This window comes from Talpa occidentalis, unplaced genomic scaffold (genome assembly GCF_014898055.3).
Source record: "Talpa occidentalis isolate TD23 unplaced genomic scaffold, MPIMG_talOcc4v2.1 talOcc4.4, whole genome shotgun sequence".
In the NCBI taxonomy this organism is placed as follows: domain Eukaryota; kingdom Metazoa; phylum Chordata; class Mammalia; order Eulipotyphla; family Talpidae; genus Talpa; species Talpa occidentalis.
Window position 1 is genome coordinate 36,320,723 of NW_023604295.1, and position 72,089 is coordinate 36,392,811.

At 35.7% G+C, this 72,089-nt stretch overlaps 2 protein-coding genes and 1 long non-coding RNA gene across 4 annotated transcripts in view; 2 read left to right on the top strand and 1 right to left on the bottom strand.

Annotated features, from left to right (window-relative positions):
* The first annotated feature begins 14,243 nt into the window (after positions 1-14,243).
* On the top strand, positions 14,244-29,974 carry LOC119257392 (uncharacterized). 2 transcript variants are annotated; one of them, XR_008553835.1, is made up of 3 exons: positions 14,244-14,271; positions 19,262-19,339; positions 29,827-29,974. It is a non-coding gene; the product is annotated as an uncharacterized LOC119257392 (long non-coding RNA). The 2 variants fall into 2 exon arrangements; XR_005128022.1 differs by lacking the exon at positions 14,244-14,271 and adding an exon at positions 17,591-17,627.
* Positions 29,975-32,759: 2,785 nt separating this feature from the next.
* Positions 32,760-53,302, top strand: CLDN16 (claudin 16). Its single transcript, XM_037525277.2, is given in 6 exon segments — positions 32,760-32,900; positions 32,903-33,088; positions 44,968-45,070; positions 48,517-48,681; positions 51,824-52,015; positions 52,854-53,302. Coding segments are annotated over 6 exon segments (978 nt in total). The 3' UTR covers positions 53,045-53,302.
* A 13,664-nt stretch (positions 53,303-66,966) lies between these two features.
* Positions 66,967-72,089, bottom strand: part of TMEM207 (transmembrane protein 207) — a 16,537-nt gene continuing 11,414 nt past the window's right edge. The window contains exon 4 of the mRNA XM_037526594.1: positions 66,967-67,103. Coding sequence (XP_037382491.1) covers positions 66,967-67,103 — 137 coding nt within the window. The remainder of the gene's footprint in view (positions 67,104-72,089) is intronic.

Here is a 72,089-nt window from a genome sequence, read left to right on the forward strand (position 1 = left end):
TAGCATCTTGGCCAGGGATTGAACTCATGATGCAGTGGCTGTGGCTAGCTTCATAGTGCTGTGTCTTAACCTCTAGAGGGTCCAGGGAGGACCCTCTAAGTAGATTTAAATAGAATAAGAATTTAAAAGAAAATATCAGATCTCAGATTATTAGAAAAATGTTTAATTTTAAATGTTTAGTGGGTTTAATGGGTTAAATGTTTAATGGGTTTTTATGTAGCTTTCTCCAATAGTTCTGATAATAAAGATGTTATTATAATTTGTAAAAGAAAAATTGCCTCACATCATGGAAACCCAGTAAAGGGTATTTTAAGGAATGTTCTCATTCACTAATACCCTAGTGCATGTACATAGTCAATGGAGGAGGAGGAGAAGGAGGAGGTCACATATAAAAGGAAAATTGAAATATAACTAATTATTAGTACAAGTTAGGAATGAAATGAAAACAAGACAATATTCAGGTTCATAGTCAGATTTCTAATATGTGGGGTATTTTTGTTTTTGGGGTTTTTATTTTTTTACTTTTCTATTTGAAGATCATCTGAAGTTGTCAATTTTTATATTTTAGGATCTTACACATGAAGAGATTTAGGATCATTAAAAATGCAGTATAAAAGAAATCAAGAAAAAAAAAGCAAAAGCAATTTTGGAGAAAATAGTAAGAATGTCATCTTGGTGAACTGAACATGTGAAAACTCATTTTAGGTTCTTATAAATATATCAATAAATAAATTTAAGCAATATATTAATAATTACACATAGGTTATTTTTATGATTACTTTTTATGATATTAAGAAACAATAAATTTATATATGTCTCTTTCCTTTCCTCAGATTGTTATGGTTTGTCTATAAATTACTTAGTAAGTCACATAATTTGGAAACTATAAGAACTTTCAAGTCAAGTGATATTTATTTGTAGCAGAATGTTTGTGTACAAGGAGTGTAGATACATCATGTCTGGACCAATCTGTATATTTTCAGGCCAATGTGCCTGTTGATGGAAATTTTGAACTGCCAAGCACGAATAATACTGTAGTAAATTACCTACTTGTGGTAAACCAAATGTATGTTTATCCAAAGTGACTAGATGATTCCCTCCCCAGTCTCAATTGAAATTCAATGTTATTCATATTCAAACATATAATATGATTTACTTTGTAATAAAGCTGAGATTTTAAAAACAGTGTTGTGATAGCTATTTTGGAGAAAATAGTTATATTGTCTTACACCATAAAGTCTTGCTGAAATAAGGTATTTAATACTACAAAAGAAAACAAAAATTCTGATTACAACTAGCAATCATTTAATTTTGAATTTTGCAGATAAAATTCATTATTTATATTGAAAATATTTTATCAATCAATTATTAAGCACATTATATAATATTGCCTTCAAATCGATTATTTGGTCACAATAACCCCCAAGATTTAGATTCAAATTGAAAAACCATCCTGTGTGAACTACTATACAAGGATAATCATAGAGTTGGTATATGATTCACTAAGTGAGATTACATAGTACTGTATTTTATAGTCTCAAAAGATTAAAATTACTGCTCTATTTATTCATTATTATCTAATATATGCCAAGTTCTTTTTTATATACCCATTTTAAAGGGATTCAATTTAATCATAACCCTATTTTTTACTTAAAAACAAACTTCCTCAATTTTTACAGGGAATGTTTAAGGAGTGAATATCTTTCCAAAGACTAAGTACTAATGTCAAATTTTGGAAGCATTCCGAACACATGCTTTTAAGTCATGGAAATTTTCTAAATCAAAAAAGCTAATAAATAACAAAGCGGGCATTTGAACCAATAGAGTATTGACTTTACTTAATCATTAAGCCTCACTTCCATAATTGAAACCTTTAAATTTTGTCTCTGAAAAATTTCTCTTTCATTGTTTCCTCTTTATCCTCTGAGTCAACACTGATTCAAGGTTCTATATCTTTTTTATTGTGATAAATTCAAATAACAAAATTTGCCAACTTAATAATTTTTAAGTATAAATTCATTGGAATTAAATACATTCATAATGTTGCATAACTATCCTATAACCCTTTTCACAGTAACCATCTTTTCATGTGCTTAATTGTCATTTGTAGAAATGTCTATTTGAGCTCCTTGCCTATTTTTTTTTTTTGAGTTGGATTGTTTAATTTTTTTCATTGCTTAATTTTAGGAATTCTTTCCTCTGGATATTAGTCCTTCATCAGATATATGATTTTCAAATATTTTCTCCCTTTTTATGGGTTCTCCTTTCACTCGCTTAATAGTGTCTTTTGATATGCAAATTTAAAAAATATTCACAAGTTCAAATACTTCTAATTATTCTTTTGTTACCTGTGCCTTTTGCGTTATATCCAAAAAATCTTTGCCAAAGCCAATTTTGTGAAGCTTTTGCCTTATGTCTTCTTTAAGAATTTTACTGTTTTAAGCCTTACATTTAGATTGTTGATCCATGTTGAGTTAATTTTACATGGTGTGAGATAACAGTCAAAATTCACTCTTTTGCATGTGAATATCTAGTTTTTCCAGCACCATTTGTTGAAAAGATTGTTCTTTTCCCCTTGAATGGTATTAGCAACCTTGTCAAAAATCATATGGCATACAGGTGAGGATTTATTTTCTGTTATTTCTATTCTGTTCCATTGATGTATGTATTTGTTTTTCAGCCAGTAGTACAATATTCCTATAGCTTTGTAGTCAATATTGAATTTTAAAAAATGTGAGATTACCAGCTTTTTTCTTCCAGTTTTTTCTTCACAACAAAATTTGTTTTTTTCTATATAGGGTCCCTTGAGATCCCATATGAATTTTAGGATTTTTAATTCTGCAAAATAGTCATTGGGATTTTGACAGAGATTGCATTGAATCAATAGATTGCTTCATATAGTATTGGTATTTTGACAGTATTAAATCTTTCAACCCATGAATGTGGGATATGTCCACTTATTTATGTATTTAATTTCTTTCTGTGATTATTTCCTTTTTATTTTATAAGTCTTTCACTTCCTTGATTAAATTAATACCTAAATATTTTATTTTTTTATATTACTATAAATGGAATATTTTTCATAATTTCCCTTTCAGATTGTTAGTATATAAAATTGTGAGGTTTTTGTGTACTGGCTTTATATCCTGCTGCTTTGCTGAATTTATTTACTCTAGTGATTTTGTTATAAGGAAAAAATAGTATTTTAGACTTTTCTGCATAGAAGACCATATCATCTGCACACAGAGATGATTTTCCTTCTTCCTTTTTAATTTGGATGCCTTTTATTTTTATTTGACTACTTGCTCTGGCACAACTGCCAGTATTCTGAAAGTGTATTTTATTTTTGCCTGAACTAAAACAACCTGCCCTTAATTCATTTCCTTGTCTTCATTTTATTTCCATTTACTTAATCCACTTCTTCTTCCACACTTTACTCTGTTCTAGTGGATTCATTCCAAACTCAAACATAATCTTTAAGGGCCTCTCATTTCCCAGAAACTAAAATCCAATATCTTAGTATAACACTCAAAATTCTTCATAAACATCATCTGAACTTACCTTTCTGACTCCCACACAAGCGTTCTCAGTATAAGTATACCTCCTGCCTTTTTTTGAAAATTTTCCCACTTTGGTGAATTAATTACTCCGTTTTCTATCAGTCCAGACTGCAGACTTGCCCCATTTTATCATTCATAAACTCTTCCTTTCTTTTAAATTCCACACCAAGCATTTCAGCTGTAGACATAAAGCCATATAGTGAGTTTCTTTCACTTACATTTTCTTCTCCATAAGACCTCAGCACTTTATATTGGTCTCAGGGCCCTAATTATATTCTAATTCATATTTGGATTATTTTATTTCTCTGTCACAATTTATTCCTTGAGGGGAAGGATTGTTTATTTTGCTTCTATGTTAGCATCTCCTCCAGGTCAAAGGAAAGCACACCGTTATATAAATAATAAATGTTCAACATGTAACTATAGATTGGAATTTCTATACACATTGAGGAATAAGAAGTATTATAAAATAGTGGGACTATGTGATTTTGAATTCTGTTCCCTGGGTTCACTCATTTTTATATACTTCCACAAATAAGATTGAATATAATTTTCTTTGTGATGTGAGAAACATTTTCTACTGTCCTCAAATTTCTTATTTGTAATTTCAGGTTGTGACTTTGCGAATTTTATATCATAACAACGACCACTGAGAAGTGCTATAAAGATATATTAAAAGTAAAGCAGTACTTATAAAGTATACTTTCTCTCGCAATATAAGAAGAATCTGTAACCATTAATGCACTCATTTCCCCAGTTCAGCAACTTTCAAAGTAAAAATGACACATAAGACTGAATACGTAAATAAAAATCTCTTGAATACCTCCTGAGTACAAAAAAAAAAAAAATGGATCAGTCAGACTGAGAAACTCACTCTATAAATTCTCTATCACACAGAAGAGTTGAATTGGAAGTACGAGCATCCCCAGGGACAGCAGCACTTGTAGGATGATTGCAAATTGTGAGGGGGTTTTGAGATGAGAGCTTGCTGCTTATTCCCAGATGTCATAATTAATCTCCACAGTAAATTTTTCCTGGAAAATTCAAAAACAAGTTCGTTGCTTTACAGCAAGCCAAGACTATATTAAAAAAATAGATGATGGCCAATTGTATTGGCCTGCTTAAATTGAAATTCAATGAACACAGTCTTCTAATTAAATTCAATTCTACTGAAGATCATATTTCTTTCCTCTAGTTACCATTCTTGGAAGGACTTAGTGTTTATTGAAATTTAATAAGTAAAAGGTAAATTTACCTAAATAAAGTGGTCCTTTATTTATCCCTTCATTTGGTCCTTCCTTTGGAAAGTATTCATGACCCAGGACACTACTGAGATCTAATTTTTGTGCTGTTTTTTTAAAGAATGCAAATTTACAAATTCTTGGCCTTCTAATATTCTGTTGTTTTAATGTATATATTTACTCAAATTAATTAATAAATTATTGTTGAGTAGAAGTATTTTGAATCTTAGTAAGAATGTAAGATGATTTTTAAGTCTGGACTGATAGAAAACTGACTAATTAATTCACAAAAGTGGGAAAATTTTCAAAAAAAGCAGGAGGTATACTTCTACCGAGAATGCTAGTAACTGAATGCTCGGTAAGAATGATTTTTAATCAAGCTCTCAATTTTCTTTATATTATTGAGTACTTGTAAATAACTAGAATTTGGTCTTTGATATGTTTTAAGCACCTCTCATGATCTTATTTGTCCTTTAATTTGCCCTTTTGCTGGCAAAAATTTTGCTGAATAAAAATTAGCTTCACAACAACATCCCTAAACAAACAACCCAACATTAAATTAAGGTCAGACTTTAAACACTTTGGATAATGGAATTTAAATTCGACTGTCTCTATTCAATATTTTTAACCATAGTTTCCCTGCATGTATTTTAAGCCCTAAGAGATTCTTAGCAAACTTTGGTTGAATTAAATGAATGAATCAAATTTAATTTATTGCAATTCTACAGTTGTTACTAACCAGATAATGGGTATAGCTTTCCATTATTTTTGATAGATTTCTTGTTCTCATTTATAACAAATTATATGTTCAGTGAACTATCACTTAATAAAATCTTTTTAATCTGCAGTAGTACTAAATGCACAGGAGATAGAAAGATAAAATCTTGCTCTTACAGTTTAATGATGGGAACAATTAGATAGGACAATTCAGTGTGACCTGTGCTGGTCCAAAGTGGTACAGATGCACCGAGGAAGAAGAGGGAGACAGGTTAAGTAGGTTTGTAAAAGTTGTCACAACTAAGTAGGAGATCTGTGCCAAATTTTAGAGGATGGTAGTTCCCAAAGTAGAGAAAATGCTCAAGGTATTTCAGAAGAGAAAGAGAAAAATAGGGAGCAAAAAGATATAAACAAATGACGGAAAAAAAGTATGTCCAGGAAATTCGTAAAATTTTGTTGTGAATAACCAGGTCTAAAGGAAGAGCCATAAATTAATGTGAAGGTAACTGAATGCTCAAGTTTTGACAGTGCAAATATTTGGATGGTTTTCATGGCCAAGTCAGGTGTTTCTGATACAGCCTAGGATTCTTTATGGTGCTGTCCCGGCCTGTGTTTGTTTGGGCTGAGCTGGAATTGAGTGTTGACTGAACTTTGACCTCTAAATTGTGGATCAAGAAGACATTGATGATAATATTTATGGCAAAGTAGGAAAGACAATGGGGGTCTCCCCGGTGGCGCAGCGGGTTGAGTGCAGCACTGCAGAGCTCTCTGTGGCCTCTGCAGCACCGGTTCGATTCCCGGCCAGCCAGGGAGAAACCCATATGGCAGGACAGACCTTTCCTGTCTCGCCTGCTGCTCTCCTCAGCCGTGTACTTCGGTCCGTCTGCCTGTTCTGTTCCCTGATCTGTCTCTGGTGAGTCCTCTCGCCCTCCTGCATCTCTGGCCTATACCCCAGTTCTTGTATAAAGATAAATAAATCTTTTATAAAAAAAAAAAAGTAGGAAAAACAAGAAAAAAACTTTGCAAACTAAATATAGATGCTCTGCAAACTAGAGTAGAATTAGAAATCTAGCCCAAGGAAGAGGGTCTCAAAGTTTTCTAAAAAGTTGAAGGCTACTTCCAGAGAGGAAAATGAAGACATTTGTTCAGATTCCTATACTCACCTTTAGATGATTTTTTTTTTAATAGATGAGATATATCATCACATCTAAACGGGAAAGGAACTGGTCAGGATTTGTGAATCAAGCATATCTTCTTTTTTTCCTCTTTCATCTAACCAGATGTAAGAAAATCCCTATGTGAAAACAGTTTTGGTTGAGAGACAAGAGCTAGTTAAACAGTAGTGTATGTTTTGGGAGTCTAGATGACCTATTCATATAGCTCTGACCCGCCTATGCCATCCTGGATATATGTCTTTTGATTCACAATACATTTCAGTGGACATGTTTTGTCTTTGTTTTTCTGATAAAATGAAGCTCACTCTGGGTTGCCTTAGTCAAATGTTTCTTTTGGTACATGGATAGATTCTCTACCTTAACCAGGTTCTAGAAGCATGCTTGTTTTCCAAACTGCATTTATCTTTTATTTTTAAAGGTTTATTTATTCATACAAGAACTGGGGTACAGGTCAGAGGTGTGGGGGGGTGAGATGACACACCAGAGCCAGAGCGGGGAACATTGCAGGCAGAATGACTGAAAACACTGCTGAGGGGAGCAGTGGGCAAGTCAGGAGAGGTCTGTTGTGCCATGTGGGTAGCTCCCTGGCCAGCCAGAGATCAAACTCATGTTGCAGAGGCTGCAGATAGCTTCATGGTGCTGTGCTTAACCTCTTGTGCCACCAGGGAGACTCAAAACTGTGTTTGCTTTTTTGCTTCAGATGACATATATGGTCTTGTTCTAGAATCCCAAGAATTTGTATTGTGATTCTCCAACTAGGACTTACCATACTTACAGTGACATTAGGATCCACTGGTCATATAACTCAAGTGGCAAGGTTCCATGTTCAGCAGTCAATATCTGCTATGTTGCTCTTTATTTTTCTGGGTGTGCCCATTCAAAGTTAACAGTCTTGCTTATCATTTGACAAATGAGTGAAAGATGTCATCCCAAATGTGGAATACACTGCCTCCAAAGAGTACTATCAAGGATTTTGTTTTTTGGAGGGTATCACAGCATATCATATACCACAAAATTCACAAAAATCTCGCTGATGTGGTGGACTCCCTAAATATTTTTTTGTTTTTTCTCCTCTTTCAGATCTTGTTGCTCCTTGTGATTTTGAAAAGAGGCTAAGGGGCCTCCCCGGTGGCGCAGCGGTTGAGCGCTGGGTTGCAAAGCTGCCCGCGGCTTCTGCAGCGCTGGTTCAATCCCCGGCTGCTCCCCGGCCACCAGAGGAGGGTCCCACATGGCGCGCAGACCTCTCCTGCCACCCGCTGCTCCCCTCAGCAGTGTACTTCGGTCTTTCTGCCTGCCCTGCTCCCTGCTCTGGCTCTGGTGAATTCTCTCACCCTCCCGCGCTTCTGACTGTACCCAGTGCATGTATAAACAAAAACAAACAAATAAATAAATAAACATGCCTCTATAAAAAAAAAAAAAAAAAAAGGAGGCTAAGATCTGTAAACTAGAACTTTTCTGGGGACGGTAGCCCTCTGCTTTCTGTTGTTGAATCCTTGATTTATATAAATTAAGTGACATTCTTTTGGGCTGTCCTGTTTATGCTTGAGCACACTATAATCTGTTAACTATATCCTTAGATCTGCACATCTCTCATGTTCCTGGGCTGCCACTCTGATCTCTACAGTCATTAAATATTCTTCTTTTAGATAGCTTATCACCACTCTTAGCTTATGTTCAGGACAAACTGTTCCTCCAACATTTCTACTTCACATAATATGAGTGATCCATCCCTAAGCTTCCAAGATTCATTCTAGAAGCTTAGTAAAACTGTCCCCAAACTCCGTGGTCAACAATTAAATCTTATGTCACAGAAGAACAATCACATATCAAACAATTCTCCCTTATTCAGGTGTATGTTCTGCCATTCCTTTCATTTACACACTTGGAGATTAGTCCCTTATACACTCTCGTGGTTTGTGCCTAGTAATTTCTTCAGCACATTGTCCCGTTCCTCACTTACAGGCCCAGTACATGCCAGCTAAATTATACTTTTCTTAATCTTAACTATTTGTCTAGAAGAGAAGTGTCGACATATTCAACAGTTTGGGGAGGGAAGAGGTTTCCTTGTAAGGCAGAGGCCTCTACATAAGTCTCAAGAATACTTGCCTTTAATCCAGAGGAATATGGAACTTTTACGTTCCTTTAGAGTTTTGGTTGGGAAGTGGAGGTTTTCAGTGCATCAACTTAACTACTTCCTTTCCCAAGTATGAGGATCCAACTTCTTCCCAATTGGGGCTCTGACCTTGGGACAACAGACTTTCTAGAAAGCAAATCCACACTTTGCAGTTCATGAGCTGTAGTTATGCTCTTATTGGCCTTCTAGATAATGGAGATTATATGTTAAATGTTGTTCTGACTTTTACGGTGGTCACTTACGGTGACCACTTCTAAGGTGGACATTTAAATAGATAAGTTATCTGCTTTAGCCTTTCATTGTCTTTCCTTAAATGTATGGTATATTATTCTATCAGGACATTCCATTACAACATTATCCCATCCAAGTTAGTCATGAGTGAAATTTAACAATTTTACTTATATAGTATGCAAATGACCATAACTACTCCACTAACAGGTAACCAGCTTCAAAAATCTTATTTTAAAATCTGTTTCTTATCCCCACTATAGATAACAAGAGTCTTAAGTCAGTTTTCTTGGGAAAACAACTCTGAGATGGAGACTTGGCAGCAGAAAAACTGAGATGTGCTCACTGGAATACTTGCAAGAGTACTAGGGGATAAGATAGGATGGGGAAGCGGTTACACTTTGATGTAGTTGCAACAAGTTTGGGCCAGTACTGCAGGGAACTCTTGATTTAGGATGATCCTTCCTCCTGGGGTGTGTGCTGCTTCCCAGGAGGAAGTGTATATAAATGGATGAGAAGTTCCCTATAACTGAGAACAATATCTGGAGGAGAATCTCAGCTGTGATGCACCAGCATCCAATATTCTCAGGAAGTTGGGGGAAACAGTGCCTTTACTCCTTTGGGGGGTTTAGGCAGCATAGCATAGCTTCCACTATATTGCACTGTGATGTGGCCTGAGGCCTCAAAAATAGGCACATCTAAAGACTACAAAGGCCTAAAATTGCTCCAGGGCAGGATGTGGGAGGGTTCAAGAAAAACACAAACATCCAAAACTTTCTTTTAAACACAGCATTTGAAATCTTGGGTTATTTTGAAATCCTTCTTATCTTCAGTAAGACTATCTTTCATATCCTGCTTCCTTTTGAGTAGGGAGATTCATTTGTCATTCTGAAAGAAAAGTTTTTTTTCTTCTTTATTTTATGATAAGATATTCCTTTCTGTCTTGATAACTACAAAGGTTTGTATTTGATGATGAATATAAAAGTGCATATTGAAAATATAGAGTGTGATAGAAAGCAAGATAATATATATCATTATTACTTCTATGAAATAATCTTTCTGTCCTGTGACCTTTGGAAATTGATGCTTACTACTCAAAATTATAGGCATAAATTATCCTCCCTTTGGAATTTACTCATATACTTGATGAAGTCTATCAAATAGTGAAATTTGGTCTGTGAATTAAAGACTCAAAAATGACTACCTTTTTGTTAATTTCTTCCAGTGGGGTATTTAATATGTACTTGTAGACAAAACAAGGAGCATATAGTAGGTTTATAAGAGTGAGGTAAAATTCTTCTTCAAATGTCCAAGTAGTTATTTGCCAGAGTGTGTTAGAAAAGAGAACATAAAAATGCTTTGTTTTAGAAGGGTTTTATTATCCCAAAAGAAATCTGTTGAATTTTGTTAACTGAACTTTTCTGGCCTTAGAGCCCACATTTTGTGACACTCCTTATAACTCATTATTATTAGTGTTCCATGGGGGCACAGCGGAATGTAATTTCTATTGGAGTCCCCTCTTATGCTAGGGAAGCTGGTAATGTTCCTGGCTTAGACTGGTACAAAATAGCTTCCAGTGATTTCTCTCTTCCAGGTATTCACATCTTGTGTAGTCCCCTCTTCTATTTTACTGGTGTTGGTATGTGTGACCAACAGAATTTGGGAGAATTGATGGTACATTACTTCTAAGATTAGATTATAAAATGACAGTGGGTTCCTTATTGGGAGAATACTCTGTCTTTCTCTGCTCACTCTTTGGCAAGTCAACTGCCATGTCATGAGCACACTCAGACAATCGGTAGATCTATGTGATTAAGATCTGAAATGAGGGCCTCCCCGGTGGCGCAGCGGTTGAGCGCTGGGTTGCAAAGCTGCCCACGGCCTCTGCGGCGTCGGTTCGATCCCCGGCTGTTCCCCGGCCACCAGAGGAGGGTCCCACATGGCGCACAGACCTCTCCTGCCGCCCGCTGCTCCCCTCAGCAGTGTACTTCGGTCCTTCTGCCTGCTCTGCTCCCGGCTCTGGCTCTGGTGAATTCTCTCACCCTCCCGCGCTTCTGACTGTACCCAGTGCATGTATAAACAAAACAAACAAACAAACAAACAAATAAATAAATAAATAAAACATGCCACTATTAAAAAAAAAAAAAGATCTGAAATGAGTAGTCAATAACCAGTGAAGAAATTGCTCAAGATGTAGCTTCAGCTAAGACAGCAGTCCTGACCAAAAGTTAGACCTCATGAGGCCTCCTGAATCAGAATCTCCCAGCTAAGCAGACCATGTGTTCCTGACACATGGCAACAAATTTTTATTGTTTCAAGCTGCTATGTTTGCAAATCATTTTTTACACAAAAGTAAATACCTAATACAACAATTTGAACTAATGCCATCAGTGCATTGTAGACCTCTTGCATAACAGTAGGAACAGAGGTAGACATTCACCTAAGTTGGTCCATTCAGAGTGACTTCTTGGACTTTTAATGGGAATTCTAGTAAATGGATGATCGCCTGTCTTCTAGATGGTGAAATGTGTGTATGTGAATGTTGGAGCTCTTCTGCCAAGATAAAGAAATCCAGTTGGAGGACAAAGCTGTCATGCTGAAGAGGGTAGAACATAAAGAATTGTGGAGACAGAGAAAGAACTCTGATAAAGAAAAACTTGATATTCCATCTTTCCCCTAAGTATTTTCTCTTACGCAAACAACCAAACCTTTTTCGCTTAAATTAGATCGATTTTGTTTCTGACACTTACTAACCCCCGAAAATCCCAATGCATAAATAGGTAGAAAGCAAACCTTTGAACTTTAACCAGTATCATAGCTTATATTGTATTATTACACTGTATTATTACAGGGGAAAGAGTGATCTTGTAAAATATCCCTGATTGTCTGGATCTCAAACACCTGGTCATAGATCTTGACTACCTGATTAATTCTTCTTTCTCTTTCTCTAGATTGTCTTGAAACTTGCTTTCAGACAGGTGAATTCCCTCCCACATAACACCATTGTTCACCTCATTTAGAGTTTCTCTCCTCAGCAGAATGCCACCCCCACATGCCGTTCCTGGATTCAGACCCCATCTCCATATCTCAATGCCTTTGAGTGGCCTCTCCTAAAGTCAGGTCAGTTTTATTGGTTCCTTCTACCTAACCCTGTCTTTTCCTGTCTCTCTGGTGATTACCAATGAGGTCCTAGTTATAGCATATATTTCAAGCTATTATGAGATTAAATGAAATCGTGTACAGGTGTGAGTTATAGGAGTTGATCAGAAAACATATGTTTGATGCATAAACATGCTCCTTAAGTGAATTTTAAATGTCTCTAAAGGAACATGAAATGAAATGCTGGCATGATTTGTGCAGTCCATCTTTTTTTTTTTTTTTTTTTTTTAAAGATTTATTTATTTATTTACACAAGCACTGGGTACAGTCAGAAGCGCGGGAGGGTGAGAGAATTCACCAGAGCCAGAGCGGGGAGCAGAGCAGGCAGAAGGACCGAAGTACACTGCTGAGGGGAGCAGCGGGCGGCAGGAGAGGTCTGCGCGCCATGTGGGACTCTCGCCTGTGGCCAGGTATCGAACCGGCGCTGCAGAGGCTGCAGGCAGCTTCGCAGCCCAGCGCTCAGCCACTGCGCCACCAGGGGAGGCCCCAGTCCATCATTTTTATTAGGCAATAAATATTCATTTTAGAAAATGTAGGAAATCTAGACAAACTACTACTCTCTTGATTAAAATATAAAATATACCCAACAGAGGAAAATTTTGACTGTTTAAAATTTGACAAATTATTTTAAACTTTTGCTAATAAAAACTATTTATGCATCTTAAAATAGGAGCCCTAGCCCTTTATGAATTAACTTTTTATCATTGAAAAACTTATTATAAAGATCTTATCATGTCAATAAACACAAATATGTTAATTTGTTCAGTTCTATGTCAGAATAGTCACTATCATTTATTTCCTCCTGTCCACTTTTAGGAAAACAGTGACTCAGGTTCATTATGATAAATAAGGTGTTACAAAAGAAAGACTGGAAAAATGACTAAACCAGCTTTGGCTTTGTCGAGACTTGTTTGTTGGAGGGAAGAACTAAATGTTATTTTTGCTTGCTCAAACAAAAGTAGGTGTGGGTAGATGAAACCTGTGAAAGTTCTGTGGCCTGAGTCAGAATTAGTATAAAGTTTCAAAGCAAACTTTATATTCTGAGAAATCCTGAGACAAACAGAGACATTTCTTCTCATGCTAAATAGCTGCCAATTTTCTATATGAATGCTGGGGTTGTGTGGGTAAGGCAGACCAAGCACTAAAGGGTCCCTCAGGAGAACTGGCTCCAAATTTAAGACTGTCACGTGCATTTAAGTAATTTGGGGAGGGTCTCTTTCCCTTTAAGAAGTCTCTTAGAAGTATCTTAGCTATGCTGTTTTATGAGTCTTTAAAATTCAATTGAAGGAATGTTTAAAAAACACACATAGAGCATCAGTGTTGTGTAGATTTGCTATTCTTTTTTTTCCATTTGAATGTTTCTCTTTGGGCTAGAATAAAGAAGACAGAATGATTAGGAAATCTCAAATTATTGTATGTCTTAACCTTTCTATTTTTGAATATACTGGTTATTTTATTTTATTTTATTTTATTTTTTTTGAGGCATGTTTTATTTATTTGTTTGTTTGTTTATACATGCACTGGATACAGTCAGAAGCGCAGGAGGGTGAGAGAATTCACCAGAGCCAGAGCGGGGAGCACAGCAGGCAGAAGGACCTAAGTACACTGCTGAGGGGAGCAGCGGGCGGCAGGAGAGGTCTGCGCGCCATGTGGGACCCTCCTCCGGTGGCCGGGGAGCAGCCGGGGATCGAACTGGCACTGCAGAGGCTGCGGGCAGCTTCGCAACCCAGCGCTCAACCGCTGCGCCACGGGGGAGGCCCTATACTGGTTATTTTAAATGGGTTAATTTCGCTCAGTATTTGGCAAACTAATCTTAGTGTCCTAGAGCACGGTGAATACCACTGCTGAGATAATATCTGTCATTATATTATAGGTCTTGGTAAAGGTTTAGGGCTGCTAGATACAACCATTTAATTGTGCACTGCATTTCTGCAGGGATGTACTTCACAGACTGTGATGTGAATGATGAACCCGGCTTGTGTAATGTCACCTGCATACGTCTCTGTTGTGACCATAAATGAATCCATAATTCTTGACCTTTTCATCCAAATGATAAGGTAAATATGAGTAAGTTATACATAAAAGAGGGTTAAATTAGTCCCTGACCATTTCCTTTGAATGTATTCTTTGACCCCAGTAGTGGCTTTCCTGCTGTCCTACCCCTCCAAATTTTATACTCTGTAGGTTCAATCCCCCTCCACACTTGAAGGCCCACTGTATTCCTATTAAGAAGGAGCTTTTTAATCAGAGACTAATAATTTAGTCAGAGAAAATTAAGTCAGATCTCTGATGTTCTCATGATTGTTCTCATGTATGTTCTTGCTTTATTCTTTGGTACCTGATATATTTGCTGGGTTCCTTCTTCCAGTAAAAAGGAAATTCTATGAAGTTGGGCATTTTTTCTGCAGGTTAATGTTTCATTGATTTTTTGATATTTCTTTATAGAGGCAATGCTGGTTTATATCCTTGTTTATGTTATAAAAGTACAGGGTCCCTACCCTTTCAGGTGTTCTTACCTTAGCATACCCACCAAACACCCATAGACTACTGTTCTCCCTCCCCACTTTGTTTTACTCCTCCACATTCCCCTGAGGTAGGCATTTTGGTCTGCTTTGCTCATTGATCCCTGCCTAGAACAAGACCCTGAATTCAGCAGGTGCAAAATTAGTCACTGTTGATTTATTAATTAAATGATAGGGTGCTGTCCTATCCAATTCAACTGACAGCTGGGATTTTGTGCACTCCTAAATCCCAATTCCAAGCAGGACCCTAGGCATGTGTCCAGAAACCTTACCATTCTCCTTGATTCGGTATTTTGCCAGGCCCCAGACTGTGACACTAGAGCACATGTGTCTGGTGTCTGCTGTTCAGAAACTAACGTCTGCCTTGCTGGGATGCTGCTTGTCCATGGCCACTATTATCTTTTGTTTCTGTGTTCTATCTCCTGTGGTGTTTGCTCTCATATCTTTAGAGGTCTTAGTCTGGCTCTGAGTACCTGCCCCACTGTGAAATATGTCTTGTCTCTAGGTCCCAGCCATTCTCAGTATCCACTTAGTGCACATCCTGGCAGAAATCAGTGTACCTAAAGTCTGGTTAACAATAGATCTTCCAGGGCCTCCCTGGTGGCACAAGGGGTTAAGACACAGCCTGTGAGGCTGTCTGTAGCCACTGCAGCACGAGTTCGATCCCTGGCCAGGGAGCAACCCACATCGCGAGGCAGACCTCTCCTGTCTCACCTACTGCTCCCCTCAGCAGTGTATTTCAGCCCCTCTGCCTGTTCTGTTACCCGCTCAGGCTCTGGTGAATCCTCTCACCCCCCACACCTCTGGCCTATACCCCAGTTCTTATATGAATGAATAAATAAATCTTTAAAAAAATAGTTCTTCCATTTGGACAGCTTTCGGAGATAAATTTTTTATAACCTCCCCAAAAGTGAAAGGCTTTACAAAAGAGACAAGACTCAACCAAAGGGCTCATTATGAGACCTTTTAGGATAGCCTCTTAGTTCCCTCATATCTCCTGAATCTTGAGCAAGTCACTAACATTCTCTGAACCTCCATTTCCTCAAATTTAAAATGTAATTAAAGAGCTAGCATTTGTAAAGTGCATAATATGGAAAATTAGCTTTCCTTCATTCCTTCCCTTAAAAAGAAATGCAAAGGCTGGCATTGCTGGATACCTATTTTAGGTAGCAAGTCTTCCTAATGCAGGTGACTTGTCTCTGATCTGCTTGCTTTTTAGGGCCTGCCTCTTCACCTCCTATTTCTTGGCTATTGGCTTTGGGCTTTGTCCGCTTACCCCTGGTATTTCTATCTGTGTCTCAGTCTGTAGTGGACATGCTAATATATGCCTGAATCTAAAAATCAAGATTCGTTGTTCTTCCTTCCAATCCCTGAAAGAACTAGCCTGACTCTCTCTGTCCCTCAGTGAACTTTGTTGGATATAGTGGGGCTTAGGAAATATAATGTAGGAATAAGACTTTTGAAGAGCTGGAAAGTCATTTTGTTTCTTCTCTTTGCTTTGAAAATACTACTAAAAGTAATGAAATATTTTTTCCTAATATGATGAATGTATGTCTTAGTTGATACTGAAACTTGGGTCTTCTAGAATCTGAGTCCATTGATTTGCTCACCTGTTGTGGAAGACCATCTCCATGGTGTCCCAGAAACTATTAGCTTTAAATCCTTACTTTATATCTATGACATTAGAAGCATTTTAGGAATGATTCCATAAAGCATACAGGCTGAACACATGTTATATTTTAAGGAATTGCTGATTTATGAAAATAAAGGTGTTCCCTGATTCCTAATATGCTTGGCAAGCTTAAACAGAGAAACTCTGACTTAATTCTGTTTTTTAATATATAATTTCTGAAAGGCCCATTTTGTGAACTTGAGTAGATGTCTCCAATATGGATGCACTCCATGTTACTTAAGTAATTGACATTATTCTAAGTAACCCTATTGCATTCAAAGTAGCTTGTGAGCTCCTAGAAAACAACTTTGAATGTCTAAGTCTCCTTTGATTGCCCAATATCTAGTATTGTGCTCAGGCAACATTTTTTCTATATGAATGAATTTTTCAGAGGCTTTCAGTGGAGCAGTAAATAAATGACTGGTCTTCAGGACCCATTAATGACACAGAAAGCATGACAAATCACAATTATGTGTTCTCATAATTTAAAAGCTATGAGAGGTCTAGCATTGCTTTGGTAGACTGGTAAGGGATCTGAGAGTTCCTTACACAGTTCTCCTTCAATTAAAAAAAGCTCATCTTACTTGTTAGGAAATTTCTGACTCCGCCTCTCCTTTCCTTTCTGCAAGGAGAAATTTCTGATGTGCTGTCTTTGATGTTTATTTTCCTTTATGGGTGGTGAAAATAAGAGTAGAGATTTTAGGCAGCAGAATTTGAGCTTATTAGTTTACATCTTACATAACCACAAAACTCAGACATAGAAAGGTTTTGGAGAGATCCATAAGCCAGGTAAAAGGAAAAACCCAGGTACTAAGAACGCAGACTGGTCTATCACATGAGAAATGGGCTCATAAATCATTGGAGACAACTCTAAGGGTTTCTATTTTCCCTCCAACACTGACGTTATTTGGGGGTGTGTGTGTGTGTGTGTTTCCCGAGGTACAGTAGGAGGTCCTTAATATATATATGATTAAACATATAAGTCATCAGCAAGTTCCATGAATTAATCTAGGTCAGTAAAAGTTTACAGTTTATGAGGAACGCCATCAAAAGGAGTGGCTAGTTGACTGTTTCTCTCCCTCTTCTCCTGTCCTTTCTATCACCCTGAAATACTCCATTGTTTATCACTCTGCAGGACTGGACTTGCTGGTGGCCATCTGTTTGGAAAACCATTTTCCTGTGGTTAAACCTAATATATGCGGCACATGGCATTCAATATGTAAGATTTGTGAGTTCTCTCCCACATCGAGACCCCAACTTTTTAGCTAGACCCAAGTACATAATTTATTAGACCTAATTTTTCAATTGGAACTCCTTTTTCTTTTTTTTTTTTTTTTCAAAATAAGACAGCAATGCCAGTTGTTCAAATAAACAGAAAGGAGCCTTTCTGTTCTAAAAACAAGATTGAAAGTGATACTATTGAAAAGAAAATTAAACATTTTTATGCATACTGTATGCTGATTCTTAATACTATATTTGGTCTGATTTTAAGTAGTATTAATAAGGTTATAAGCAAATAATAATTAGGTCTATCATTATATTGGGCATCTTTAAATTAAAGGTATAGTAGGAAACAGTTACATAAGTTTGAATAGCACTAGATTTACAGGTCTTTGGATTTATAGCTACACTATATTTCTTGATAAAAAGGGTATATACTCACAAAATTTTCAAAAATAGCTTGTGAGTTATTGTGAAGTTCTATATTTTCGTTTCTCTCCCCACTACACTTACCCCTGTCATTTTTATATATTTGGAAGGAATGTTCAAACTTCAGTTAGTGAGATGCACTTTTGGATAAATGATAAGCACCCCTACCTTTTTCTTTCAGATATAATACCTGAAGGTCAAATAAATTGTGTTTGCTTAATAACTCACTGACAGTGTTTTTGCAAATATTAACTGACCAAAGGGATTTAGGCTATTGCATTTTGTTTTGCAGACTTGGCATTTAATTTTGCTTCAACCCCTGGGTTTTTTTGAATGCCAGAGTTCTGAGTGTAACCTCATTATAGATCAGGTTGGGCTATTCAAGAGGAAGTCATTGGCCATTCCAGGAACTCAGAGGAAAGGAGACCTATATTAGGGGAGTAAGAGGAAATAATTCAGACATGAAAATGGTCCATGAAGGAGAAAACTAATTTGTTTAGTGCTGGAGCCCAGTTCCAATTGAGAGATTCAGCTATTTCTGCCCAAAGAGAATGATGGAGGGTATATAAAATAGCATATGTTCATACTACTTGACATTATGGATACTGTCCCAGATATTCTTTCATGCATTTATTCATTCTTCCTTTACCTGTTTGTTCAACATTTACAGTTGATTCCAGTTTATTCCCTCTAGAGTCTTCTCTCTATCCAACAAAATATTTATGGGTTAATCCAAAATAAGTGCCCTGTAGGTTTAACATTTTGAGAAGATTCAGCTTCTCCAACTCAATTATAGCCTTCCTCCAGTCACCTTTTTTCTCTAATTCTTGTTCATTTCTTCACCCTTACCTTGGCTCAGTACTTCTATTTTCTTTATATAACTGAGTAGTGACCTAGCTCTAAATTTAAGTCTCTGTTGTCACAGTATCTTGATTTCAGATTCTCTCTGGGACAGTAATGTCAGTAACCACCACTCTCACTTTGCCAAGCATAACAGCCAGTCTCATGTAATACTTTTATTGCTGTGTCCTAGGAGAGTAGTAGCTTGGAAATGAATGAACATTAGAGTCATATGGCTAAGGTATAATTTTCTGAGTATAGGCCCAGCTGAAGATAGTTTTGCTTATCATTTTGTGACTTTATGATGAAATGAAAGCAACATGTATTCAGTAGAAACCAATCTGGAATTCTGTTCTTTTGCAGGGTAGCAATACGCAGTCTCATAGTCTCATGATGCATGCAACAGCAGCAAGCTGACCAGGGAGCCACACATTCACAAAGGTAAACAAACAGTACTCTACAGTGTCCTGTGTTGCTAACATTATTTTTGTATATTGTGTTCTGTGTTTTTACATACCATCACCTCTACAAAAATACCCATCTATTGTCTGATGCTTTTGTTAAGAAGAGGACAATGGCTCTTTAGATAAAATTCAAGATAACTGCCTAATTGTAGGCAAAGGTAAATGTTCTCAGATTGTTTAAGATAGGCTGGGCTAAGCTGTGGTGTTTGGTAGGTTGGGCATATTAAACATATTTTTACCTGGTAACATTTTCAACTAAGGATATATTCATTGGGATGTAATATTACACATTGAGGAGCATTTATAATCCATACCAATACCTTCTGAATAATTTCTGCTGAAACCATCAAGTATAAATCTCCTTGTCCCAATTATGGCCCCCTCCAAAGTCATGAAACCTCATCACTCTTTTATTGGATACACACACACACACACACAGACATACCCCCCACACACTTTATGAGTGTGAGTGTTGACCTAATTTTTTCCTTGGGAACTTTTGCATCTGACATTAACTCAAGATTACTGAATGTATTTCTGTGAAATGTTATGTGTTAGGCAGTCAGAAAGATTTTATTCTGGGAACTTCAGTAATGAAAGATTAGGAAATTAAAGAAATACAGATTTTAAGTTTAATTCAACAAGTATGGAAGGGAGGTATTGATGATTTCTGAATTACAAAATTGAAAAAGACTTTGATCATGACTTCAGGGGCTCAGAACTCAGTGGGAGAGGTAGACAAATAAATAATCTGTTAAGCTACAAGATGTTAGTAGAAAAAATAAACAAAAATATCTACCTTGGTAATATATGGCAAGTGGAGATTCAAGAGGATGTGAAAAGGTTATTAAAAGCAATGGAGTAGATATGATCATATTGTAAGCAGAGAAATAGCTTGAGAAAGAAGCTGATGACAATTTCATTTATTATTTCTTTCATCCAACCTTTGTTACTGTCCTAATGTTAGCTAGTGTTAGAGAAATGGAAGATGTATCTCTCTTCCAATAAGGGGTTTCTGATCTGGTAGGGAGGAGAAACACAACAATTAGAGTTTAATAAATGATGTAATGGGGAAGTATATGTTTAGAAACATTTTTCTAAGGATGTAATTTACCAGAATCACTCAGAAATCTTCTAAGAAATCATGATGCCTACAAATCATAATCTCTGTTGTAACCGTTGTTTTTTATATTAACTCCTCAGATGATTCAGATGGTTAGTCAGGTTTTAGTATTGATCAGCTATGAGGTAATGAAACCAAAGGTTAGAAGGAAGCAGATGAGTTAGTTAATTAGTGAGAAGAAAGTAAAGGCAGTGTTTTTCCCTGTGAAGGGAAGCTCTTTTTCTAGAAGCCAGAATGGTATAAGTTTTGGAGCCCAAAGAAATCATCCTGTGTGTCTCTCTAGGTTCTTCTAGGGCCAGATGAATAATTAAAAAAGCATCAGACCACTAAGCAAAGGAAAAACAATAACAAACATAAGGAGAATTTAAATGCTTAAAAATTCTAGAGCATAATGGAGTGGACTGGGAGCATTTATCCTGCATTTTGAAATCTGGGCTATCAAGAACAGAGAGGAGGAGACAAGCAAGGGGTGACCTCATCTTTACTTTGAAAGTAAAGATGAGATTCTTAGATAGGAAAAGACCTCCAACCTAAAAATAGGAGCAACGTTTGCTTCTTCTTCCAATAGGAAAAGGGTCAAAAGCTTAGGACATGAAGAATTTTTCTTCAATTGGGGAAGGGCAAAGAACTTAGTTAAGCACAGAAGTTTCTCCCAGGTTTCCAGTCCTCCAATGTTCTCAACTCAAAATAGTCTTCATATATTAGACCACCCAAGGCCCATAGGGCCTTGATCGACCTTTAGTTTCCATACCAAGCTCACAAGAGGCCTACTCTGGTCATATTGAGAAAAAACATATCTAACTCTTTTGGGGAAACTGAGCCTCCAAAAGGAACCAAAATACACATTGTAGACTCATAAGCAGTACATCTGGGGAAATAGAAGGATCAAATTGGAAAGGACCTTGCATACCGTGTTAAATATTCTGTGTCGTTTCTCCTGATAGTGATGGGAATCTTAAAAAGGTATTGGAGAGCAATGTGGTAAAGAAGGCACCAATAAATTGCCACTAACACATTTAATCTCCAAGGAGATATTTTTCACTGATGTCTGAATTATGTGGTTAGAATATTTCACTAAAATGGAGAGGACACATTATTACGTTTCCTTATAATGTAAGAGTTTTCACTCTTAGACTTCATTTTGGGCTTTATCTCATTTAATTCTATCTCTGTAATCAGTTTTACTCAGAAGCTCTTAGTTGGTTGCTGGTTTAAAAAAATTACTAAAAAACAAGTTTTGATCATGTGTTGAAAGTCCCCTTAGATATGTGAGTAGTGGCAAATTACACTATTATGTATAGCATTAATAACCATGATATGGGGCCTCCCCAGTAGCACAGGTGGTTGAGCGCAGCACTGTGAAGCTGTCCACAACCTCTGCAGTGCTGGTTTGATCCCCACTGGCCAGGGAGCTGCCCACATGTCATGGCAGACCTCTTCTGGCTCGCTCGCTGCTCCCCTCAGCAGTGTATTTCAGCCCCTCTGACTGTTCTGTTCCCTGCTCTGTCTTTGGTGAATCCTCTCACCCCACCATACCTCTGGCCTGTACCCCAGCTCTTGTATGCATAAATAAATAAATCTTTAAAAAAAAAAAAACACGATATGATCAGTATGCCTGCATACTGTAGTTAGTGATCCCTGATCACAAAATTTTTCAATAAAATTTAATGCTTAAGCATTTGTTATAAGCAAGATGTGTGTTGAGTGCTGCTGGTGAAAAAAGGATGACAAGGTAGCCTCCTGCCTTTTTGAATCTTATAAGCAATATGAAAAGTAGAAGTTTGGTTCTTATCTGTCTCATTAACAGTTATGTTACCTTGACCAAAACACTTTTCTGGTGTCTCAGTTTCTTCATTTGTAAGATGAGATGGCCAGACAAGATTATTTCCAAGGTAGTCTTCTAGATTTAACCATGGGTTTCCAGTAATCTAGTAGGAAGAAGCATGTTTATAATGCAAATTGGAGGACTATATTCTCTGAAGTCAGTGAGACTCGGGTTTAGAGGCTGGTTATTTATTTCCTGGATGTGCAAACTGGGACAAGTTAAACTATCACTCTGTTTCATCTAATCATCTGTTTCATCATCCATAAATGGTGTGTGGTTATAATAGTAACCACCTCTTATGATTGTTGGGAGAACAAAAAGAGATAATGCTCAACAAACAATTATTGTAGTCAATGGCCTGTAAGTCCTCAATAAATGTTTATAATTATAACCATTATTTTTGTTATAACAAGCAAAGAGTTAAAATTAATTCAAAGGGGAGTTTCCATACAAGCGGAGACCTCATAATGCACTTATAAAAGATAAACTTTCAGAAGAAAACTGTTGAAGATAGAAAAAGATCTCATCTGCTGGGTTTGGAAGTTGTGATATAAGGTTCAGACTCCATGCGCTAACTCTCATCTAGGTGGAGAGGTTTCACTTAGACACTCAAGACAATCACATGTAATTACAGTATGGTTAACTGGAGGAAATTAACACTAAAACAATATAAACATACAATTCACTTAGTAGTAAAATGGGGAGATATAAACTGCTAAGAGGAGGTTTGTGAGAACAGTGCAGAAATGAAGGCTTTCCGTTCCCAGAACTTTGCTTGTGGCCATCAGCTCATAAAGGAGGTTAGTGCTGTTTTTTGGGCAGAGTTTCCAGTGGTAAAAGCCACAATCTGGAAAAGGCTTTGGATAGATAGCCCAAGATGTGGTGTCCAAAGCATCTCAGATTAGTTTTTCAGTTCCTATATTTATACTTATCAGAAGCGAATTATCAGCATCACCTGCTAGTATATTAAGCTTGGCCACTTTCCTCGTGTGTCTGTTTACCCATGTCCTCACAAACAAGTGGTCACTTTCATTTTAAATTGTTAGCATAAGTCACTCCATTTCAATTATACCCATTTCTGGATCAGTCAGGATCATTATCCTCTCATACACATACAACATGAGATGAGAGAGAGACAAGAGTGGGAGGAGAAGTTCTTTCTGATGAAGGGTAGACCATCACAACATTTCTACATATGTATGAAATGGTATAAATATAATAGAGTCTTTCACCTTTCATGAGTGATGTCATTACATTTCCCTGCCTACCTGAGGGCAGATTGGTTGAAACTATTTCACTGATAAACTCCAAGGTGTAAAATGACTTACTTCATAGTTTCAACAGAGAACTTTTTTTTTTTTTTTTTAAGTACTAGGATAACACGAGTGCCAGGCCCTGATTCCATTCTATTCAGTAGTGCTGAGAATCTCCTCTGATTCCTATTTCAGATCTTAAGACATCGAGATTTTGGACAGGTACCAGGTGGAATAGAAGTCTGTCCTAGATATTTGCCAGGCTTGAGCAGTCCTTGCTCTCCTCAGGACTTCCAATTCCCTGCTTCATCTACTGTTCCTAGTTTCCACTGGGTGCATGCCCATGTTCTACTTTGTCTTAGATCAAACTGTGTGTCAGACACCTTAGAGCTCTGTCAGGTTGAATAAATCACCTGACAGCCTCATTTCCTCATTTGTAAAATGGTGCTATAGCTATCCAATTATGTTTTTAATGCAAATAATATAAGTCAAATGTCTATGCAATCCAATTGAATATGACTAAAATAGGGAATATTGTTTAAGAAAAATTTCCCTAAGTCTTCAAACACTGCTATGTAGATCTTTTATTCATTTGAAGCATAAGTAAAGGAACTTACTTGCCTTTTTTTTTTTAACTGAACTGTTCTTTTTTCTTTTCAAAGATTTATTTATTTTTATACAAGAGCTGGGAACAGGCCAGAGGTGCGGGGGGTAGGGGGTGAGAGGATTCACCAGAGACAGAGAGGGGAGCAGAACAGGCAGACAACCGAAATACACTGCTGAGGGGAGCAGCAGGCATGACAGGAGAGGTCTGCCGCGCCATGTGGGAATCTCCCTGGCCAGCCGGGAATCGAAGCTGCACTGCAGAGGCTGCAGATAGTTTCACAGCTCTGTGCTCAACCTGCTGCACCACCAGGGAGGCCCTTACTTGCCTTTTTTGTTTTAAAGTCACAGTTATAAAGATTGGTTATCTACAATTATAAAATTTGCTGGTTACTTAACTTCTGACTCCATTATTATAATATACAATCTAGAAAAGCTAAAGTGTGCCTTGGACTGAAACCAAACATGTACAATACTAACCCAGAATTTTTATTAAAATGTCCTGACTTTTAAAAATAAAATATATACAAATAAGTTATACTACCAGCGGGCCACCTTAGCAGAACTTCTTTAGTATACTCACAGTTACCTAAATATCTAACACAGAGATGACAAGTATTGATTAATAACCTAAATATTAAATATTCTTCCCCCACCAGAATATTTTGTTCTTTGATATGATAGGATTCTAGTGCCTAGAACACTGAATGGCACATAGAACTAAGTCATTCATTTATTTCTTTACTCAACACAGAGATTTATTGAAGACGAGCATTTAATAAAGCTAACTGCACAGTCCCTATATCCATGGGGTTTGAATTCTTAAGCAAACAAATCACTTAGCACACAGGCTTCTGCAAGGACACAATCACAATAGTTAGTGTTGCTGGGTATTTAAAGTACAAGTAGAACATATCATAAAATAAAATTTGAAAAATAGTATCCCTGCTCCCAAGTTGTTTCCAAGTTATATGATGCTTGTCACACATTTGGTACTCAGTGAAGTGATACACCATTCACACTCCTTGACTCAAGATGTTTCCCTAGTCAGGAACACTCCTGTCTGATTAGCAAATTCTTATCAATTAAAGCCAAATCAAGCATAATCTCTTCCATGAATCTTTTTGTAATTATTTCCCAGAGATATTAATCACTGTATCATTTACACTTCTAAAGTATTTTTTCAGAAGCACATATTTCATCGCAGTATCTATTCATCATTCTATCTATCTATCTATCTATCCTCTTACTTAACTACAAATTTGTTGAATCCTATCTTACTAAAATTTGGACGTTAAGTGCCTGACCCTGTGCCTGACACATTCTATTGGTGAATCTGTTTTTGTTGTTATTGACTAATAGAAATATCTGGAGATATCAAGCAAACACTTAGAAAATTTGAAATGATGAAATGCTAAACTATGTCGTTGTTGATTACATGTCAATAGATAGAGAAAGTAAATTAATCAACTCAGCTTCATGAAGCTAATGTTCACTTTTTGGTTGATGTTTTGAATTTTAACAAATGACAAGAAAAATAAAAACATTCTAGTTAGAAGAAATGGCATAATCATATGTTCAAAGACAGAAGCATCTAAAGATTAAGAAAGAAATGGCATAATGACTAGCATAGGAGTTCTACTGAAAAGAATTGGATGAACAAAGAATGGATGACATATTATTGTCTTATAAGATATATATTAGTCAGGAGTTAAAGGATGAGGGATTCATTCATGCATTCCAAGTAATTGGCTCACTGGATTCTGAAGGTTGGCAAGTCACTTCCTAAGGTTTATAGGGAGAGTTAGGTTAGCTGGTGACTAAGGAGAACTAGGTTCACAGTTCAATGGTGTGAGATCAAGGAGAGCCAATGATGTAGTTCCCATCTGATGACTCGGGGGCTCCAAACCCAAGAAGAAGAAATGTTTCAGTTCAACTGTGAAGGGAAGAACAAAGGCAATGTCCTAGTTCAAGGGCAGTCCTGGTAGTAGGAATTCAGGCTTTTGAGGAATGAATGGGGTCCATGCATATTAGGGAGGGTAATCTACTTTATTCAATTCACTTATTTAATTAATCTCACCAAAATTGCCCTCACAGAAACATCCAGAGTAATGTTTGAGCAAATATTTGGGCATCCTGGAATCCAATCAAATTGCCATCACAAGGTATATAGAGAAAACATTAGGAAAGATAAAATTCATCCAGCATTACTAGCAAAATGATTTCTGAAAAAAGGCATCCTGAAGGCTATGTGCTTTGGGATAAATGGATTTAAGAGTTTGTGTGTGGGTTATTCCTGATTCATTAGCAAGGGTATATGTCAGGAAAGGACCAGTATTTGTGCTTCTAGCAATGATCATCTTCTTGGATCACAGCACAGAATATGGACACGTAGTGGTGAAGTGCCCCTTCTAAACCACCTTTTTTTTGAATTCCTGTTTTCTTCTCATTTCCTACTGCTTTTCCAGCTCAAGATTGATCATGAAAATACTGCTGGATGTGTAGGTGTAGAAAAACTTTCAGGACTCTCAATGAATGGCAAGTTAATTCATATCCTCAATTTGGAATTGACGATCTTCTGTGATGTGATCATAACTTGCCACTCCACCTTCATTTTCCACTCATGGAACAATACAATTAAACCATCAAACATGCTTTGGGTGAACCATGATGGAATAAAATACAAAGATATATTAAACTATGAATATAACAGAACACATATTTCTTTATCTCAGATTTGTTATTCTGCCTTTAGGCCCTTATTTAGCACTAGTGTACTGAATGTAACTTGAAGTAATCTACTGTTTAACATAGGGCTGTCTCTGTGCACTTTCCTTCCTGGCAAACTGAGTTAAGAATATTTCAACTAAACAATTGAATTGGAGAAGTGAGCACAGGGACAGTGATAAAGACACAATCTGACTGTATATAAGAATGTCTTCTACAAGATGTGAAATATATACGCAATGGAATACTATTCAGTAATCAAAAAGATAAACTAATGCCATTTGCAGCAACATGGATGGAGCTAGAAGGGATTATGCTCAGTGAAATAAGTCAGAAAGAAAATGAAAAATAACGTATGGCTTCACTTAAAGGAGGAATATAGGGGAACCAAATAAGGGATCAGGGGAAAAATAATAATAATAATAAAAACAAAACAAAATTCATAGGCAACTATAAATCAGAGACATTCTGAAGGGGGAGGGGAAAGGAGAGGGATCAAAACAAGGGACTATAATGATGGTGCACTGGTGAACTGGTGGTGGGAATTCTTTTTTTTTTTTTAAGATTTACTTATTTATGCATATAAGAACTGGGGTACAGGCCAGAAATGCGGAGGGTGAGAGGATTCACCAGAGAGAGTGGAGAATAGAACAGGCAGTGACTGAAATACACTGCTGAGGGGAGCAGTGGGTAAGACAGGAGAGGTCTGCTGCACCTGGTGGTGGGAATTCTCAAGACTGCCCTATTCCAAAATGAGCTCTGCAGCAGGAGTGGCAAAAGTTGTCTTACAGTCAGTTTTACAATTCAGCTATCTCTGCCCTTCCCCCTTCCCCATAAAAGTAACTCCAAAAAAGGAAATAAATATTAGCAGAGCTTTTAGTATTGAGTATGTATTGAATCTCCCTTCCTGTTATCATAGAGGAGGGGTGAGAGGTTTGTACTTCACTTTAAGCTTGAGGAAAGGAATTTCAACTCATCTGCCTGGTGTTTGGCTCCTGGTTCTAAGAGACACAATAGACTGTGGGACATCTTGGCCTAAGAAACCTACAGGCAGAGACTGGCAGGGGCACTGCTCTGAGTCCCATGTGATGATGAAGTGGCTACAATAGGACTGGACTCTCTACAAAGTACAAATTTTGGCATCCCTGGAATGAGGCTATATCATTGTGTTAAAAATGACTGGAAGCATTTATAATACCTAGGAATGACAGAAATGTCTTAGAATTCACCTTAGATTTTATCCAAAGGACAGGGGAGGAATTGACTCAGTCAGATGACTCTAAAAGAATCACAGAAGACCAATAAAAATTGCTTCTGATTAGATCTTTTATTTCCTGTATGTTTAATTGACTAAATTGTTTTATGTATACATGCATATATCATAGACACAGACACAACATATGTTTATAAGCATTTACACATCGATGTATATGTGTATGCACACATAACGCATGTATATAGAGCACATATGTAGAAAAGCAATGTTGTAACATAAAAATAATAAGAACTTTGGGCTTCCCCAGTGGTGTAGCGGGTTGAGCACAGCAATGTGAAACTGTCCACAGCCTCTGCAGAGTGGGTTCAATTCCCAGCCAGCCAGGGAGATTCCCACATGGTGCAGCAGACCTCTCCTGTCACACCCACTGCTCCCCTCAGCAATGCTTTCAGTCTGTTTGCTTGTTCTGCTCCATGCTCTGTCTCTGGTGAATCCTCTCACCCTCCCATGCCTCTGGCCTGAACCCCAGCTATTGCATAAATAAAAAAATAAATCTTTAAAAAAAAGAACTTTAATTTATTGATTGTTTATTATATTCCAGGGGCTACAAGAATTTTATAGCCACCATAGACAATACATAACTCTCATTTTATCAAGTAAACTCTTATGTAGCTTGCCCAAGATCTCAATATGTTTGGTTGATTAGCCTGAACTCAAGTCTCTCTGATTCTGAAGTCTGAGCTTTCAACCACTGATTTATTTTGCCGTCAGTTATAGCCAGTATGGCCTCTGACAACAGCAGTTAATTTTATTGTGTAGGTTTTTCCACTAAGCGCTGAGAAATTAAGAGGGAGAAAATCATTCATAAGAAATGGTATGAACCCTCTTAGTCCATCTAAGTACTTGTAATATTGTAATGAATATAGAGGGTAACAGTTTGTGACATTAACAGAAAGAGCAGTTAACACAAAAACAATCTGCAGTTGTGCTCAACTGAAAACGCAGAGCTGATGCCACCTACAGGTCAAATGAACAATAGCAGTATTTCCAGTTTTTAAATCCTTTCACACAGCTGTTGCCAGACTGCCAGGTTGAGGGCACCACTCTTCTCATCACCAGGTGTCTCTAAAGCTTCAGCCAGAAACAGCACAAGCCCTGGGCCAGTTGGAGCACAGTGTACATGAATGGACTGAAATGATTGTCTTAGGGATTGTGCAAAACAAGAGATATGAAACTGCGCATATCAGTCACATCTATTAGCCTAGTGTCTATCCAGGGGGATCTTGGTTCAAAAAGAGCAAGTCCACCATGACTTCCTCTTTTATAAAATGTGGAGACCATAAGGATGCAACTAAATTCAACATATATTTATTGAGAGCCTATGATATGCCAGCTGGAATTTAGGTACTTGAGATTCATTCGTGAACATAACAAAGCTGTCTGTCTTCAGAGAGCTTAGATGAGATAATGTACTTGAAAATGTTTTGCAAATACTACTGAGCTGTACACTGAATAGTAATTGTCCTCTGTGTTTATGCTGCTTCGGGAACCTTGCATATTTCTAACTAATGTGCTCCAGCACTAATATTAGGAGTGGTACCACTTAAGGTATCCAAATGGAGGTCTTTACTTCCTAGCAAATGCCTGCCTCTGGCTCACTCACAGCAGCATCTCAATAGCCACCATGTCTTCCATCTTCTATTTTCTCTCTGTTTAGGAACCCAGCATCGTATTGGAGTCAGAGTAGCCTGTCCGTAAATGTCTGCTGCATGGACTGGAACTAAACTGAGTTGATGAAGCTAAATATTGGAGCATAGCACCCTTGCATCCTCACAGCTACCCACAAGTTTACCTTTCTTCAAAGGTACTAAGGTCCTCCTCATACAGTTCTTCTACTCTGTTAGTCTTCAGGGTTCTCCTTTCTTGGATCACTGTAGGGTAAATAATTGTCAGGCTTTTCTGCCCTCTCGCTATTAGGATTGATGATGGATCCCTGCAGTCTTGAATGCATGCCTGATGGCGGGCACCTGGAGTAGGATGTGGGTGTATGTAGGTGGGTTCACCTGGGCTGAGAGGAAGCTTATAAGAGTGGCGTCATGGAGAACCAGCAGAACACCAGAAGGAGAATAAGCGAGAGACCGTAAGAGAACCAGCAAAGAAGTGGAGACCACAAGAGATTGCTGGAGAGCCCAGAAAGAGTGAAGATTTGCTGGGGTCTGGGAGGCCTGCCAGCCTCCTGGCTCCCCAGCACCCCTGCCTGCCGTGTACCTGGTAAATCCCAATAAAAGCCTGAAAAGGCCACTGAGGGCTCCAGAACTCTCTCCTTCACCCTACTGCATAGGATCATAGAGATCCTGCCCTGTGCCCTTCCTGCCCCTACAATAGCTTAACTCACCATAGCTCCAAGGACAAAAATGAATAGGTAAGCACGACTGTCTTATGTTATTCTCTAAAAGAAGTAAACTTTGATCAGGAACAGTTCTGTAGTGACCCAACCCTCAAACATGTGCAGTAGTACAAAATGGGGAATAATATAAATTAAGTCACAGTCTAATCTTTTCTTGTGGAAGAGTCTCAGATTGTGTGTATGTTTGCATGTGAGCTCATTTTTCTTTTTCCCTCCTTAATCCCCTCTGTTAAGTACTGATATTTGCATTTGGGACCTGCTATTGGTACTGGTTAGGGAAGCGTTTGTACCAAAGATGGAATCCTAATATCTGCCTTCCCACAGTTTTTCTGCAGTAGCTGAAAAACAATATGCTGGTTTCAATGCTGACTTCTCTTCTTCCTAGTTTCTCCAAGCATGGTCATTTGTTTCTGAATTAGAATTTCATATAAGACATATATGAAATGTGTACTAATGGCACCCATTCCCAATTTCCTTAATGCAGATCTGAGGGTGGAGTTCCAAGATTTGCATTTATAGCAAGTGGCTTTGGTAAGTGCACTGTGCATTCAAGTTTAAGAGCTATTACCCAGGTGTGCACTTTTAGCAGGAAAATTACTTTATGAAAGGTCTCCCTGAGTGGAAAACTAGCAGTTAAGCTTGGGACTTTTCCTGTAATGGGCATGTGCTTTTGGAATTGGTTTCCTCTCCCAGGTCAATAGAGCATGAGTATTTTAGATTTCAGAGAACAGGGAAAGATTCACTTGTGACTCACCAAAGCAGCATGCATGCATTCACACTGCCTTATACTAATAGGTAATTCCATTCTTTGAATGAGCGCTTTAAAAAAAAATTCCCAGTTGTTAAGTGAAATAAAATAAGTTGAAAAGAACCCCACAAAGGAGATGATATATGTGTGTGCATATATATGTATATCCTTATTTATGACATAATTGGACTTATAGTCCACAAACGGTTTTATATGCAGCTTTTATGTTTTCATTTACATTTTATATTTTTGACTACAATTAAAATTCAAAAAGAAGAAATTTTCGTCACAAATCGTTTTTATTTTTATATATTCTTGAAGGAGTTTTTATGTATATTGATTTTAGCCTCATACCCTAAATCTAATCATAATTAAATCAAAAGTAATTTCTCATTAACTGTTACTAAAATAACTATCTTAGTAGTTGATTCTTCCCAGAATAATGACCTATTTCTAACCCTTTCCCTCCTCTCTCTATACACCTTTTTCACTCTCTTGTATTAAAAACTTTGTAAATACTGTTTATTATTGTCAATTATAATTTGCATGTTAGTAGAGAGAACTCTAATGATGACAAGATGGTGGTATATATCTTCTTTTAAGTATTTTAAAAAGCTGCTGGCTATGGAATATTTATACACAATAAAGCTACTATTTACTTATGGGCAAAATAACAATTGTCCCTGCTATATCACAAACCTTTTGAAAATAAATATCCTTTTAAAAAAACATACCCAGTATTTTTGAGACATATTTTCAAATATTGGTCCTTGAGGGAAAAGTAATTTTACATAGGGAACTCTTGGATGTTAATATTAACCATTTAGCTTTTTAAAATTTTTTTTCAGACACCAAACTAAATGATTTACAGACACCATACTACTCAGTTCTTATAAACATCTTAGTAAGAAGGTATTAACACTCGTATTTTACAAAAACTAGAACCCAAGTGCCCTCGGCCTATAAGTTTCAGAGCAGGGATTTATACCCACAGTTGTGCAGATTAAAATGCACACTTTCCCCCACTCTTTAGTGTCAAAAGGTTAGGTGTCCTGGCTCTAGCTGGGGCCCAGGTGCAGGAAACCCTTCATGAGGCTGTTCTGTCCAACACTTTGGAATGCAAACTCCCTTGAGCAAGCACTTGTTTAGCATAGTTTCACCAGTGGCCTGTCTGTCTAAGGTAGTCAGGGAATATTAAAATAGTCCTAATAATAAAATAGCACTCAGTCAACCGTGTAGCCTCCTTACTGAGGGGGAGGCAAATAGCTCACTTTCCCTGGAGGGCCTGAGAAAGATCAGTTTACAGCGTCAACATGCGGAGTCGCCCTTCTTACTTCTCTCCATCTTGGTACTGGCACGTGCCTCGGAGACCATCATCTCTCATAAACCCACAGTCTGGGCCGAAAACGTTACCAGGGCTGCTTTCTCCCCCACCCAAACATACTCAATCCTTTCCCTGCCCTGGCTTCTGATTGGAGGCTGGTTGCTTCGGATAATGACCTCCAGGACCCCTTCGTGGGTAACAGCCTGTGCCTATGACTCTTACCGCATTTTAAGACGCCTGCAGCGGGTTGTGGGGAAAAGTAAAGAAGTAGCATTCCCGCACCCCCACGTTCCAGAAGCACAGAAGATTGACGGCATTCCAGATACCTGAGTGGGCCTGGGACCTCGGCTGCCCGCGTGCCCCTTCCAGGCAGGCTGCTCGCTAAGATGAGGGATCTTCTTCAGTACGTCGCCTGCTTCTTTGCGCTTTTTTCTACTGGCTTCTTGGTTGTGGCCACCTGGACAGACTGTTGGATGGTAAATGCCGACGATTCTCTGGAGGTAAGAAGTCAGCAAGTTCTTTTTCTGACCCAAGCCTACCTCAATTAATAAGCCTCACTGCCTCAGTTCTTTTATTAGGACTAGTGACAGAAATAATTGCCCACATGTATGGTCTTACTTCTTACATACTGCTTACTGCATCTAGGTGTTATTCCCTCACTTAATCCTCATAGCTAACCTAGCAGGTGGGTATAGTTACCATCCCATTTTACAGATGAGTTAGCTGACTAATCCCTCTTTAATTATATAGGTATATTCACACAAAGGGAATTACATAATTACTGTTACTGAGCTGTTCAAAAAGTCACATCTTTCTTTTCTGCATTTACAAGTTGAATAGTGTTCCAGTAACATCATTTCTCTTAAAGACAAATTGCAAAGAGAAGCCTGACAGACTTTTTTAAAGAATGGTGATGATCTAAGACATTTCGTAATCAAACACAAGGCACACAGGCATATACACATACATACACACAATTGGGTATGCAGTGGAAACATATTGTCTTAAGGCATTTCCAAGGAGGAGAAAAGATTCCAAAGGAGAAATATTTGTTCACTGTGTTCCATAGGGGTCAGATATGGATTTTAAGAACCTCACTATTAAGAATGAGCTGTCCTTGAGATGGTTTAGTTTTTTGTTATACAAGAGATGGGTGAATGGTTTAAATTTGAGGATTTTATTTTTCTCACTAGAGAAAGTTAGAAAAAAGTAATTTTGAAGGCTAAAAGCCTTCCCCATAGCTAAAGGAATCAGAGAGTAAAAATCAAATCTTGGGAATCAGCTACTATTCATTATTAAGGTTTAGGAAAGTTTAGGTAAGGAAAAGAAACAATATATCAGGAACTCAAATAAAGAGTATATTGCAACCCAATTTGTTCTATGATGTTTGTCCTGAAGGGAACAATTTACCCTAATAAATATTATAATGTCACCTTTATGAAGTTTAGGGAAGATAACCGAGAGCAAGTGTGTTTATTTTTCTCCCTGTTTTATTTATTAGTCTCTCAATTTGGAGTTAGAAATAGAAAGTAATAATCTTTGCATTTTGCTGTTTATGTGCATTATTTTTGCTGTGTTTTTCTTATTTTTAATTTTCTTTTGATTTCTACATGGCATTTCAAAATCAATGGAGTTATAAATAGTTCTTCATGCTAGAAAATTATATTTCTGAAAATTGTGATAGGATTGAACTATTGTAAGGAATATCTGTTATGTGTGAGGCCAGCGATGCATTTTATTTGGCCATATACATAAGTGGTGAATGAAAAAAATGCCCTTTAAACAGCACTTAGGGAAAAGTGTAGTAAATAGCAGTCCGCTGCCACTAGCCTGTCAAGGTCTAGATTGCGAGTATTAGATGATTACTACAGAAATAGCTAGAACTTGAGCCCACTTAAAACTATGTCTTTAAAATATGCAAAATCTCATCAAAAAACATTGTTAAGAGACTTTATAAAACAATTTGAAAATCTTTCTGCTTACACTGATGGAATTGCTGACTTTACTTGATAAGAAATGGAAGCTTAGAAAGGGCCAAACCTTGCTGAGAGAGATTGGGAGTCCCAGAATTTATAGTGGCTTCTTGCTTTCATTTCAGTCCATCAGACCAATTTAACATCTGCTCTGTGCAAGAACACTTCTAGTTAAAATGAATGGAATGAGCAGTTTGGGTTATTTAGCTCTGTAAATCCTTGCTAACCTTGGTCAAGACTTACTGAGTATCTCTAAGGTTCTTTCTTATTTTCATACTTGGTTAGTTTTGCTATAAATATTCCTGAAGAAGTCTCCAATGAAAAGAAAAGCCCTTTAACAAATGAGACCCCCTTCTCTTTCAACAATCTCTTAACTTGCCAATGTTTAAAGGGATAGTGATCTCTCACAATAATTGCTTCTTCAATTGACCAGCATGTGAAATCATACTTTATCATAAATTTGAAGGTTCCAATACTCCCAAATTAATTACATTGCTCTCCTTCCTTGCTTCCTTCCTCTTTCATTTATCACCTTTGGTCATTTATTTTAGCTCATTTTAACCAACTGTTAGATAAAAGTTGGCACAATAAAAGTGCTTTTAAAAAAAAAAACATAGCTATGGACAATTTTAACAAACAACTATTATGAATTTCTAGCTTTGTTGGCTTTTTAGAATGATGTAGGCTTGAGAGTTGGAAAATAGATTTTGTTGTTCAACACACAACATACATGAAATGTGTGACATATAAAAGTGCTGTACTATCCTGCCAGAGGAGGCAAAGATGCAGCAAGAATGGGTTCTACCCTCCTCAAGTGTACATTTAGTGAGGAAGAGATATACACATGAAGCTCTGAAAAAGGCTGATTCATATGTCAGAATGAAATGAACCAAGTATCATTAGGGCAAAGAAGAGAGAACGATTATTTCCTGTCATGGACACTGAAGCAGGTCTTGGAGAGGAAAAAAGTATTTGAACAAAACCTCAAAAAGATGCAAAGCATTTAAAAAAATAGAAATGGGCAGCAGGACCTTTCCAAAAGAGAGGACATGTGGCCAATGTACAGTGAGGAAATGTTTAGAGCTTCTTAGATGATTAACTCCAGTAACAAGGAACTCAAATATTCTTTTGTCTTACTACAAATTACTCAGATACTACAAATTATTTTGTTGCCTACTTTTTTTTAGATTTACTTATTTATGCATTCAAGAACTGGGGTACGGGCCAGAGGTGTGGGGGTTGAGAGGATTCACCGGAGACAGAGTGGGGAACAGAACAGGCAGACTGACTGAAGTACACTGCTGAGGGGAGCAGCGAGCGAGACAATAGAGGTCTGCTGTGCCATGTGGGTTAGCTCCCTGCCTACGCTGGGGATCGAACTTGTACTGCAGAGGTAGCGGAGAGCTTCATAGTGCTGTGCTTAATCCCTTGAGCCACCAGGGAGGTCCCTTGTTGCCTTGTTTATACCTGCCTGAACAGTGAATTTCATTGCATTAAGTACGTTAGGAAAAAAGAAAAAAAGTACACAGAATTGCAGTATGCACAGCCCCAAATCAGGAACCAAAAGCCCTAGGCCCCCAGCCTGCTCCTGTCATCACTGACTCATTTGTGTCTCTGGGAAGGCTGGTGTGAACACTGGATTTTGAGATCATCCCAGGCGGTGTTTGTCTCTTAGGCTCCTTCTGTTGAACAAGTTACATCCTCATGTCCTTGACCCAGTTTTCTCAATTATAAGAGGAAGCTGAGCTCAATTATTATGATTCTTTTTAGTTTACATTAATTTTTTTTTTTACACCAAGACTCCTTGACTACTGCATAGTCTGCATTTCCAAAGGATGGCCAGTCACTGAGGCACTGAGCATGTTTAGGGCCTCCCAGATATTTCAAATAGAATGTTCTCCACTTCTCTGTAATTCCCAATGATTTTTTTCTATTTTCCTTTCCTCTTTACATTTTCCTTCTTGCTTTCTCTCCTCCTTCCTCTCTTTTTCCTTTTTTTTCTCTCCATTCTCACCTCTCTCTCTTTCTTCCTTTTTCTGTCCTCTCTGTTCTTTTTCTCCATTCTTCCTTGTCCCCCTCCTTTTATCATTCATCTTTTTATATCTATCCCTTTCTCTTTTCATTTTTCTTTTCTATCTTCCTTCATTATACCATGTGCTTGACACCTACTGTCTCCCTAGTACTGTGGTGGGTGTAGGTTTATGAAGGAGAACACGTTGTGGATCTTCCTTAAGTTTCTCCTCATGTCCTGGGGAGACAGGTGAACCACAGTTAGAGTACAATATGACAAATAACTCCAAGTGGGCAGCACACTTAATTTTGGATAATCAACAAAGACAAAATATCTTAACTAGGATTGAAGGACAGGTGAAAAAGGCAAAAGTAGAGAGTATTCCAAGCAGAAGAAATGGTATAGGTAAAGATCCAGGTACATTAGCTGTGTGTGCATGTGGCTTTGTACATATTTCATTATGATAAGATTTTCCAACATAAAGTGATTTCGTGTGTCATGTAAAATATAGATCTTATCTTGACAAGTGTGCTTCACTACATGGAAACATATATATGTATTTTAGAAAGGTCAATTATTCTGGTTACTTGTGGGGAATGTTCAGAAACAGTAAAATGAAACAGAGACCTATTAGGAGGTTTGCCATAGACAGGAAATAAAGGTGTTCTGCATTAAGATGGCAGCAAACATAGAGATATGTGTGGCTATGGCAAACTAAAGAATTTGAATTGATAAGATTGATCATTGATTGTATGCAGGGAAATAAGGCTGAGGAAGAAAAGTCAAGGTTGAGCCAACTGGAGGAATGGTGGAATCATTTATCTAAACTGTAAATGGAAGAAAAAAGTATAGTTTCTGTACACAAGTCATCAAGGAGCCACATCTCTGAACCATCCAACTCATTTCTTCTCACATAATTTATAATACAGCCCCTGGAGGGACCAGAACCACAGTGCTTTATTGTGGAGAAGTTGTCATGTTGGACTGATGTCAGAGATGAAAATGAAAAGATGAAATCCCACCTTTCAGATAGTAGTTAGCAGAATGAATTGAGACAGATGTTCAAACTCCTATAAACCACATTTCCTCTTCTATACAGAAAGAATAATAATATGTGTATCATAAATGTCTTGCAAGAATTAAACAAGTTTGTGTATTGAAAACATTTACCACAGTACCAGCCAAATACAAATCAGTCAATAAATGTTAGATATATTACTGTCTACTTACAGTTTATTTTTTTGTTTTTATTCTGGAAGAGGAGATGGCATTTTGTATAATGTTTACTGGAGAGAGATATGAGCTCTAAGTTCTGTTCCTATTTTTGCTATTGATTCTTTTGGAGAAATTTTGTTTACTTCTCTGAACTGTGCTTTGTCTATTTTTATACTTGTAACTGATTTCTTTTCATCTAACCTAAGGAATAACTCACACAATAGAGACAAATAGTGCAAGTTATCTATTAAAATACACTTTAGAAGGAAAATTATGAATTAATGACACTATTAATGTTAACTACATCATAAGATATGTAAGTTTAAATTACTGACACTGTAATAGAAAAGTAATTTCTTCTCAAAGTTACTAGTCTCTTAATTACCAGAAGGAAAAATGTTTTCACAAGATTGTTCCATATTTCAGTTAAGCTTTTGTTAATTATTTACTAAAAACTTTCTATACACCAAACACTGTCATAATTTAAAATTTTGTTACCTCAAATGAAAGTGTCCCACATTTGAATTAGTTTTATCTCCATAACCAGATTCTCCCCTAGGATTTTTATTTGCATTAGTGACACAATTCTTTCAGACATAAAGTAAATATTAAAATGATTGTATCTAGCAAGATCTCTGATTTTTTATATTCTAGTTTTACTTGACAATTGATTTCAAACTCCAGCATATATTCGAGGCTACAGATACTCTTTCATTCATCTCGTGATCTCCTTCAGCACTTAGCACTGACATTCACATAATGGGAAGTCATGAGCATTTGTTAACATGAAACGATGGAGACATCTATTAAGATACTTGGCATAATTATTAAAATAATGAATAAATGAATGCAATATAATGTAATCTGTCTTTTGAATTCTGGCTTGAACCTTAGATGAGAAGCACCGTTTTTTTTTTTTTTTTTAGGCAAGATGTTTTATCTTGCTACAATTTAAATCCTTTCAAGATATGAATTTCATTTCTCTTTTTAATAAGAGAGGAATAAGGATCTCATCTCCTGGGATGTATAATAAAGTTGGTGAAGAGTGTATACTGGTCTGGAGAATATAGCTTTTCTCTCTGGTGCTTCAAAAGAGAAAGAAATAAAGGGAGAGGGAAAGTAGAAATGAGTATTTTATAATCATTTCACTCAATATAAATTGTGTTCTCTGTCAGTGGGTAGTAATCACTACGAAGTTGTGCTACCATAGGAAACACACTCTAAAATGATTAATTGTGGCTTAAATAAATTAAATGGTAAAACTGAAACATTTAGATTGGATACTAAAATTAGGTAACTTATGACAAAGGTCACAAAATTATATTTGCCTACATTATCCCATTCTTGCCACTTGTACCTTTGTGAGAGCTTCACGAATAAGCAGGCAGAGCCACAAAAAAGAATAAAAGGAAAGATGGCATTCTATTATGCTGATTTAAATCTTGCTTTGTTATCATTAAAAATGCCTGAGTTAAGTTCTTTTACAAATTGAGATAGTAAAAAATTAAAATATGTTGAAATTTTAGAATCCTTGTATAAAAATATTCAGTTGCATTTTGTGTTAATATTGAAGATGTTTCAAGCTTTAGTAGTAAAACATGGCATTATTATAACTTTTGCATATTAACAAATGTGTTTAAATAAATAATGGAAAGGTAAGTTACACCTTTGGTGTTAAAGTATATTAGCACAAGGATGGTAAAGGGGTGTGAAAACTATAATTCCTATAATATGCATATATAAGGTGGTTACAAAAATAATGTCCTCATGGCTTGTTCTCTTTTTCTTTTGCTCTATGCATTCTTCATATAACTGCACATGTATTGTATTTACATATAAATCCCAAAGCATATGCATTTGTAATGCATATTGACAAATAAAGATGTTGTTTGGTAATTCAACTAACAATGTGTAAATATTTACTATGTTTACTGTATGTGTACAGAATATATATGTATATATATATGTGTATGTATATATACATATACATGACTGGAGAAGGAAAAAATGCCATTTAATTAAAGTATTTTTAAGTTTCTTTAATTCTCAAAATATATATAAAATATATGGAGGCGCACCCCCAAAACTGTAGTAAACATGACAATGCAGATAAAAAGTGTGTGTGGCTACTTGTAAATATTTCTGGAATGACAGAGAAGAGAAACTGACAAAGACTTAAATAGAGAAAATTAAGGAGAGACTGATAAATAGTTCAGAATAAGAAATTCCAAGATTAAAGAACTAATTTATGCCTCTATAAACTCAACTGGAAAGAGTCATCACCATGGTGTCCTAAAACTTTTCCCAAGTGACATCCTGCTTGCTCATCCTGAGTATTAAAGGTACAGACTTTCTAGAGTCAGTATAGTAAATAGGGTCCAGGCTGACACCAAATCACTATAAACCCTGTGGTTTTAATAATAGTTTCTCCCTGAATGGGCTAATTCTAAGGATGGCATTGTTCTGGCTCTTAGATTTTTCCACTTTACCTAGAGGAATAAGGTGTTAAATAACACACATTTTATTGGGCATATCCCCTTTCCTGTGACACTTCCCATTCCACATGGGAAATAAAAATGACTCTTGATGTGTCCCCATCTAAGAGAGAATATTCCCCTCCTCACTTCAGTATCAACAAATATTCACTGAAGTAATGTAAATATTCCTCTTGCATTATTTCCTGTCATTTATTAATACATAAATCACACATTAAAAAAGAGAAAGCTTAAATTTAGACTCTTCTTTTGTACGACACTATGAGATAAAAATTATTAGCTAACATTTTGCATTTCTTGCCCTTTAAGAAAGGTTAACCATAATATTTTAAGCATTGGTCTGCTTTTTAAGAACCTTGTCTTAAAACTTTCAAGAACTTAGATTTGCATGCCTTTTAAAGAGTTTTTAACAAGCCATTTTACAACAATTTTAGAAAAGACTATGTATTACAGAGGGGAGGATTTTCCTAAATATGATAAATAACATAGAATCTTTTAACCTTGTCTTTTGTGCACAAAGGCACCTTAAAGGGTGTCTCCAGTAAGTGCTATATTAACACAGAAGTTTAGTTAATTACAGCCACTATTCTCACGTACCTTAACTGAGTGTGAATACCAAGCAATCTAACAGTGTGCCCCAGAGCATTAATATCTAATGAAATTGGATTCCTTGTTTCCTCTAATGAGCTCATTGTTTTTCTAAATATGGTCATTGCAAGTAAATGATCAATAGCCTTAAAATTGACACCATTGCTGGATTATTTTGGCAAAAAATAAATATTCCTTTCAGTGTAAAATAAGTATTCATCTATATCTCAGCACATTTTCTGAATAGCTTCACATATAGCAAGATTGTCTGTAGTAGGTTTGTTAGTTTTAATGAATGAGTTAGCAAGAAATTAAGGACAGTATTATAGAGCAGTGACTTAAAATCCGCATAACCTAGCTCAAGTTGGAATAAACTGGATTCTGTGTGTTCCTGTTAAGTGAGAGACTGAAGGGCAGTAGGCTATGAGAAAGTCTGTTTTCTGCTATGCTATAATAGTTCAGTACCAATTGCCTCTACTGTATTAGAATCGTATGGCTTCCATAACAAATGAACACAACTTAGTGGCTTAAAACCAGAGAAATGTGTACTCTTGCAGCTCTATAAGCCAGCAGTTGGAATGCAAGGTGTTGGCAGTGCAGCCTCTTCTGAAGACTCTAGGGGAGAACCGGTTCCTTGCCTCTCTGGTTCCTGGAAGAAGTTGGGCATTCTTTGATTTGTGGCTACATCACTAAGTATCGGCTACTTGTGGTCACGTGGCCTCCCTCTCTTCTGTAGCTCTCTCTCCATACTTGGTTCTTTATAACAACACTTGTCATTCAATTTAGGGCCTAGTCTGGTGATCCAAGATGATTGTCTTATCTCAAGATCCTTAATTACATAGGCAGAGTTGCTTTTTCCATTTAAATGAGATCACAGCCATTAAGTTCTGGGGGATAGGACAAGAACATATGCTTGGGGAGGCCACATTCATGATACATAACTTTCTCCACTTTCATTGTAGTTAGCTAGTCACTATTCAGGTTAATATAATGTTTAAGCACCTATGGCATCTAATATTTATTGAGCAAAAAATTTATATGTGTGATTATAATATTCTTATAACTACTCTGTCATTATCTTCTTTATTCAGATAAATTGAGAAGTATGTGGCCAACAACACAATTTATACTTAAAATACATATCTTTTTAACTGTTGATTACATTTTATGCATATGTAAATGCACATCCTTCTTTAAAAATTGTGTTAAATTTAATAAGATGGATTTTCTTTATTACATTTTTGGTCTCTGTCATTCTTCAGGTCAGATAATATTCCATGAATTCCAGAACATCACCTCAATTTTTAACCTTGGGAAGAGCAAGCTAAAGTGAGGTTTTGTAGAACAATGGCCAGAGGAGGACATTAAAGTTAAATTTACTGCTTCACATAAAGCTACCTTCCAATTTTCCATTTTAGAGTATGTTAGCCTGAAATGGATTTGGATTAAAAAAAAAATTTAGTGTAATGCAATATTTAAGAGCATATACACAGATGGTTATTCTTATGTCCTGTCTCCCCATTTACTTGTTATACTTTCTTGGGATTATTTATTTATAAAATAAACATAATAATGATATTTTACAGAATCCTTCAATGAATGAGATAATGGCATGTTTAAAGAGCAACTGTTTCCTAGTATAGGTTTAATATAGAATTATTCATCATTACTAATTGCATTACTTGGTTCCTGGACCCAATTTCCAACCAGGGTGTAACTAGACCTCCCCATTCCAATAACGGTTCTCAGACACTAGCAGAGTATCTGAGAATTCAACTCAATTGTGACACTATCTACTCAGATATTGTATCCGATTCCACAATTAAAGGGCTCAGGTCCTCAAGACTGCCTTCCATTTCAGATGCTGGGTGAAAGTTCTACACAGGCTTCAGGCTGCCACCTAGTCAACTGATCAACTGATCAACTGAATACAGAAGGGAGGTCTCCAATGCCCCTTCTTCGGAATTCAGGAGCCTGTTGTCAAACCAGATTATCACGTATGCATCTGACTGACTGTATATAAATCAGAGATTCCAAGGACACCCTTCTTAGATTCAATTTTTTTTTAAGATTTATTTATTTATTTATACAAGCACTGGGTACAGTCAGAAGCACGGGAGGGTGAGAGAATTCACCAGAGACAGAGTGGGGAACAGAACAGGCAGACTGATGAAGAAATACACTGCTGAGAGGAGCAGCACGCACAGCAGGAGAGGTCTGTCACGCCATGTGGGACCCTAGCCCGGTGGCCAGGGATAGAACCGGCACTGCAGAGACTGCAGGCAGCTTCGCAGCCCAGCACTCAACCACTGCGCCACCAGGGAGGCCCAGATTCAATTAATTTGCTAAAGATTTCTCACAGAACTCAGGAAACCCATTTACTTACTAGACCACAGTTTATTGCAAAGGACATTAAAAGGTACAAATCAACAGTGAAATGAATGAGGTGCATAGGGTGAGGTATGGAGGAAAATGCCCAGAGCTTCCATGGGCTCTCCAAGTGTGTCATTACCCCAAATCTCTACATGCTCACCAGCCCTACCTGATCTGAAGGTGCTCCTCTTAGGCTTTTATGGAGGCTTCATTACACAGGTCTGATTGATTAAATTACTGGTCATTAAGACTGATGTCAACCTCCATCTCCTCTCCCCTCCCAAATTTAAGGGGGAAACTAAAAGTCCTAATCCTCAGGTTGATTTCCTTCGTAACCAGCTCATGTCTTGAAGGGTTTTCAAAAGTTTACCCCATAAACATAGCAAAAGCCAACCTTAACATTTAACACTTAGGAAATTCCAAGGCTTTTGGAAGCTGTGAGCCAGGACTGTGGATGAAGACCAAATTTTGAAAAATATATTTTTTTTGTCATCTGAATGACCAAAACACATATTTCTTATAAATCATATCGTCACACCAATTGTAAGTATTTTATGCATAACAGATATTATTTGCCACGCAAAGCTTTTTTGCCAATAAAGCTTTAAATCAGAACATGGGTCAGCATTTTCTAGTGTTTTTATTCCTTGATAGGATTTCCTTTTATAAGCCAAAGAGATTAAATTCCTTCTTTTCTCCTCTACACTAATTATAACCTCCTGCCTTTGTGTTTCTTTACCTACCTTGCTCTGTTAATATATGTATATATATTTTAGGGAAAGTTTTCATTTTCCGAGATAATTCTTACTTAAATCTTACTGCACTACTCTAAGATTTCCAAGGTAATGCAAATCCATAATTGAGTCAAAAGAAAAAAAAATCATATTAGTTCTGTTCCATATGCATGAGCTCTGTTAAGAATACTTGAAACTACTTTCTGTTGGCATGTTAACCATTTTGAGAAATCTATTGTGACTTACAGTTTGTAGATGAAGTATGGGAACTCAGGGCACTGCTACCTTTTAGCTCTAAGTGGGCAGAATCATCTGCACAGCATTTTAAACTCAAAGTGGCTTATAGTTATCAGATTGTATGAAATTAATGCTAAGTTTACATCCATAACATAGCATAGGTATTTGTATCTGTCAGTGGAACAAGGAAGAGAAGTCTTGGGACCTTCATAATTCATTTGTTGGTGTCAATGTATAGCTTTCTTCGATAATTATTTTAAATTTATGAGCCTCATATATAATAACACCTTTTTTCATAGAACACAGTGTTCATGATGAAGAAAAATTAATGTACATCCCTAATAGACTCAAGAAGTCAACATTTATCATCTATTGTTATATTAATTTTTTTGATGAGTAAATGTCAGCACAGGGAAATGAAATTAATTATCTCTGTATTCCACTATGACTATGATAGAACCAGCCATAGGCATTTGAATATAATTAATTCTGATTTTATCTATCTTTGACATGATTTCTCTCCATCAAATCAGGAAACAAATTCAGTTCTGGCAAGGAAAGCTTATAATTTTCAGTCTGTAAGGGAAAATGTTCTAAAATGCATTGTGTTTGTTGGAAATGGAATTCTGATGATACTTGTAACCACTGTACTATGCTCTCAAATTCACAACAGTCAAGTTCTCCCTTTGATCAAGGGGAACTAAAATGTGTCTGCATGCGCTTTTTTCACCCAGTGTCTTCTTCAACATCTAGGTGAGCACAAAATGCCGAGGCCTCTGGTGGGAGTGTGTCACAAATGTTTTTGATGGAATTCGGACCTGTGATGAATACGATTCTATTTTTGCAGAACACCCGTGTATGTATATTTCAGACTCCTGACTGCCAGGAAGATAATGACTTAGAAAATTGAACTTAGGTTTCTGATACGTGTGTGTATTTTTCTCCAAAAATATATTAAAGTTCTGTTCAGTTTTAAATGTTTTGATTGAGAATTTAGTTCATTTTTAAAATGTGAATTTGAACATATTTTAGCATAGTTTATCTTTTTTCCATGTATTTATATATTCTGGCATAGTGCCTTATACAGAGTCAGCTTATAGAAAATACTGTTAAAGTTGAAATAAATTCTTCAGGGTGCTGTGATTTTATGATTAGAATTGATGGGTTAGATGTAAAGCATTTTGGAGGGGTCTTTTAGCTTTGATTTAGCTCAGTTACAAGGTTTACAGTATTTCAGTTGAAGATTTGATAAGGAAGATAGAGGTAGAGGCAGAGGGGCAGATAGAGAGGAGAAAAACAGAGACAGACAAAGAGAGACACAGATTAAGGATCAATGAATGAAAAATATCTACATACATTATAACAAGAAAACCCAACTCCTTTATCTTCTTTACCTTTAGCTTTAAATTATAACTAAGTGTTAGCAAGGACCCTATTTTTATGCATAAAATATTTTATAATTAAAAATCTTATTTTTAATTCTCTCAATTCTACCCTATAACATTTATTTTTAATTTTTGGAACAACAAATATTGCCAAGAAATACTGGTGCTGTTTATTAAAATAATTCAGTTTTACTCCCTTTCAAAGCAAATAATGGGTGCTATCACCAAATGGAAACTCCTTTTTTCAAGATAAATGAAACGTAAACCCTTGGAATGTGACTTTTCCCCTGAACAGCTATTTCAGTCCCAGAAAAATCACTTAAAAGAAGTAGTACTCTAAAATACATTCTTCTGCTATTTAGGACTTAAGAATCGGAAACATATTTTAGCATAATTCCCAAGTAATGCATTTCATTTTTTTTAAAAAAAAGTCTCCTTAATTCTTTCTCTTTTCCCCTCCCTGCACTAACCTACTTCTGTCTATAAAGAAGCATGGTTTGGTCATAAGAATGGAAACTCCTATAAGAGAAAGGGGGACTATAGCTGAGAGAAGAAAGCATACATTGTACAAAAATGAAGAATGATGTAAAGTATATGTAAATTAATAAAATGGAAACTCATGTGGACACAAGGTGTTCTAGAAATGCAATCGTGAGAACTGAAAAGAAAAACAAAGATCAAATCTTTCAGACTTTTAAATACTGTCATGTACATTTATGCAAGAGCAAAATAAAATCACTCATAAGCCTACTGCACAAAAAAAATACTGTTTATATTGAAAATATCCCTTTTTTATTTTTTGCTTATTCTAGCTTACATTTTTCTTTTGATATATTTTTAACTATTAATTTCAAATAATATGCTAAAGATTCATTATTTTTCTTTTAAAAATTCTACCTCATACTTTAGTATGAGGTATTAAGTATTAAGACAATAGGGATGAAAATGCATTCTAAGGAAATAATATATCTGTACCCCCTAAACTATTACTCATGTGAGTAGGATTTTAGTTTTAGCCTTTGATATATTTCCTACAGTCACAATTAAATAACTACCTCCATTACCCTGGATTTCTAAGCTATACAGACCCAGCTAAATATTTTTTAAAGGTTCCTGCTGGAATAGTTCATTTGAGTTTCCACTAACTTGAAATATTAATAATACCAGCTGCTAAATCTCAAACGATCAGCAACGCTTGGCTGGCCAGCATAGCAGCCTGCTTGCAGAGCTGCCTTTGGAACAGGGTTAGCCATGAGGCCCTTCGAGTACCCCCTAAATATTAGTCCTGTGTTTCACAGTTTCTCTGTGAGATCATGGGTCAGAGAGTGCCCAAGGGAAGGGGAAGACCAGGGCACACAGTGATTTTAGAGCACCCCACACAGATGGCTTTTCTGGCTCTGGGTGGTCCCAGGTTGTAAAAAGGAACTTAAACAAATTCAATGGAGTCGCTTCAAAGTATTGGGACCACCTGACCTGGAATGCTGACTAGGAGATTCACTTGTATAGACCAGTTGGGATCAAGAGGCTATGATGAAATGTAAAAGCTAATATGACACAATGAGTTACATTTCTCTTTTCTCCATTTTTAGAAAAATGAGCCTTAGACTTGGCTTATATTTGAAATTTGAACCTTTTTTTTTTTTAAAGATTGTCAAATTTAGTGGCCTTAAAAATTCCATTCTAGGGCCTCTCCTCGTTGCGCAGCTGTTGAGCACTGGGTTGCGAGGCTGCCCGCAGCCTCTGCAGCGCCAGTTCATTCCCAGGCCACCCGCGAGGGTCCCACAAAAAAAAAAAATTCCATTCTAGAAGCAACTATACTCACATATTAATAACATAATTATATATTAAATATCATCTATTAATAAGGTAGGAGCTAATTTTATGCATTGATTTCCACCTTAGATGGTTCACAAAATATTCTTTTTTATTTCAAATAAGGAAAATTGGCCATATTCTTCTAAGTAACCTATTACTATTGAGAGAACTTATTAAAAAATGCAAAGAATCCCCAAATCATTATGAAAGTAAAATATAATTATAGTACTAACAAAGGAATACATTTTATTACTTCTCTCCATTAGCCAGCTAAAATGTGGTTGTACTGACTTCAGGTAATTAACTCTATTTGTGACAAAATTTCCCTATATTTAATTTAGCATCAGTGGGACTCACAGTTCAGGAGTCTTTCTCAGTTAAAATTGTGTGTATTGCAGAAGAGGACTATCATTATTCCAATTCTCTTTATCTGACTTCCCCTTCCCTGAGCCTTCTACCACACATGCTCATTGACTATAGCTTTGAAATATCCTCAATTGACAGTGCAAGGCTGCAGTGTTGCAAGAGAGAAAATATGAGCTTGCTTCCAGAAGTTATCTTTTACTTAATAGCAAAATTTCTTCTTTTTCTACAATTCTGCTCATTGCTCCCATCAGCCTGAATTGGCAAGAGACATCTTGGAAGTATTTGATTCTGCTCCCCTGTATCAAATTTTGAAGTTATTTTTAATTCTTCTTTTTAAGTCTCACAAATGCACTTATCATTTATTCATTGAATATTTATTGGGTAACCTCTGCAGAATGAATACTCTACTTTCAGTTCAGCTTAGCTATAATACATGTGAACAAGACTCATTTCAGATTAAGTCAAAAAGAGACATTTAGTCCCTAGTCTATGCCAGGCATTTTGCTAGGAGCTGGCAAAACTAAGAAACAATAAATATTTAAACAAATAATAATGTTAGTCTTTCATAACAATTTTGAGATTTTTGAAAACATTAAGGGTGTTCATTTCCAAGCTCATGCAAATTAAAACTTTTTCAGCAAGGTGTGTTAACGTATGTGGTTATGATTTTTGTCTACCTCTGTAAGTTAATGTTTCCTTCCTCAGTTTACCATAACCACATGCTCTCATCTTCCAGTGAAGTTGGTGGTAACTCGAGCATTGATGATCACTGCAGACATTCTAGCTGGGTTTGGACTTATTACTCTGCTCCTGGGTCTTAACTGTGTGAAATTCCTTCCTGATGAACCATCCATCAAAGTCCGCATCTGCTATGTTGCTGGAACTACATTGCTAATAGCAGGTACTGGTCTGGACTAATGTACTACCTCTAAGGGCTTAAAAGGTGAAGGAGAGGATGTGTTCTGAAGCAAGTGATTTTAGAATCATATGTGTTTTGCTTTTGTAGATTGGATGAATTAAGAACATGTTATCCAGCTTCATTTCTTTTTCTTTTTTTTTCCCAGCTTCATTTCTTTGGCTTTGGAATCAATTCATCAATCTCCTGTTAGTTACCCCAGATCAAAGTTCTCAAACTTTTTTTAGCCATTACAAAAGCTATATAATTCCTTAAATTGTTAAAATAATTTCCTTTGTGATTTTCCTGCAGTTAAATTGTAAAGTAAGACCTAAGCCACCACCTCTCTACTTGTACTAAATCCACCAAGTCTTTTTGGCAGTGAATTAAATTGTGTCAGGACCTATGTTAGGCTTTTCTCATGCACCAGCCCATTTGATCATAAATGTAGCAATAAACAGATTATAATATTATCTTCACTTAGGAAGGAGATGAAGAAATGGAATTATGAAGACTTATATGAAGTATGCCTAATAAACATGGGTTAAGAAACACTTTACACATGTTTATTAGTGAAACAATAAAATATTAGCATCTTACTTGAATTTGCCATCAACTTCAAAACTTAGTCTTCCTATAGACAGCATGATATCCTCTTTAGATCTTGATGCACGTTGGAAGGAAGCATAATGTCACAGAAATCAAAGTGCATGAAGTTTGAATCCAATGGGCACACCTTCACATCTCTGTTTATGGCAGTGGAAAAAGCTAGCAAAACAAATGTAAAATTGCAAAACTGACCAGGGAGCAGTGTAGGATAGTAAATAGATAGGCGTTTTAGATGTAAATACATATATGTAAAAAGATATGATACTAAAGATATAAATCATATATATAAAACACAATAAAGAACATATACATGAAACTGAATATGTTTATCTAGCCCAAGGTCACACAACATATACACACACACACATATAATGTCTATTCATAATGTTTTTGAGTTTTATTAAAAAAAAGTGTATTTAATTCTTAGTTCATACAGATTTAAAATCTTATTTTTTCAGGAGCCTATGTTAATGTGTGTTGTGTTTTTTGGTTACCTCTGTGAGTTCAATGTTACCTTTTTCTGTATGCTATAAACTCATGCCCTCATTTTCCATCTATCTGCATATGACATGAGACTTTAGGCCAGTTACTTCAGTAGTCGCCATTGTTTCCTAATCTGCACAATAGGGTGAGGCCTAGGTATTAATTTATACTTTGATTGTTATTGTGAAAATCCAAAATGAGTTCATAGCAGAGGGTTTAACACATCACACATTCAAAATTGGGGTCCCCCTAAGATTTCCCATACAAATATTGAGTCAAGACCCTATGATCCTTAGATTGTATTAAAAATCACAAGTATTTAATGATATTTCTTTTTTTAAGACATGTATTCTCACATCCAGTCTGGTGATAAAGCTGTTGTATGTGGCAATCTATTTAACAAATTCAAACACTTAATACTGTACAGTTTTTTCTTCAGAATACGTTTTGAGGCATCATTAGAGTCCACATTTATTAATTTATTTATTTATTAATATTTTTCCATACAAGAACCAGGGTACAGGCCAGATGTGCGGGAGGGTGAAAGGATTCACCAGAGACAGAGCGGGGAACAGAACAGGCAGACTGAAGATATACACTGCTGAGGGGAGCAGCAGGCAAGACAGGAGAGGTCTGCTGTGCCATGTGGGATTCTCGCCGGCCGGCCGGGATGGAACCCGTGCTGCAGAGGCTGCGGACAGCTTCACAGTGTGGTGCTCAACCGCCTGCACCACCAGGGAGTCCCCCACTTTTATTTTTTAAACAAAAAAGCAAACTAAATTTTTAGGAGACATGTCAATGAAAAAATTGCTGCAGGCATGGCTGAAGAAATGGCTAAATTAAATAACCAACATTGGCGAAAGCCTTGATGCCATCATTACAAATTAGTATGATATATAGATATGTTGTATAGATCCAATACCTTGTATGGCAGTAGCAAAGTAGATTATATAGCTATTGCATATCTATACATCCATATATCACATATATAGTCATAATCTATTTCAAAGTTTCAAAAAAGATATTCCCATTCTAAACCTATTAGTTACAGTATTAGCGAAAGGTATGGCAATTTATACCCTGTTATCTAAAGGTTATATATTCATGATCTGGTCTTTCCTAAAATTTTGTGTTAAGTAATTGGAAGAAGAATGCAATTAAATGGTGTCTGAAATAGATAACACAGACTCCCTAGGAAAAAATGTGAAACTTTAAGAATAAAGATTTGAGAAACATCATTACACATAGCTTTTTGTCCCGCAACTCCCCACCTATTTTTATTACATCTAATGCTTGACTTGCAACTTACACCTTTAAAGTTAAAGGACCCTAGTGGCATCATTTTAAACCAGTCAGTCTTCAGATAAACTAATCTGCAGGAATTAAATTTTATAAAGTGAGTAAATTTCCTAGTGCATTCTTATGTGGTGTGGGATTGATAGATAAGGATTTATTTTAAAATATTGTAAACTGTTACTTCAGATAAATTTGTTTTTAATCCCAATACACTGAAGTGAATGATTTTAAAAATATAGTTTCTTTATGGGTGCTGATTGAGTGAGTGGCATAATTTCAATCATGGAGAGGTGGGGGTCAAGAAGCAACAGGATACTCTTAAAGATGCACCCTTTAAATAAAGAAAAATCAATATCGATAAACATATGTTCTGTATTATTTGTCCTCAATTATCTGTCCTTACTCTTCTTTCCTTGTTTTCAATGTTTTCCTTTATGCAACATTAAAATAGCACTGGAATTATTGGAAAATTAAAGAAAACCATAATGATCATCTTAGGTTTACACAAACAGGTGTACATTGCACTATTACATTTTTGTATGTATTTTTATGTATAAATGGAAATATATTTTGAAGAAATGCAAGATGGAAGAGGAAAAGAAGATATAGATAAGGTGTCCAAATTTGAGTTGGCCATGAATCTATATTATTATTATTATTATCCATTTAAATAATATCTATTTGGGGTAATAGGCAGATCTTGGATTTAAAATTGGAAAAAAAAAAAACTTGGATTTTTCTTAACATCTCTCTTTTACAGGTGCTCCAGGAATCATTGGATCTGTGTGGTATGCTGTTGATGTTTATGTAGAACGTTCTTCCCTAGTTTTGCATAATATATTTCTTGGCATCCAATATAAATTTGGTTGGTCCTGTTGGCTTGGAATGGCTGGGTCTCTGGGTTGCTTTGTGGCTGGAGCTGTCCTCACATGCTGCTTATACCTCTTCAAAGGTAGGCATCAATGCTATAGAAAACTTCCTTGCCTCCAAACCAATGGAAGCAATTACCCTAGCACACAATATTATTATTATTCAACTAGTAGCATTTTTAATGAAAAAAATATCTAGAACTGTGTTCAGTATTCAAATATATAGTAATTATTTAATGTATTATAATCTTACATGTCTTTACCCAATCTACTATTTATATCCAAGTTAAGCAAAGAAGTAATTGAGAACTAAGTCAAATATTTGCTGTTAAAGAACTTAATGTGTTACTGTTAGGTTTCAAAAAATAGGACTTTAAAAACTAGGGGGGCGGGGCAGGGTGGGGCAGGCAGGGGAGCTCTCCCTGGTGGTGCAGGTGGTTGAGCGCCACACTGTGAAGCTGTCCACAGCCTCTGCACCATGGGTTCATTCCCTGCCGGCAGGCAAGAATCCCACTAGTGAAGCAACCTCTCCTGTCTCACCTGCTGCTCCCCTCAGCAGTGTATTTCTTCAGTCTGCCTGTTCTGTTCCCCGCTCTGTCTCACCCTCCTGCACATCTGGCCTGTACCCCGGTTCTTGTATAAAAGTAAATAAATCTTTTAAAAAAAGAAAACAAACTAGGGGGATTCCTTTCTTCACCAGAAAAGGATAAAAGAAGGAAGTTACTTGATTAAATTTTAAATATAAAACAATTTTCAGAATACAAATCTTAGATTTTCTCCTAGGTTTCTTCTTAGATGATTTCTTTTTATAATACGTTCTTGCCTTTTACAAAGAATATATAAAATGACATTTTTTTAAGTTTCCAATGTTTACTGAGCCATAATTGTTTTTATATCTCTACCTGTATCTCTTTTAAACAGATGTGGGACCTGAGAGAAACTACCCTTATTCTATGAGGAAGGCTTCAACTGCAGCTATTTCTATGAGGAAGGCTTCAACTGCTGCTGTTTCTATGAGGAGGGCTTCAACTGCTGCTGTTTCCATGGCCAAATCATATAAGACCCCTAGAACAGAGACCGCCAAAATGTATGCTGTTGATACAAGGGTGTAAAGTCTGTGTCCACAGATCAGTCTGTGTTTGTGTTCTTTAATTAATCATTGTGTTAAGGTTAATAAAATAGTCTATCAATGTAGGAACTTTAGACTTCATGCTCAGTTAAATTAATGACTCAGTTTAATCAAAAATTTTCATTTTCCTCCTCCATTCTCTTATTCTTTCTACTCTCCTTTCTCACACACACACACATACACACACACACAATTCCCTTTATTTAAAGACAACACTAGGGTATAATTTTTTTTCTTGTGATTTGTATATTTCTATTAGAAATTGTGACATGATGATATTAAAATAAAATGACACTTTAAGTACAGAAAGCCACCTTCAAAAGAGACTAGAGATTCTAATCTTTGAAGAGATTGACAAGCTCATAGCCCTTTTCTGGCTTTTGGTTCACATTTTGTATTCTCAACTGAATAAGTTATTTGATAACTTTGAAGATGATTCTTCCAAATTCAAACAAGTATACAAAAGCTTACCAATGCTGTGATTCTTTAACATAGAAAAAGAAAATCACAGATTCATGGGCCAGCTACCAGTGGAGTTTAAGATAAGAAATTTCTCTCCTGCACTCTAAATGTCATAGGCAAGTACAAAATTAACACAGAAACCAGTGGTAACTTTCTCCCTCATTAGCAACAAAAATTTGTGTATTATTTTATCACTTCTCCAAGTTTGCTTATAAGTTACCAAATTATTAGACAGAGATAAACCCGGGAATGCACTCTTTATTGATTGGATATCCAAATATGTTTCATGAATGCATTATGCCAGAGTTAGCCAGCTTTGGCATCTGCTTATCAAGGTATACAGCACCCTGCAAAAATATCTAATATATGATATAGTTTAACAAATGTTTATTGATCGAAAAATTGAAATAACAGTTCACAGCTCTATATTGAAAAAAAAATTGATTTCCTTATAATTTATGTGCTTTTTGGAAAGAAAGAGAAATATACTCACTTAAAGAAATCAGTGAATGATTGCTAATGGGATTTTAGTCATATTCATAAAGTAATCAAGCTGAGATTTTTAAATGGTAGAGACTTAAAAAGGTTACAAAATTTAATCTCAGGTTTTCTGATTCCCTATCATTTATATGAATAACATTAATACCCTTGCAGTAACTTAACAGACTATCAACTGAATTAGAAATTAGTTCTTTGGAGGAAAGGAAACTGAATTGTGAATTTCTAAAGACCCTCAAAGGAGTGTTTCAAATTTAAAAAGCTAGAAATAATGTAAAAATGAGATGGTTAAAACTCAGTGTTCATATGCGTTGTGTATGTATGTGTAAATATAATATAAAATGTTGAGAATGGTGTTCATGTCATGTCTTTATGCAGTATTTCTGTACTATTAAATGCAGGAAAATTTCCAATATAATTTTAGAATTTAGGGCAATTTATTCCTTTTATTTCATGAATATTACTAACTATGCATTTGACATTTAAAAATTATTTGTTGATCATGTTTACTAGTTATATGGGTATTTTCTATTCATTTGAAAACTTATTTTGTGTTTTTTTTCAACTTTGGTTTTTAAAATTTTTATTCCCAATTTAAATTTATGATATATAGCTTAGCATATTTTATATATTATAATAAGTCTCTTGAAATCCTTCTGGGGAAAGACAGGGTAAAAATTAATTAAGTAGTTCAATAGGGCCTCCCTGGTCATGCAAGGGGTTAAGACACAACCTATGAAGCTATCCGCAGCTGCTACAGCATGAGTTCAATTTCCGCCAGGGAGATACCCATGTGGCATAGCAGCCCTCTCCTGACTCACCCACTGCTCCCCTCAGCAGTGTATTTCAGTCAGTCTGCAGGTTCTGTTCCCCACTCTGTCTCTGGTGACTCCTTTCACTCCCCACACCTCTGGCCTGTACTCCAGTTCTTGTATGCATAAATAAATAAATCTTTAAAAAAATACGTAGTTCAATAGATTTTAGAGATACAATTTCCCTCTTTAAAGATTTTATTTATATGAAAAAATATTTTGAAGATTATGGTGATAACTGACCTCTATTACTGCTTTGACTTTTTCTCAATAAAAATGTTTTACATATCCTCACAGAAATATTAGTTTTTTTAAATTTTCCTTGGAATGTTTAATCCTATGCCACTATAATTAAGCAACCCATAATAAAAGCATGACAAAGAATATATATTTGTATAGTGACTAGTTAATAACAAAATAAATATTAAACAGTGAAGAAGTAATAACTGACTTGGTGGTAGCTCAACATGCCAACAAAGAATAATGTAAGCCCAAAATATGCACAATAAGATTATTAGGTTGAAACATTATAATGACCTTCTAAATTCTGGGGATTATAATTTAGTCATGCCCTGTTCATTACAGAAGAAAAAATAAGATTGTTAAGATTATACTTTATAACTATTTTTTTAATCACATTTAAATTGAAATTAGCCTTTTGTCATAAATGTTGTATGTATATACTGTAGAAATTTGGAAAAACAAATACAACCAAAAAGGTAACTTATTTAAATATCATGGAACCATGTTTTCTCCACCTGGAAACTTGCTACTCCTAACCCTTATTCAATTTATACATCTTCCACATATACATACCCAAAGACAGTCACACTATATACAGATTTCTACAATGAGATTATTTCATATGTTTCTTTGTAAACTACTTGTTCCCTCCATCAACTATCTCTGCCTTTTCAAAGCAATAAATTTTCTTCTCATATAATACCCAATCTATATTTAAACTCCCCAAAGTTTCTCAAAGTGTACTATTTAGCTGGTTTATCAAAATCCAGATGTGCATTTCATTTGTTTGTTATGCCCCTTAAGTTTCTTTTAATCAAGCAAGCGTTATGGTTTCTCTTAGTTTAAAGAGAGAAACTAAGAAACATGTGATTTTCAGTATTTTTATTTTTTTGAGTTTTAATTTGGATACAGATTTTTAACATTTTAGTGATTTAAACCACTATTATTATTTTGATACTTTATTAGTTAATCCTTGGTTAGTAACCACTTTCTTAAACTATCTTCTATGTTTTTTGATGTAGCCTTTGAGAGTTATTTGTTGTTGTTTTAGTGATCTAAATAATACAGAAAGAAAAGTGCAAGTTTATAGCTAGATGAATTTCACAAAGTGAATCTACTTATATAATCAGAATACATATCAAGAAGTAGAAACCTATCCCTTCTCAGGAGCTACTCTATCCCACCTTCCAGCAGCTGTCTTCACTATCCTATGGGTAACCACTACCCCGACAGATGAGCTTGGTCTTTTTCTGAATTATAGTACATTTAACTTTTTTGTATCAAAATTTTTTTCACTCAAAATTACAATGGTGAGAGTCAAGATTCATCTTTATTGTCATTTAGTTTGTCATTGTGTAATTTAGTTTGCTTGTTTTCCTTGGCATATAGTATTCTAGTGTATAAATATACCCCAATTTTTAAAAATATTTTATTTTATATAATTCTTACATCATTTTTCATTTTTTGCACAATGTATGCATTTTCATTTTGGTTATATTCCCCATACAATTGCACCTCCCCTTATTTTGACCCTAGTCCTTCCTGTCCTTGCCCCTCCCCACCATAGTGTATCTCTGGTTTATAGTTGCTTGTTGATTTTGATTTTTACTTTGTATTAATTAGTCTTTTTCCTGGTCCCTTATTTAGGTTTTCTAAATTCCTGCTATGAGTGAAACCATCCAGTATTTTTCTTTTTCTTTCTTATTTTGCTGAGCATGATCCCTTCTAACTCCATCCATATTGCTGCAAACTGCACTTGTTTATCTTTTCTGATTGCTGAGTAATATTCCATTGTGTATATGTACCACATCTTCTTGATCCAGTCATTTTTTTAAAGATTTATTTATTTATGCATACAAGATATGGGGAACAGGCCAGAGTTGCCAGGGGTGAGAATCACCAGAGACAGAGTAGGGAACAGAACAGGCAGACTAACTGAAATACACCACTGAGGGGAGCAGCAAGTGAGACAGGAGAGGTCTGCTGCACCGGTGGGTAGATCCCTGGCTGGCCAGGGATCAAACTTGTGCTGCAGAAGCAGTGGATAGCTTCACAGTGCTGTGTTTAAACCTTTGGACCACCAGGGAGGCCCCAAATATACCCAACATTTTTTTTTATAATAAATTTTATTTTTATATTCCCCATACAATTGCAACCCCCCCATTCTGACCCCAATCCCTCCCCTCCCGCCCCCCACCCCCAAAAAGTGTCTCTGGTTCATAGTTTTTTGTTGATTTTGATTTTCACTTTCTTATAGTTATTCATTTTCCTGGTCCCTTATTTAAGTTTTCTAGATTCCTGCTATGAGTGAGACCATCCGGTATTTTTCTTTTTCTTTTTGGCTTATTTCACTGAGCATGATCCCTTCCAGTGCCATCCATGTTGCTGCAAATTGCATGTGTTTATCTTTTTTGAATGCTGAGTAATATTCCATGGTATATATGTACCACATCTTCTTGATCCAGTCATCTATTTTTGGGCATTTGTGTTGTTTCCAAAGCTTAGCTATTGTAAACAGTGCTGCTATAAACATAGGGGTGCAGGTGCTCTTTGGAATTGATGTTTCTGTGTCCTTTGGGTAAATACCTAGGAGTGGAATTGCTGGATCATATGGAAGCTCTATGTTTAGTAGGTCAAGAAATCTCCACACAGCTCTCCATAGTGGTTGGACCAGTTTGCACTCCCACCAACAGTGCAGGAGAGTTCCTTTTTCTCCACAACCTTGCCAACATTTGTTGTTGCTAGTTTTTTTAATATGTGCCATTCTCACTGGTGTAAGATGGTATCTCATGGTAGTACTGGTGATAAATATTTGGTGTGTTTCCAATTTTTACTTATTACAAATGATGCAATATTCTTATATATGATTTTTGGAGACATATGCACCTCATTCTTTGACACCTGGAGGTGGAATTATTCTACCACAGGTGTGTGTAAGTTCAGATAAAGAGGATATTGTCAGTTTTCCAAATTGCTTCAATCAATTAACACTTCCACAGCAGAACACAATATTCCACATTCTTGTCAACACCTAGTATTATCTTTCTGTTAGCCAGTGTTGAGTGGTATCAAAAAGTAAAAAAAGTGTATTTTTTAACTGTTATCTTCCTAATAACTAGTGAAATAATGATTATGTTTACACATTTATTAACCATTTGGATATTTGATTTAATGAATTTTATGTTCAATTTTTGACCAATTTTTCTTTTGGTTTACCTGTCTTTCGTCATTGATTTGTCAGCATCTTCTATATATTCTTGATATATGTACTATAAATATCTTCTCCTAACTTGTGTGTTGCAGTTTCACTATTTTAAAGATATTTTCTGATGAAGAGAAATTATTTTTTATGTAGTCCAATTTTTCCATTTTTCCCTTTATTATTTTATGTGTACTGATTAAGAAATTTTTCTTCACCCAGAAATATGATGATATTCATCTCTGTTTTTCTCTAAAGTATTTTAATAAAATTTTATGCAAACTTTATAAAGTATAACATCTATACACAAATCATACATGTATAATTTGATAATTTTTTACAAACTGACTACACTTTGTGAACATCACCCAGATTAGAAAACATTGCTACAATGGCACTCCAGAGCTATTTTCAGCACACTTCCTAGATGATTCTCTTGCAGATTGCATAGCCTCACTTACCTGATCCAAGTTTAAAAATCCCTTTTAGAAAAACATCTGGGTAAAGATGATTTCCATACAGGACTGCATAACACACTATTATGCTCTCCAAACTATAACTGTCATCTTATTTTCTTGTTCATAGTACTGCAAATTAAAAATTTTTCAGATATACTGGTGTTAAAACTCAATGACAATGTATGAGAGTACCCATTTCACTTCACTTTTGAATGTGCTTTCTTGTTCCATATCTCAGCTACCTATAAAAGTGCAAACTCTAAGAGGGAAAAACATTTTCTACTTTGTATATAGTTTTAGTCTCAGTATAAGGAATGGTGCCTCATGCATCTCTATATATTAATATAATTAATAGATATTGATATAATTAATATATTAATAGCTAGATTATATAAATATAGATAGATAGATAGATTATACATACATGATAATAAATGCCTTGCCTGGAAAAACTAAACAAGCATCCACTGCATGCAACTGATTTGTTCATTGGATTATTCCTTCCTTTATTCATCTTTACTTTTGTACAGTTTTATTGAAAAAGTCACCTCTGTGTTTTCAAGCAACCTAAGGCATAGAGGATTCAGAGGCATAAAACACACAAGCTAGAGAACAATAAAATAATATCTTAACACATGTGTGTACAAAATGCCATAGGAAAAGCTCTCCCTGCATCTATCAGGGAGACTTCACAGAGAGGGAGATTTTCAGGCGAGTAAAGAAAAATTATAAACGTGTTCAAAGAGAGCAATTTGGGGAAAGAATTCTGCGTAAAGAGAACAGCATGCACGAAGAAATAGAATCAAGGGAGGGCAACTAGGTGCTTAAAAATCACAAGCAGTTCTGTGTACACAGAGCATAAGCAGTCAGAGGAGGTTTGGCATACACAAATGACGGTGAAAACCAGGAGAGGATAGAACTCGTGCCCTTTCAAGATAGGAAAATTGAGATAAGGAGATTTGTTAAAAAGCCCTCGACATCATCATTAGAAATAAAATCCAATTTCAAAATTTCAATTGCAAGTTTGTTTGTTTGTTTTTTATGCCAGGTAACCATCTTGGTTTCCCTCCTACAGTCAGTTTCTTAGAGGTATCATCTTCCTAGAAAAATCTTGTTAAGCCAGTCTTTGCCATCACGGAGATAATTCTGAGTCCCAATTTAATCTTTCCCCCATATGTTCTCCTTTCCTTTACAATTTAATCTTCTTTCAAATCAATTCTTTTACCTTTTTGGTTCTATCTCAACATTGTCAAACTGGAGAGAATAGACCCTATCTCACTTTAAGGGATAAGGTGGGAATTAGGTAGAAAAATCATTTTTACAGCAATTTCTGCAGTTTTTGAGCTCAGAAATAATTGTTCTCAGGTGACTAATGTTGGACCTTGATATGCTGAAATTATGTGGAAATCAATAAAATGCACAATCCAATACTGGTCCTCTACTTTTCCATTCATACATAAATGCTACTGATTTAGTAATTTTTTTTTTGAAATAACATGTATTTGTGTCAAACAGAAAAAGGAAAAAAGAAAACAATTATTCCCACATGCAGATAATCTGTTAATATAGTAAGAAAAAAAATGCATATAAGATATATAATATTTCCCCATTCATTTTTTTCCTTGGTTATTTAAAATGAACCTCAGAATATAAATTTTAATCATAAATATTTCATTATAAATGTAAAGCAGAGGACATTTTAATAATATTACTATGTCATCACTATCAAAGTCAGTAACATCAGCAGTTAACAATTCTTCAATGCCAATTTTCCTAATGTTTTCTTTGCTCTAATTGTCTAAATTTGGATCCAAAATTCAAGATCTAAAATGGTCTACAATAATACATTGAAATGAATTTTAAGTAAAATACTGTAATTTTAATTTCTATAATCTCTATTTCAATACCTTTTAGGAGACTTTTGAAAAACTCAAAGTATATAAAATTTCCCTTACAAAAGTTTGAGTGCGCCCATAAAACTGACAGATTAAATGTTTGTTCATAATAATTGTCTGGAAAAAAGCAAAACTGGATTTGAAAAGGAAAATGGAAGTTTTTAAATAGGGAAAGGGGATGCCTTTTTGATGAAATCTTTGGGAAGATGAAACCAAGCAGACCTGGCCCCATAAATGAAGGGTTGGTTATAAAAGGAAATATGGGGAGGGTTGTTGAAATCAGACTTTTTTGTTATTTAAGATTTTGTATAGAAAGCCATGCTTATGGGATCATGGAAAGGATGCTCTAGTTTAAAGTGTCCATTTTCCTTTTACTATATTAATATAAACATAAATTAAAAGAAACATCATGCAATACCTTTGTCATTAATGCTATTGAATGGGAAGTATTGCTTGTAGCAGGAAATCAGACAGGGGGCTCCATTTTAAAGAAGGGGAAGGCTTCAAGTTCAGTAAATAGAAACAAACCAAAAAAAATATTTTCCCTTAGTTAAGGACAAATAGTAGGAAGACCTTGTCAAAATCAACAAAATAAAGATGAGAAAAAAACATCAATTAATGCATTATTGAAGAATAAAAATGGGGAGCTAAATATACAGCGGAGGCTTGATGGGGGAGGGTAATCTTCCAGAAATGGCTGTTTTGTTGAGTGTGTAGCCATTCTAGTCACTTTTTTTTTTAAGATATATTTATTTGTTTATTTATACAAGCACTGGGTACAGTCAGAAGTGGGGGAGGGTTAGATAATTCACCAGAGCCAGAACGGGGAACAGAACAGGCAGAGTGACGAAATACACTGCTGAGGGGTGCAGTGGGCGCGGCAGGAGAGTTCTGCACACCATGTGGGACCCTTGCCGGTGGCCGGGGATTGAACCAGCGCTGCAGAGGCTACGGGCAGCTTTGCAGCCCAGCGCTCAACTGTTGCGCCACCAGGGGAGGCCTTTTAGTCACCTTCTTAATGGAATCCTCTCCTCTACAAATAAAATTATAGTTAAAAAAATCTATATATACAAAGTAAATAAACTTTTTCTCCAGTTTTACACAACTTAATTCTGATCTGTGTACCTCAAACAGCAAAACAGAAACCCTACCAGCTACACAGACTCACTCATTTCAGTCAGCATCTGTTGGTACTTGAGTCTATTCTTTAGATGGCTGCCTCTTTCTTTAGTAATTAATGCTAGCTTCCTTTCATCTATCTAACTCCCCTTTAAACAGAAGTCTTACATTAGCAGAAATCCCTTAGCCCCTAGTAATGTCTTGACAACCTTTGGAGACTGACATCTCAGTCCTTCATCCAAATCTCCTCAGACAGCATTGATGTATTTTGCTGGCCCTCTCTTCGCATGCATTCCACCAGATGTCAGGTAAACATGCAATTGTCCATTGATTGCTTCTAATAAATCTATAGGCTTTCTTAGTTTGTGTCTCTCAGTATTCTTCCAGCTAAAAATAATGACTCCAGTCCTTCTAAATCTAGAAGGCAATTAATCAGTAATATCAAAGACTTTTAAACATTATTCATTTACACAAATTTGGATACAATAAAGAGAATATAATCTGAATTGATACATGACTTCAGTTTTCATATCTGATTTAGGAACTAAAATTAATGTAAAGAGAGACAAAAACATATTAGTTACTAGAAAAGGAAATTATATTAGTTCTGCTCATTGCATCCCCCAAACAGAATTTTCCAAGAGGAAACTTTCCCCCAACAAATAATAAAAATCAAACAATGTGCATTTATCAAAAATTTCAGTGCTTCTAAGCAAAACTTTTTTATCTTCTTAATGTAAAAATATATCTTGATTGATAAATATTATTTGCTTCATCAGTCAGACAGTAGGTGCAGTCATAAAATTTTAAAAGGAAAAAAGTAACTATTTTCCAAATGTACAAATATATATTACTTTTTTAATCATCAAACTATTCCATTATATAAAGGGACATTACTTTTATTTCATTTTCCTAGAACTACAGTTGGTGAAATAATAAAAAACCCACTTTTTTAGGGTATAGTATTAACTAAGAAAAAGAGGTCTGTATGTAGTTATTTTGTATAAAATCACAAAGCAAAATGAGTTTAAAAGATTCCTTTGGAAAGAACATTCTATTTCACTTCTTTGTTGTGAGTTTAAAATAACCATTTTCTATCAAATGTGGGGTCTTATAGCCAACACATTTTCATTGTCTCATTTTCTCTTATACAGTTCTGAAGTATTTCACATTTTGCCTTAAATATAATATTCTCATTGGTTTCATTTCATTGTCCACATGATGCTGTTCAGTTCTATCTCAGTTCTATTTCATTTCTGTGAAAGATATTGAATTTTAAAGTTGTATTTTATAAAAGTTGTACTTCTAACACATATGAAACAAATTCGAAGCTACAATACTGAAAATTAAAGGGGAACTTGTGGTTAGGTAAAAAAGAAATAGGCTAGACCTACAGGGTCAGCACTTTAGATGTTACATACCACGTGAGCAGCATACACACAAATTTGCCTGCCTTTGCAGGCAACTCAAACTCACAGGTCTCATCCTCAGAAATGGGAGTACATTACAAATGTACTCTCCCCATGACAGGCATCTTATCCGATGCTCAGCTTCTCTGTGAGAAATATGAACTGAAGTATCAGGCTTCTCTTTGCAAATTTGAGCCTCATTATTATTCCATTCTGCTAAGGTCTCAAAAACCTGGTATCAATAGCAACCAAGCTCATGGTTTTATTTTGCCATTAAGTCAAATCTAATGGGTTGGAGTCATAGATAGGCTTTCATGCCCTCTGCTGGATGTTCAAAGAACAATCTACACCTTTTAGCAGTAAGAAAAACCTCATTTAAAAATGAGGGCAAGGTGGGGTGGGAGTACAATGGACTTTGGCGATGTATTAAAGTGTGTCAGTGATGTGAGTAGTATGGTAATACCTGAGGAGGGAGATCCTATGTTTCTAATACACAAACTATGATGCAAATTTTGTTACCTCAATTTTTTTCTTTTTTTAAGTGAATGTTCTTTAACGTGAGAACAGAACAAATCCATTCATGTCAAAGTTAAAATCTGCATCTTGCTTTAGGCTGTGGTGACAAAAGTTAGAGCTTGCAAGTCCCTTTTTACTGTCGTTGGATTAAGACAATTAGAAAGTCTATTAGATGCAACCAAAAAAATAAAATAAAATCTGAGATACCAGATTAAATAGAGTCATAATGACTTAGTGAACTAAGATGCAAGTACTCAAAGACGAGAAGACAGAAAAGAAATATTGGTTTCTCTTTTTAATTTTCAAAATGTCATAATAATATAATCCAATCTAGTTTTATTATTTTGGGTTTTTTTGCAGTAGTTTTCAATGGACATTAAAAAGCACTGCCACAAAACTTTCAAATGTCTGAAGGTCAGAACAATTTTCCATTAAGCATTTATCATTCAAATGAAAATCTGGTGAAACTCTAGTATCATATCATTAATAATAATACTAATAGCATGTGTTGGAGAAATATATCCAGGAACTTGTACAATAGTTATATTAACATTCAATTCAATTAATTCAAATAATTCAATATATTTTAGACATCAAATGACAATTTAAGAGATTTTATTAGAAAAGTTTCTATGAAAATAAACTTTTTCTACCATATCTACCCACCTGCCTACATCTTATTCTCACACTTCCTTCTCTATCCTCCAAAATAAATCAACCAACCACACACAAGCATACTGTGGTTAGGTTTGCACTGTCACTAAATACAAGTCACTTAAAAATAAATTCCAATCTCTTCTATACTGAATTGCATTAATGTCTTTGGCAAACTCCAGCTGCTGAAACATTACCCTGTCTCCAGATGTGCTTACACTTTTTTAGGTGTTAATTATACTGCCTGTTCTGCAATTGGAGTGGATTTTAGCACACATTGTTTATAAGTTATGAAAAAAACTCTTTTCTTGCAGTTACACACTTGAGATCAATGTAATTATAACCTACATTTGCTGATGTTTATTTTCATAGCCACTTTTGAAGATAGAACATCACCATGGAAAAATACCTGGAATAGGAATTAAAAGGTCACCATACCTAGTGTCTAGTTTTGCCTCCCACACTAACTCCTATGCATTTTCTCATTAGTTAAATGAAGACAGTGATTTATACATCTATATGTGTGTGTGTATATAGTGTATATATGTAATCTCTCTATATATATATTTCCATTTTTTGAGACAATAACATCAAACTTATCATGTCTTGTTTCATATATGTTATCTAATTTCCAAATTAATTACTTATTAATTTTTCTTGATTTTTTTCTTTTCATTTTAGATGCTATTCATTGGATTCCCATAACCGAATATTAAGACTTAACTCTTTTATTATATCCTGCCTGCTTCCCTTGGATACACTTTCCCCTTTTCTTCATTTGTCAATATGAATAATGCACATTTTAAAACTTAATATTACTTATTTACACTATTCATATCTTAAACATTTTAAGGAATTAATTCAGTTTTGTTTTTCATAGATTATAACTACCTTATCTTTTCAGTTCCCATTTTCCATTTACCAATTGTTAATTTATAACCACCTTTTTATTATATATTTTTCCTTAATCATTTCTCTATCCTTCTGAGGCTCTTTGCTATCATGTTCTGATTAGAACTGGCTTTTCTCTGGGTTATTTTAACACTATTTTCTTATAGAACAAGTTCATGGACATATCCACCATTTCTCACCTCTCCTGCCATAATTCTTGGGACATTTCTGAATTGCTAACACATGAATTTGCTTCATCTAAGTTTCTTTTAATGACACTTTAACAAAGTGGAGAAACTTGAAACCTTACTCAAAAAAAATTTACTATTATCCATCTATACCATCTTTCCATGTATTACAACCTTGATTCTCATCATCATGTCAGATTCCTGTCATTCTTTCGGTTCTTGTGACCTAAAAACACTTTTATTCCTTTTCTTTAATATTAATGGGTTTCAGAAAAGGGTGGATATGTTTGATTATGTAATGTGTATATCTCGAATATAGGAATAGGCAGGTTACAAAATTGCTATGAGAACAAAACCCAACAGCAGCTTATGTACCTGGAAGCCCTCTGCACATATCAGGGATTGGTAGAGCACATTAACACACAGTCCTAGGTCCCTTTTCCTGCTCCGTTTTTTCATGGTCACTAAAAAATGGCATTTGATAGTTAATGTTTCACGACTACTGCTATAATCAGAGTTATCAATGAGATCACTTATATCTAAGCCAAGCATTCTTATCATGGTTCTCCAAGAAATACCAAGTCTGAGGCACCAGAGAAGGTCTATAGACTCTGGAGTCCACATTCACCCACATCAAATGAGAGCCTTCACCTTGTTCTCCACATTGTGGCACCATCTGTGTCCTACATTTTGAGTAATCTCCTTTAGCTTCTGTTTATACTTCTCTCTCCTCAGATTGAGACATATCAGTGTGAGGACTGAGATTTCTTATCTTCTTCTTTGTTCTTTTATTTATTTATTTTTTTAAAGATTTATTTATTTATGCATACAGGAACTAAGGTGTAGGCCAGAGGAATGGGGGGTGCGGGGAAGGTGAAAAGATTCACTGGAGACAGACTGGGGAACAGAACAGAAAGATTAACTGAAATACTGCTAAGGGGAGGACAAGGGAAGTCAGGAGAGGTCTGCTGCACTATGTGGGTAGCTCCCTGGCCAGGGACGGAATTCATGCTGCAGTGGCTGTGGACAGCTTCATAGGTTGCATCTTAACCCCTTGCTCCACCAGGGAGGCCCCCTTAGTTCTTTCATTATGCTTTAACTCCAAATGCTCTTTCTTCCTACTCTTTCCTGTCACCAAAATTCAAATATTCTCTCCCTGGTCAGGTTCTAGACATGTTTGAAAGTGTTTCAGCCACTATAAAATTATGATACTTTTTATTGACTCTATAATGGAGGAGATTAAAACAGAGATATTGAGGCAGAGAGATGTGTGATGTGTAGTGGGGTAGAATCCTAAATTTAATAGGAACTACCTCTCGTGGAGAAAAATTGATTTATTTTGCATAAAAATATAACACAGCCAAAATAATGAGTTCACTACTTACTATGCCAGCCTTTTATGACCAAAATTATTTTCTACATGCATTATTGTGTCAATTTCTCATTTTTTGACTATATTAGTTGATCTCTGGAATTTTCTACTGAATGAAATACTTGTTTTTAAATTTAATGTTGTTTTATTTAGAGTATTTCTAATATTTTCCAATTGATAATTCAAGATCTAAAATTGATTTGATTTTATAATTTCCTCATATGGAGGTGGGGGACCTAAAGTTCCATGACTTGGGGCATGAGAGTGTTCAGGGTTTTGAGTTTGAAGGTGAATTCCAACAGTTGAACTCATAGCTGCTTCCATCCCTGGAAAGAGAAAGATGGAGACTTGTAATCTTTCTAGTCAGCATAAAACAGAAATACATGAACTGCCTAATAAAATCAGTCATTTATTGAATCACTGGAGCAGCAAAAACATTATTTGTACCCTTGAAAAAAATTTACAACCAACTTGCTGTCTGCAGTGATAGTTTAGTCTCTACTGAGAGAAAATTTGCTCTTAGGAACTGATTATATCACTGATGAATCCATCAAGAAACATTTACAATTTAGTAGCTGAAATGAGAAGAAATACACTTTTTGGTAGATCAGAAGACAAGATTCCTGTAAATACTGAAGACATTTTAAATAATGTTTCCATCATGGGAAATGCAAGTCTCACTAGAATCATTGAAATACTACTTCTTAACTTCATTATTTTATATTTATGCTTGCAAATCATACCTAACACAATGAATTATTTTAAACCTTTCTTTAAGATGAGTAGCAAAAATGCTAAGTTGTGACGTTTGCATTTAAATTACACACACATAATAAGAAAAACCTTTCTCCAATTTAAAATAATGCTTTGAAATCAAAGTTCTTAGCTTTTAGACTATGCACTTCACCACCCATTAAATATTTTTTAAAAGCACTTCTTCAAATTGAACACTTTGAAAGACCTTGAACTTATTCCAATAGCTTTTTTGAAAATCTTCTTTTAGTATTTTGAAATACTATTTTTTGAGTCATAGAGGAAATAAGCAGTAATTTTTTATAGCAATATCGTTTCATTTTTTCTTTATTTCACCTAGTTCTTTAGCTGTTTTGGAATGATTTGATTGCTTTCACCCAAAACAATAGTAACAATGATAAAATCATCTTTAAAGAAGAAACTGACTCTTGAAGTAACCAGGCCCTTTAACTCTTTTTGTGTGTTAAATTTAATTGGAAATTAGTCATACCCATTCATTTACATAGTGTCTCTCTGTTTTGTGTTACAATCACACAATGAGTAACCCCATTTGCAGACCTGCTGGTCTGCAAAGCCAAATATATGTCCTACATGGCCTTAGTATAAAATGTTTGCTGCCCTCTTCTTTAAAGATTAAGATTTGATACCATCATGGATTCCAAAGAACTTGCCACAATTATCAAGACAAAAAATACTTACATATTAAGCAATAAATGTATCACTGGAATCCACCTATATATATCATTCTAATGTATAACTTTGGAGTAATTACCATGTTTTTAGAATCATAGATTTTTGTACATTTGTATTTTTCTTTTTTTTACCTCACTGGTTTGCAAAACATAGTAATTCAAATGCTGATATAATAATTGAAGGATAGAATTGTGTAGATTATGTCTTACATATTTCAACATTTTTCTTAAGTGGTTAATTAATTAAATAATCTTCTAATTTATTAAGGTTTCTCTACGTTACTTTTCTCTTTTACAATAAAAGGATAATGATAGTGTAAACATCTATGAAAGCAGCAAAATTATTGTAAAGTGCTTAAAACAAGGCCAGACACACAAAAATTACTCATTAAAGGTTTATTATCATTTTATCATTGTTAACATTATTACATAACAAGAATTGTATTACTCTAGGAATATGCATTCATTTTATTTTACTTTTTTTTTCTTTCCCCTTCTTTTATTTCTAGTAGCATTTCCCAATCTACTTTATTTCAATGGTCAAGCAATAACTTAATTATCATTATTAATATTACAAGCATTAAGGTCTTTTGCAGTTAGGAAGTTTAAGATGACATAAGTTAAGCCTGTAGGAGGCTTAATTAGTGAGAGTTAACACTGGCAATTTGTACCTGCCTCATACATACCTATAACTTGTACCTTTTCCTCCATAATAGACACTTCTACTAAGCACTGTCCATTTTCTAGGTGAGCTGCTCCTGGTGTGTAGAATACACAGTCAATGGTAACTTAGCTATTATTCTTCATGGGGTGCTGCACCAAATTGACTTGACACAATTATTAGCTCAAATTTAGTTCTGCCACGACCATTATCAATGTTGTGCTTCAGGCAATAGGATATTGACAACTGCTCTCTGTGGTAGGAACATTTTACTATTGCCTTACTACAAATTTAGCCATTGCTCTTAAATTTGTTATGAAATTCACAAAGTATTTATTTAATAAGCATAATGAAGTCAGTGGTTTCAGGAGCTTTTTAAAATTGAAGATACATAATATCAGTTATCAATTTTTTCAAAGCATATTTATATACAATATCATGTGATGGCAAGATGAGCAGGAATTATTTTGTTTTCTGATACATTAAGAGCTCCAAAAGAACATAATTAAAAATGCCTGGCAAAAATTTATAATTTTGACGGACTTCTCAGTGAAAACATCAAGGTTTTTATTTAATTTTGTAAAACCAATACAATTACTACTGAGATTTTATAGCCATATTATTTCCCACATTAAGAATCACTCCAATCAATGGCTTGGTTTATTTTAACATTATACTTCTTTCTGCTTTTCTCCCTTCTCTATCTCATCCCTTTCTCTTATATGGGAGTGGTTAAGAAAGCCTGAATTTGAGTCACAGAGCTAGTATCTATTACTCGTGTTTCTTAACCTACAGGTGCCTTTATTTCCTTATCTTTAGTGTTAAGAATGATAGTGAACTGGGCCTCCCCAGTGGCTCAGCTGTTGAGCGCTGGGTTGCAAAGCTGCACGCGGCCTCTGCGGCACGGTTCGATCCCCGGCTGCTCCCCAGCCACTGGAGGAGGGTTCCTCATGGCGCACAGACCTCTCCTGCCGCCCGCTGCTCCCCTCAGCAGTGTACTTCGGTCCTTCTGCCTGCTCTGCTCCCCGCTCTGGCTCTGGTGAATTCTCTCACCCTCCCACGCTTCTGACTGTAGCCAGTGCTTGTGTAAATAAATAAATAAATAAATAAATAAATCTTTAAAAAAAAAGATAGTGAACCCCTCTTAGAGTTTCATGGACGGATTAATGAGAGTAGAGATGTCAAGTGTTAGCACGGAGCATGGCACATGTCAAATGCTCAGTAGGTACAAGCCATCATTATTATCATGCCCTTCCAAGAAATTATGTAAGTGAAATACATTCACTTTCCTAATCTAAAATAAGTCACAGGACATTTACATGCAGAACCCAAAGTTTTGGGAAATAGCATTTCAAAAGTATCCTAAAATGAGCAGGATCCTGGGAGAGCTAGAAGGAGAGCTTGCAAGGGCAGCTCCTTGTTATTCTCCGTCCAGTTCTTTCCTCGCCTCAAATCAAATCACTCACATTTAATCACTGCTGGAAGACTAGCTTTTCTACTTGCCTTGAAATAAGAAAAAGGAAAGATTATCTCTGAAATTGTGGAAGAAACAAGGTTCGAGTGATGGGATGGTTGAAAGGCAACATTATAGGGGAGATCAGATCTGAGGAGAAGTTAAGCCAAGATGAAGGAACGTCCCCAGCAGGGGTGTCCCTATGGATTCTCACCTCCCTGTCATCCCTGGAAAAGCACTGACTTGCTTTCTGTCTTATCAGTGCTGAGGGGACCCAGCTTGGATTCACATGAGTTGGAGAGAAAAAGATTCAACATAGATTTTATTGTAATGTACTATTTTGTTAATAATATGGACAGATAAAATGGCAGTCCCTTTCCTATGATCTCAAATTCTCTTTCCTAATAAGCAAGACATTCTTTTTCTACCTTAAGCACTTGACCCCCCCCTCACCTCCTAATTTCCAAACGTCTTTCTCTTTATTACCTCTAATGTCTGTCTTACTCATGAATAAGGAATTTTACTTAGCTTCACAACTTTCTTTTCAATGAAAATTTATTTTCATTTAGTTTTTAAAAAATATTTTTAATAATAAAATTCAAAACTCCAGTGACATCACTTATTTTTCAAATACAAATTAAGTAATAAAACAATTAATCAAACAAATACAAAACTTTTTCTTCTTTTTTAAATCACTTACACTTCTACTTATTCACACTATCTTCTAAGTCCTTGGACTTGTAAAGAGAGAGAGAACTGATTTCTATTTGAAATATAGATGGATTTGGAGAGTTTTAATGATTTTGTTTCCTTCTTCTTTTTCCACCCTTACTGAAAATTTGCATATAATCTTTTTCAAAATCACTTCATGTGGTCCAATGAATGTTCTCACTGTTTATACACTTGAGGAAGGAAAAAAAAAAAAAAAACAAATCTGGTTGCAAATTTCCGTCATTTAGAGTTGGATGATTAGAGAGAAAATAGTCCATTAAAATAGAAAATTTGATAAGAAAATGTTGACACAAAATATTTTTTTACCTCTAGCATAGGTGCTGAAAACACCTCCTTGTATTATGCTTAGAATGTGCCACATTCCTTGTTGGGTTATGGTTAGAGGTCGCTTAATGCTTAAAGAGATATGTTGTTCATTCTGAGAATGCAAATAACATCAGTGCCTGATGAACACCCTCAAATCATTTTAAACTGGTAACAGAGAAGACAGCAAACTATTTCAGGAAAGTCATTGATAATACTGTGACTAAATGCATCTAAACTGCCTACCTCCCAGACGCAAGAATGAAGAAATCTTCCCCGTGCTGGCACATCCTCAAGTTTATTTCTTTCCTATACAATCTTCCTTCACTCACCACTTAAAGTTTTCTTTAAAATACTGTCATCCTCCTGTGGTGGCATCACACATTAATAAAGGATTTCCTTAATGGAAACAACCTTGTGGTTCAGAATCTGGCTTTCTGAACTCAAGTGATACCACCCACTTAGTTTGGTAACATTTTCTGGCATCCATATAGCAGAGATGGTAAAAGAAAACTGGATCCAGAAATGAATCAGGATTGGGTCAGAATAATTAAGTAAAAAAGGATTATACAGGACACCCCTGGGGCTGGATCCAGGAAAAAATTGATTTTACGGCTTCTGTAAAGTAAGTATGTTTTAATTTCAGTCCTTAGAATATCTCCAACTTCAAACTGTAAGTTCATTCTCTTCTTGTTCTTCTTCCTTTCCCTGCTCGTCC